We start from the raw sequence: 72,089 nt of genomic DNA, 5'->3' as shown, positions 1-72,089 counted from the left end.
TCCCTCAAAACTTGAGACATTTGTGGCATTGTATTGTGGAACAAAACTGCACATTTTAGAGTGATCATGCTGTTTAATCAGTTTCTTGATATGCCACACCTGTCAGGTGGATGGATTGTCTTGGCAAAGGAGAAATGCTCACTAACAGGGATGTAAACAAATTTGTGCACAAAATTTGAGAGAAATACGTTTTTTGTGCGTATGGAAAATTTCTGGGATCTTTTATTTCAGCTCATGAAACATGGGACCAACACTTTAGATGTTGCGTTTATATTTTTGTTCAGTATATTTAGCAGTTATGGCTTGGGGGTAGAGGATATTCAGGGTCCTGTTTGTTCAAGACTTGGTGCATCGGTATCGGTTGCCATGCGTTCTCATAGAGAACAGTCTATGACTTGGGTGGCTGGAGTCTTTGACAATTTTTAGGGCCTTCCTATGACACCGCCTGGTATAGAGATCCTGGATGGCAGGGAGCTCTGCTCCAGTGATGTACTGGGCCGTACGCATTACCCTCTGTACCGCGTCCCAAGCGGTGATGCAGCCAGTCAAGATGCTCTCAATGGTGCAGCTGTATAACTTTTTGAGGTTCTGAGGTCCCTTGCCAAATCTTTTCAGCCTCCTGAGGTTCCATGTTCACGACTGTGTTGGTGTGTGTGGACCATGATAGATCCTTAGTCATGTGGACTAAGCCCCTTTGTCTTGCTGTCCTGGCACCACACTGCAAGTTGTCTGACCTCCTCCCTATAGGCTGTCTCATCATCGTCTGTGATCAGGCCTACCACAGCAAACTTAATTATGGTTTTGGAGTTGTGCGTGGGCACACAGTCGTGGGTGAACAGGGAGTACAGGAGGGGACTAAGCACGCACCCCAGAGGAACCCCAGTGTTGAGGGTCAGATTGGCGGATGTGTTGTTGCCTACCCTCACTATCTGGGGGCGGCCTGTCACGAAGTCCAGGATAAGTTGCAGAGGGAGATGTTCAGTCCCAGGGTTCTTAGCTTAGTGATGAGCTTGGAGGGGACTATGATGTTGAACGCTGAGCTGTAGTCGATGAAGAGCATTCTTACATAGTTATTTTTTTTGTCCAGGTGGGATAGGTCAGCGTGCAGTGCAATGGCGATTGCATCGTCCGTGGATCTGTTGGGGCGATATGCGAATTGTAGTGGGTCTAGGGTGTTGTGTAAGGTGGAGATGATATGGTCATTAACTAGCCTCTCAAAGCACTTCATGATGACAGAAGTGAGTGTTATGGGGCTATAGTCATTTATTTCAGTTACCTTCGCTTTCTTTGGGTGATAGTAATTTAGTTTAGTTACCTTCACTTTCAAGGCCAGCAGCCTTGCGAGGGTTAACACGCTTAAATGTCTTACTCAGGTCGGCCAAGGAGAACCAGAGCACACAGTCATCATAAGCGTCGGGGGCCCTCATCAGCGGCTCAATGTTGTTTTTAAATGTTGTTTTTCTCAAAGCGGGCGAAGAAGGTGTTTAGCTAGTCCGGGAGCGAGGTGTCGTGTCCGCGAAGTGGCTGGCTTTCCCTTTATAATCCGTGATGGTCTGTAGACCCTGCCACATACGTCTCGTGTCTGAGCCGTTGAATTGACTCCACTTTGTCCCTGTACTGACGTTTTGCCTGTTTGATTGCCTTACGGAGGTCATAGCTGGTCTGTTTGTACACGTCCATGTTCCACCTTTCCATGGTTAAATGCGGTGGTTCGCGCAATGCTGCCATCTATCCACGGTTTTGGTTTGGATAAGTTCTAATCGTCACTGTGGGAACAACATCCTCTATTCACTTCCTGATACCTGACTGACCCCCGTTACCTACCCCTCTCTCTTTTCTCCCTCCCTACTTTTCTTTCCTGTCCCTCTCTCGCTCTACATCCCCCTTCTCTTTACCCCCTCCACCATTTCTTTCTTTCTTTCTTTCTTTCTTTCTTTCTTTCTTTCTTTCTCTCCTCACCCTTTCATCCCCTCTCACTACCCCCTCTGTCTTCCTCTTTCCCAGACTCCCTACCTCCATCCCTCTCTCTCCCACCTCTCTCTCCCTCCTCTCTCTCCAGAGTGTGTAGTCCATATGTTGTTTGACAGCAGGCCTCAGTAAATTATGACTGTATCTAAATGTTGATGACTGGGACTCTGGGAGATGCAGGCAGATAGACAGGGAGGGGTGTGTGTGTATGTGTGTGTGCGCGTGTGTAGATTAAGTGTTGTTTATGAAGGTAGGAGGCTGGGGAGATGGGGTGATATGATATGATGGGGTAGGGGGGTGGGGGTAGAGGGGGTGCTGGGGTTGCTGGCAGATGTCAAACAGTTGAAGCTTCTCATGGACACGCTGACAATTCACTCAGCAGCTATGGGGGGGCTGCATGTGTGTGTGTCACGTGTGTGTGAGAGGGGGTAACAGACGTGACCTGCCCCCCAACCCCCACCCCATCTGTGGTCTGACACCTGACAGGACTCCCCCAATACACATCAACACCTATAACTCCTGGGTAAGGGAGGTAAGGGGGAGAGCAGCCAGGTCGCTTAAGATCCACATCGAAATCCAACGTCTGTCCAGGTACCCAGGATGTTGGGAGATGCCTTCAAAACCTGCCACTAGGGGCAATGGTGAGCGATATTACCATCAAGTAGGCTTGGGTTTTGCTAGGGCGTTGTGGATGGGCATAAGCCGCGAGCTCCGATGGTCGCTTGTTCAATCCCAGGGATAGGCACTCTTTTATAGATTTTTAACCCTATCCCAAACCTTAACCCTTAACTTAACCATTCAGAATTAATGCCTAAACTTAACCACCTGCGAGAGTGCAGCTGCAGCAGGAGGGGTAACCCAGGGTGTCCAAAACACCTCCAAATTCAACGTTTGGAGCAACTTCGAAATTTGTCGTTTGGAAAAACGTGGACAAACGTCGGAATCTGAAGTCAAATTGGTCAAACCGTGAGCTCTTGTTGGGGAGAGAGGGGAGGCAGGGCCAGGGTATGCTGTTTAAAGGTAATAGTATGGAAATGATTCCCCATGTTGTCTGAGAGAGGAGAGGAGGCCCTTTAGAAAGCTCGCAAACACACATGCACGCACGTACACACACGCACACAAACATCCTGCCACACACACCCACACACATGCACACACAGACACAGACACACACACACACACACCCTGTCCTGAGGGTTCCTGGGGTCTCTGCCCCTGTTTGATTTCCCAGAGTCAGGTGGTACACAATCCTGACAGGGTCACACACCTTTCTTCTCATGATTAACCCACAATAAAACAGCAGCCAAATGTATGTGTGTGTTCTGATGGACCCCTGCCTCCATAGGACATTACCTATCAAATTAACCACATGACAGCCTCTCTTGTCCACCCTCTCAGGTAGTTGCCTGTCAATCATCATGATTACACACAACCTAAAATGTCTGTGATGACATCACCCAGGTGGAGGCTACATATTGGTAATGGATGAGGTAAGTTACCCTCTATACAATGTAAAGAGCTTTGATACCTGGTGCTATGTCAATAGAAAATGAAATTCATTCCTTTTAAATAGACTTGAGATAGGCTGATGGCTCAATACGGTGGGTGGCTCAATTGGGCGTTTTGACTATTTCAGCTCTCTACATCACGTATCCAAAAATTACTGGCTTGACCCCCCATGACTAAAACTGTAGTTGAAGCCCAGGATCATTTGAAATAACCAACCCATAGAGATAGATCTACAAACCAACCCATAGAGATAGATCTATGAACCAACCCATGGAGATAGATCTGTGAACCAACCCATAGAGATAGATCTACAAACCAACCCATAGAGGTAGATCTACGAACCAACCCATGGAGATAGATCTGTGAACCAACCCATGGAGATAGATCTGTGAACCAACCCATAGAGATAGATATGTGAACCAACCCATAGAGATAGATATGTGAACCAACCCATAGAGATAGATCTACGAACCAACCCATAGAGATAGATATATGAACCAACCCATAGAGATAGATCTATGAACCAACCCATAGAGATAGATCTACAAACCAACCCATAGAGATAGATCTATGAACCAACCCATGTCACACTTCTATACAGTAGATCTGTATACTCAGAACAGCGATATGCTAATAATAGCAAAAAAACATTAACTTAATAAAGTTCTTTACTCAATTTGAAAGGGTTATGGTGCAATGAATTAGAATTGCTATTGTTCTCAGTTTTCACTCCTTTCATTTACAACGTATTATTTTCACACATAAAAAAAAAATAATAAACCATTTGAATTCCATAAGAGTTCGAGGTAACAGGATTACTGTGTGAGTGCTGCTGTTTTGAGAAGGTTAGTGTGTGTGTGTGTGTGTGCATGCGTCGGTGCGTGGGAGTGTGTGATTGCAGAGGATGAGATTGTGTGGATAATAACTTGTGTTGTGGTCAGAGGCTGGGCTACAACAGGATTAGAACCAGCACCTGAGCATGGTGTATGTACATGTAGCGTTAGAGTTAGAAACATGTATTTAAGTCTCACTCCACAATGATACAATAATACAAAATACAGATCTTTATTTAAACCACATTGTGTAATACTCTAATTGAGTTTTGAGGCACTAAAAACAATCATAGCCAAACATGGTCAAGGCGTCATCTATAATGCATGACATCATCTATACACATGCATGCATAAACAAAGACAAAGTAGTCGGGATAAAATGACAAATAGACAAAACATTAAGGACACCTTCCTAATATTTTGTTGCCCCATACACACTCAGGTTGTACAACTGATCTACAACACATTTGGCACAATGATTATGATATAAATGATATTATGGAGAGTTTGTCAGCACAAAACTGTTTACACAACCATTGTGCGGAGTCTCCACAACGCTTGTGCATACCTGCCAACGTGAGATTTTGTCCTGGGTCCGCCTGGGTCCTGCAGTCGGTGAAAAGCAATTGCACTGCCTGCGTCTCAGAACTGCGGCCGCCTTGATCTCATGAGGTTATCGTTGCCCACGTGTGCATGACGTCAGAGAAAGTCGGGATCAAGTCGGACACAAATCTAACCAGCATGCATTGGGCGGTGATCGCCGGTGATCGATTCTGCGCAGACCTGGCTCATCTCAAATGAGCCTCTTGTCTATGATCTGTCGGCATGGTTATACTGGCCTGTGGCCTTCTTGGAGGCCTTGATGATATCGGAGGGGGGCTCCCATTTGAAGCAGGGCTCTAGATTGGCCATCTTTATGGTAATGATTGAGGACAGGGTGCCATCCAATGCTAGGCTGTTTCTTCTCTTGGTTTTGTTCAGTCCCACAACTGAAAACACCCTCTCAGCATCTGCGTTTGCATGGGGCAATCAATCAATCAATCAATTTTATTTTATATAGCCCTTCGTACATCAGCTAATATCTCGAAGTGCTGTACAGAAACCCAGCCTAAAACCCCAAACAGCTAGTAATGCAGGTGTAGAAGCACGGTGGCTAGGAAAAACTCCCTAGAAAGGCCAAAACCTAGGAAGAAACCTAGAGAGGAACCAGGCTATGAGGGGTGGCCAGTCCTCTTCTGGCTGTGCCGGGTGGAGATTATAACAGAACCATGCCAAGATGTTCAAAAATGTTCATAAGTGACAAGCATGGTCAAATAATAATCAGGAATAAATCTCAGTTGGCTTTTCATAGCCGATCATTAAGAGTTGAAAACAGCAGGTCTGGGACAGGTAGGGGTTCCATAACCGCAGGCAGAACAGTTGAAACTGGAATAGCAGCAAGGCCAGGCGGACTGGGGACAGCAAGGAGTCACCACGGCCGGTAGTCCCGGCGTATGGTCCTAGGGGCTCAGGTCTCTCAGTTGGCTTTTCATAGCCGATCATTAAGAGTTGAAAACAGCAGGTCTGGGACAGGTAGGGGTTTCGTAACCGCAGGCAGAACAGTTGAAACTGGAATAGCAGCAAGGCCAGGCGGACTGGGGACAGCAAGGTGTCAGCATGCCCGGTAGTCCTGACGTATGGTCCTAGGGCTCAGGTTCTCAGAGAGAAAGAGAGAACGAGAGAATTAGAGAGAGCATACTTAAATTCACACAGGACACTGGATAAGACAGGAGAAGTACTCCAGGTATAACCAACTAACCCCAGCCCCCCGACACATAAACTACTGCAGCATAAATACTGGAGGCTGAGACAGGAGCGGTCCGGAGACACCGGGACAAGCTTGGCGACGGCAGCAAGCCTCTCGAATTCTTTGGCTCCTGTCACCTATGGAAAATGCACCAAAACACAATGGAAAAACATACCTTGATTTTTGATTGATTAATACTGTAAGTATACTGTAGGTTGATCCATTAACAAAGTTCAGATAAAAACATGCATAATTTGCAACATGCATGACACATATATGCATGCAACAATTTTAAGCAACAGATGTAGCCAAGCCACACCTGCCAAAAGGAAAGACAAAAAATGAAAAAATGTTTACCTTATGCTTCCGGGTTGCCATTTCAGCCCAGAAGCTTTCCATTTCAGTTTCGTCCTGCAGGGATATCATTGGCATGGTCTGATAATTTAGAAACTCCTCACCCAGAAGGTCATGCTCCTCTGGCCCATGGTATGGGAGGTGATGGGGAAACCTATTTATGAAAGTAGAGTTACAAGTTGTTACGTTTTAGGTATATAGTCATCAACCAGCAGCAGTTCATACACATCTTTGAGGAGAAGCCACATAAGAATATCTAATGTGCAGTTTAGGAGTGAACACACCTCATCATAAAACACAGGGTATTTTAGCTAAGATGTCACTTTCAGCCCTCTGCCGTACATCTACAAATTGTGCGTGCTTGATCAGTGGCTCTTCCAGTGGCAGCTTCTTAAGTGCATAGTCCACAGCACTTGTCAGGAAACACAACACAGCTTCATGGAATGAATCCACCTGCTGTGGTGTGATGTCACCCTCGTCGAGTAATCTGTTAAGTTTAGCCCTGGTTGTGAACCCAATGTTCAACTTTCTTCCTGTCACAGATACAGCATATCGGTATAAGGTACAAGGCTAAATATCACATATCACAGTGTTTGATCATAATAATAGTCAAATACTAACCTGGTAAATGGTTTGCCTTTTCTTTAAAGGCAATTTCACAAGGCTCCTCATGGCACTGCAGAGCTGCTGGAACCATAAACTTGGAACATAGCTTGCATACGAATTTCACCATCTATAACAGACATTTACAAAAATAGTAGGTGAAACCTGTTTTAGAGGATCCCTGCAGATATCAGCAAGAAACACAGAATGGAAAAAAACAGCAAAATCCAATCCCACCTCATCATGCAACAAAAATATTGATGACTGCAAGTTGAAAGAAGTGAAAGTTGGTACGGTGGCTTGGAAGAACAGCAGGTACACTTCTGTCATGGGGTCAGTGAATGTCTGCACAAGTCTCTTGAACCTGGCCTGATTTTCATCTTGAATCAATCAATAAATAACACAAAACAAGAGGTTGTCATTAATACAAGTATGTGACTAACAATCCATGTAGTTGCTGCATAATGAAATTGAAAATGGATGACCATACTAGCAGATTTGTAGTAGCTGGCCAGAGGTTCATACAGCCTCAGGATCCTGGTCACACAACGTTCAAGGCTTAGCCAACAGACCGAGATATGCAGGAGGACCTCCATGTACTCCGCTTCATGGAGCTCATAAAACTCTGTTTTAGACGTTAAATCCATATCATATATTTTCTACAGCTCAGCATTTCAGTATTACACTTAATAGTATCAAACATGCATACCTGTCAGGTATCCTTTCCGATTTGTGCTACCCTTGAACCAGTAACCGAAAAAATAAATAATAATAATAATAATAAACATTGTAAAGTAGTTATCCCACTGGCTATAAGGTGAATTCACCAATTTGTAAGTCGCTCTGGATAAGAGCGTCTGCTAAATGACGTAAATGTAAAATGTAAATATCCTCCAAATCAAAACCGGACACCTGCAATGCATAAATCAATCATAACACATTCAGTCAATGCACGTAATTAGGATACAAATAAAAAGTTACATGTAAAGATAAATCAGGCCTTAACTCACTTTAAAAAATATCACTCCTGCAGCTTTGGCGGTGTTATGTGCCACATGACAAGGACAACCATGAATATAGGTGTTGGGATGCTTCTGGAGCACCCTAGAGGCAATGGAATTACGTGGTCCAATGTTCACAGCTGCATTGACAACTGAGAGACCAATGCAGTTCTCCCAAGGGATGCCATGCTCCTCTATGGTGGAGTTCATTTTGGTGAAGATCTCACTTGCTGGCCCACATCTCGTCCCACTTGTTGTGCACATATTTAAAAACTGGTGGACAACTTTGCTGCCCATGAAGACCCGGACAGTAAGCGGGTTCATCTTTCCCACTCCTATAATGACAAGTTAGAATCATTCAGATGTTCATGTTATTAGATGTTTAAAAATACACAAAGCACATGTTTTGCAGAGGAGAAACATCTCAAATAGTTTGTGAAATACCAGTGTCATTCGACCCATCCGTAACAAGGGTATACGGGGCTTTTTTCATCTCCTTCACAAGCTCCTGTGTGAAATATGGTGCGAGTGCTTCATTGGTAATGCAGGGTGACTTAGTCCTGGCACACCTGTACTCCTGCGCTGTCTTCGAATCTCCGAAACATTCTTTTAGGAGAGGCTCCAGGTGGTCCGCAAAGGCTAGGGGGACGTTGTGAACTACCAACCTAGCTGTCATTTTGACCTCAGCCCTTCTTGTCTGTAAGAAATTAAAAATTATTAATCCTCCCAAAAGACCATAGTTTATTTAAAATAGACGCCTGCGATAATAGGGCACAGGTAAAAAACACATTCAGCAACTAAGATCTCAAATTAAGAAAACTGGACTGTACTACACAGAAATACAAACCACAAATTAGTCCAAACTATCAACCATGACTTTACCGTGATCAACTAGAACACAAAACTCTTGACAGAACCTTGACAGAATCATTACACATATCATACCTTAACCTCTTGTGCAGACATACCCCCAACAGATGGAACGGCCATTGCATATTGGGATATTGTGGCTGTGGACAGGAGAGCTCGTTGCTTATCTTGGTGGCCTTTTGCTTTTTATATGGCGCACTACATCTGTCACACCCTGGTGGCAACATGAGTTTTCAATACGGCAGACTGCACACCAGTAGTGCGTGTTGAGGCTCCCTCTGGTAATAAATGGCCATGAAGAGGTCCACTCATTTTTGAAAATGGATCTTGCTGCTCCAGCCAGAGCACGACTCTTCTGGCCCTGCTGTTGGATTGGGGGGGCTCTTCTGTCTGTCCCTCTGTGTCTCCTTCCATCTGCCCTGTTGGTTGTTCTATTTGTCCTGTCTGTTGCTCCTCTGCTTGTTTGTCAGTCTGTCCTGTCTCCTGCTCTCTCTGTCCTTTGTGTTGCTCCTCTGTCTGTTGCCCTGTCGTTTCTATCAATCGTTCTGGCTGTTCTGTCAGTGTGTTTGTCTGTCTTTTCTCACTTGGATGGTTCTTTAAATAAAATAAAAGGTTTCGCTTTTGTCCTGGCAAAGGTCTCTTACGGGACATCTTTGAAACCTTAAACAACAATGGTCATGTTGGTTTAATAACTCTACTCTCAGTTACAAAAACATACCTACTTCTATTGCACACATTTCCTGTATTTATGTTAAATTCTTTGGAATACATCTTACCTGTTCGAAATCAGCTGAGTTTACATTCACCACACTAAATCATGTTCACACGCACAAACAAATAATTTATTTCAAGATTTAAAGTTTAAGAGAGTGAGTACTCAATTGGACGACATTTCATTGTTACATACCTAGTCTCAGCTCAGCTTCTTATCAGACTTATTGAGGTAGTGACCATTTCTTCTCCTGTTGTCTTTTTCTGTCGCTAACTTCGGGGTGTAGCGCATATGGTTCAGTGGCGCTCATCAGCGCCATCTACCGTCGGGGAGTTTGAAAAAAGGAACGAACGAGTCTCGGCCGATTTTTTTTTGCGTGAGAAATTGGATGTGTGGCGTGAGTGCGTGTGAAAACAGGCAAAAACGTGTGTCACACGGCGAAAGCGTGAGAGTTGGCAGCTCTGCTTGTGTAATAACTTTTTTGCAGAAAAACTCAGTTGTATCACAACCATTGAGCCAAATGCGTTGTATATCGGTTGTACAACTTGAGTGTGAACGGGGCCTTTGTGAGTAGAAAGAGTTAGAATGAAACCACTTGCTGTCTCTTAATGATGACAGTAATTTACCAAAAACACCACAGTGCTATCCCCTATAGAGTGAGACGAGACAGGCACACGTGCTACGACGGCCCATGCACCAATCACACAGCAGATAGCACAGCGCCACGACAACCCACATGACGACCAATGACGCGGCGCGACAGAGCAGAAGGCAGTAGTCACGGCGACCAGTGAGTGATTGACGGGAGGGCCGATGCCCCCCGTGTGTGAACCATGCCTGTCCGCAGGTGAGCTGCCCCGCCATATGGACATGGTTTATATGCATGTGCATTCTGAGAATAGTACCTTAGCCACCTAGCTACATCCTTGCTGCCCAGGTGGCCAGTATAGAGACCAGTACATTAACAGAATGAGCCAAAAACCTATCACTGTACCTCTCTCTACTTCCCTCTATCTCCCATTCTCTCTATATTTCTCTCTATATCTATTCTATCCATCTCTCTTCCTACCACTGACAGTCTCCCCCCACTCTCTCTCTCTCTCCGTCTCTCTATACCTCTCAGACCATCTGTTCCTCCGTTGGAGCCCCCACTAACCCCTGCCTTGCCTACCCAGCGGTGTCTGTCTGATAGGGGCCACTGATGAGCCCTGTGTGTGTGTGTGACTCTACATGTATGTGTGTGTATGCATGTGTGTGTTTGTGCAAGTTTGGGTCTGCATGTGTGTGTGTGTGTGTATGGCGGCAGCCCCCAGGCCTTCCATCACTCCCTGCCACCAGGTCTACACCAGCTGTCTGCGCTCATTTGCATTCCTCTCCTCCCAAATAATGAAATTAGCCACAAGTTTCCTGAGGTGCTGCAAGACACAGACTTAGGCTGCGTGTGTCAGTGTGTGACGGGGTGTGTGTGTGTGTGTGTGTGTGTGTGTCTGTGTGTGATAGAGGGGAAGGTCAGAGGGAAGAGAGCGTTGAAAAATGCTGCTCGCACAAAAAAATCAAATGCTGATAAAACCTGAAAGCAAAAAAGAAAGGGATTTTGACTTTTTAGGTACATGTGTCCTTTGTTCACCCCTCTTCCCCCAGACTCCACAGAGGTATTTTATACCATTTCAATTCCATGTCCTGCGCCGACGCATAATGTGTGTGTGTGTGTGTGTTGTATGCGTGTGTGTGTCTGGGAGGCAGGGTGCTGGCTGAGAGCTACTGTCTGTCTCTGTTTAACTCAACTCCACTGGCCCTGGACAATATGAGACTACAAAAACAAGTGCAGCGAGTCAGGGAGTTTTTTCATTTAGCTCCTGGATCACTGCTATTGCACCACATGATCAGAGGGGAGAAATATGAGACTGTTGCCAAGATCAGAAGTGAGTCTGTGTGTCTCACCACTGCAAACTAATGTGAGGGAGGACACTATCTCATTGTGCTTCAGGACCTTGAGAGTTGTGCAGAGGTTGTGTAGAGGTTGTAGTTTGTTCTAAAGGACCGTCAGCATATCCTGTCCATCAATAGGGTGCTGCCAGTCAACCCCAGCACAATCGGTAGGCCGGGACAGCTGTCAATACAGCAGGTACAGAGACAGACACCTGCCTCCGTACTCATCACCTCTCACAACAATCACCTGCCAATACCCCTACACGCACTGATCAGCTCCCATCATCGCTGATTCAGCTTGAAGAGGTGTGTGTGTGTGTATGGTTGAGACGCCACACGTTCTGGACTTCTGATCAGAGGACAATGACTGTGAGAACACACACACACACACAAAGGGGCATTATCATAATCGCTGCATTGAAGCCTTTGCTGTGGCCTCCTCATAGACACAATGGAGCAGGTGAGAAATGGCGCCTCCAACTGGAAGCCTTTAACATGACATGAGACCTAAATACTTTCCAAACATTATTTTCCTTGAACTAATCTCTGATCTCTGATGACATGACTGGACCTACGAAAGCTATGTAGTAGAATCCTGGAATTCTTCGGTCATGTTAGATCAGTGATTACTAAAACGAAGAAAAGGGAACAGAGGAAAGGGGGATGGAGAAAGGGAGGAGGGAAGATGGGAGGGGAGATGACACAGGAAACAGAGAGAAAGCAGGACAGAGGGAAGGATGAGGGGGATGCGACGGAGGAGGATGAGAGAGAGAGAGAGAGAGAGAGAGCATTGCCACGCCTGGCTGTATCTGCATGAGAAATGTAATTACAAACGAGAGCGTGAGTGATCCTCAGCTCGCCCACATCTGGTCTGGCATCTGGCAGGCAGCTCGTCTGTGCCCGCTGCCTGGTACTACCCACCCTAATGTTTCTGTCTACACGGCCATTAAGAGACCATTACAAAACGCTCCATCTCTCCCCTCACAGTCTACCACAGACCCAAGAGACTGGGAGGGACTTGGGGGAGAGAAGGGAAGGAGAGAGTGAGAGTGAGAGTGAGAGTGAGAGAGAGAGAGAGAGAGAGAGAGAGAGAGAGAGAGAGAGAGAGAGAGAGAGAGAGAGAGAGAGAGAAGAGAGAGAGAGAGAGAGAGAGATAGACTTTTAAAAACAGTCCAAAGTCATTCACATTGCTCTACCCAAACATGCTAAGTGTTTTCTATGGCGACTAAGAGGCTGGGGCCTGAATGCTGTCTGATCAACACCCATCCATTAGCTACATAGAGTATTCCATATACAGATCTCAAATACACTCACTGAAAAACATGTCCACCTGGGTTAAGATAAATGTACAGGTCATTTGTGCTTTGATATCAAGATGAGATTTCACTGAGTGAGTATCAGTGTGTCAGGGAATGTGAATGTGTGTGTTGGTGTGTGTGTGAGCGTTCTGCGCCTCCTGTCTGCCAGGTCTGGCAGCTGTTACTGACAGCTCGATGGAGACCAGAGGAGGGCATGGAAATTACCCAGCCTGACAATGATCTCACCCCCTCCTCACCCTCCCCTTTACCCTCCTCACCCAGCCTGATCACTGAAAATAGACTTCGATTTCAGAAGTTTTAAAAGGTCCTGAGAATGTGATTACCCAGCACTGGGCGTGAACTTGTGATGCTCGGAGCCAAAGCATGCTGCTCAGACCACTGCGGCACCGCAGTTGACAATGCTCTAGCAATCCGTGAGAATAATTGATGATACTTGAGTGAGTCATTTTTTATTATTTAGTTTTAAGCGTTCCTCAACCATAGCCCTAACCTTAACCACTCTGAATGAATGCCTAAACCTTTGAGTTGTTTCTGTTTTAAACCTATAACCACGCATAATTAACCCTGTAACCACACAGAATTAATGAGTCAAAAATAGACGTTCATCCATAATACGGCACATTTTGAAGGGAAACTACGAGATATTGTTGCCTCAACACCTTTCAGCCTGACAATGATCTCTCCACTACTCACCCTCTTTACCCCTCTCCTCTCCTCTCCTCTCCCCTTCTTAACCCATCTTTCTCACTCCACAATCAATAGATTTATTAACAGATTATTAACAGACTACAAACCACTTACAAATCCTTAAAGATTATCTTAAACACAACAAATTCATAACATATTGTATGAACTGGATTCATAACATATCATACGAATTGCAAAAAATGGATGACGTAGTACACAATAGGATGAGGTAGTACCCAATAGGATGAGGTAGTACACAAAAAACGGGGTCCCATTTTGGCTTGTGAGCTCCACCTTCAAAACTGCTGGCTGAAAATATATAAATGTTCTGGAGCATCACTTTAACAAACGCTTTAGAAACTGAATGTGTCGGACAGGTGAGGTTGAGACAGACAGGTAGGGTGGTGGGCAGGAAGGGTGTGTGCATGTGTGTGGACTAGAGGTCAGGTGTGTCAGGAATGTGTATGTGTGTGTCTCTGACGTTCTCCTACTGTGAGGCTGCAGTGTGCTGAGACAGCCCGTCATTCCCCTGTCACACCTCTGACCCCGTATCCCTACACCCCCCCCCCCCCGACACACAGAAAATAGACCCCCCAACCAGCATGCTTGGACTATACACACACAAACACGCGTGCGCGCGCACATCCACATATAAAGACACACATGCACACACACAGTCAGCACAGGCTGAGTTATTGGGAAGTGATGGACTAGGCCAGAGCACAACAATCACTCTACTGCATCTCCAGATTACACACTGCTGCCCTGGATTCATCACCAAACACACACACACGCCCAGACAGAACAAAGCACTCAGTATAAGGTGTGGAAATGAAATCAGGGTGCAACAGGCAGATGAGTTGCTCCACTCTCTCAAATGAAAGCACATTTATTTTGGGCCGCGAAGTGTGGCCCTGCTATGTGGAAAAACCTCCGCATTAGCCTGATTCCAGGAGGAGACAAATTTGCAGAGGGATGAGGTAGTCGGCTTAATGTGTTCATGTGCTGTGTGTGTTTGTATACACAATGCATGGCATTATGGAACACTATAAATAGTTTAGGTTGAACATGAACATAGGTTGAAGAAAATGCTTACCACAACATTATGGTACATTTCTTGTGATTGTGAATTTAATTAATTTAGTGAATTTCCATCCATATGCAGTAAGACACACAAGGAAATACCAATACAAATACCACACTGAAATTATGATAATGTAGAGGTACATTTTCTTACTGAACAACAGTTTCATACAATCTTCCCAGCGTTGGAGTAGAGACGTCCAAACTTATCAAACACATGACAAGTGGTGAAGACTGTCTTGAATGGCTGGAGAGAGAGAGAGAGAGAGAGAGAGAGAGAGAGAGAGAGAGAGAGAGAGAGAGAGAGAGAGAGAGAGAGAGAGAGAGAGAGAGAGAGAGAGAGAGAGAGAGAGATGGAGAGAGAGAGAGAGAGATGAGAGAGAGAGAGAGATGGAGAGAGAGAGATGGAGAGAGAGAGAGAGAGATGGAGAGAGAGAGAGAGAGAGAGAGAGAGAGATGGAGAGAGAGAGAGAGCGAGAAGAGAAACACATAAAGTTACTTCCAGTTATAGCTGTCGTCATTGAGGAGTAGCTATGAGAGATGACAAAGTGGGAAATATCATAAATCTGTCATTATTCAGAAACATATTCAATGAAGCATTAAGTCCCCATACAGTATGTTATCCTCATAAAGCCTGTGTGTGTGTGTGTGTATGTGTGTGTCTTCGGCAGTGAATGCTCTTTTCATGAGTGATTGTGACAGGCCTGTCATCGCCCCCCAAGCCCCCTCTCACAGAGGGCATGGACGTACTACTACAACCCCCAACAACCCAACATAGAACACAATAACTACACACACACAGACTCAGGAAAAGAACTCCATGCACACACACACAGGGTTGGTGAGTAATGGATTCCATGTAAAAAAAAAAGTAACTGTAATCTGTTACGTTACCAGCACAAATATTGTAATCAGATTACAGCTACTTTTGAAAAACTAGATGACTACTTCTACGATTACTTTTAAATTATTTTAAGCTGCCTATCATTGTTTGTGCGACCTGTGGACAGCCAGTGAAAAATGCGCTCTTGCAACAGCTGCATAGTACAGATCCCAGCCTATGGAATAAAAGTTTGAGGGAGTTCCTCCCTTCTAAACTCTTCAGTGGTATTGTGCTCCTGTCACGCCCTGACTCAGGGGACGCTTAAATGTTGAGTCAGGGTGTGTATATTCTTTGTTGTGTGTTTTCTATGTTTCGATCTATTATGGGTAGATCTATGTTGGCCGGTGTGGTTCCCAATCAGAGGCAGCTGTAGCTCGTTGTCTCTGATTGGGGACCATACTTAGGCAGCCTATTGGCACTGTCTAGTTGTGGGATCTTGTTCCGGTTAAGGTTTGTTGTAGTCTACCTTAGGACTTCACGTTTCGTTTCTTGTTTTGTCGTGTGTTTATTTAGTTGAATAAACATGTACGTATATCACGCTGCGCCTTGGTCTGTCCTGTCATTCAACGAACGTGACAGCTCCATATTGTCAACAACAAGTTTAATTTAAGAAGACCACAAGTGGGGCTTTTGTTGATCGATCTCATTCCTGCTGATAAAAAAAAAAGTCCATAGGTCTAACGGACACATGCTCAAACTCGCACACTTTTGCTAGACTTAAACAGCTTATCGAGACATCAACATGTCACCAACAAAAACGTAAACAATAGGCCTATAGTAAATGCAGCATATGGCATTCATTCTTCACATATAGCACTTTTCGGTACACTCTTAGAAAAAAAGGTGATATCTAGAACCTAAAAGGGTTCTTCAGCTGCCCCCATAGGAGAACCCTTTGAAGAACCCTTTTTGGTTCCAGGTAGAACCCTTTCCACAGAGGGTTCTATATGGAACCCAAAAAGGGTTCTACCTGGAACCAAAAAGGGGACAGCCGAATAACCCTTTTCTAAGAGTGTAGTGCTCAAGCATGCCATTCCATGAGAGCAGCATAAACAACAGAGTAGGCTAATAAGTCCTTCGTTTTTGGGTTATGCTCAGGTAAAACAATTAGGCTAATCTATATTTCCAAATTTCCAAATCCTGTTCTTGAAGATCAAGGGGTATTAAATTAATTGTAATGACTGGAAATCTGACAGACTTTGATGTTTAATGTAAAGAAAGTGTTTGTCCTCAGGCCTGGAGGGAAGCCAAAGTCATTCAAATACAATGCTATTTATCTATAAACAAATTAACAACAGACTTTCAGAGAAGGGCACTCAACATGTACTGCACTGAGACAATTGACTGACGATTTGTTGAAATAAATTGATAATAAGAAGATTGTGGGAGCTGTACTGTTAGATATCAGCCTGTGTGTCCATGTATGCTGATGATTCAACGCTATACGCATCAGCAACCACAGCTAGTGAAACCCTAAACAAAGAGTTGCAGTCAGTTTTAGAATGGGTGGCCAGTACTAAACTGGTCCTGAACATCTCTAAAACTAAGACCATTGTATTTGGTATAAATCATTCTCTAAGTTCTAGACCTCAGCTGAATCTGGTAATGAATTACTTGGTGTTACCTTAGATTCTAAACTGTCATGGTCAAAAGATATTGAATGGTTGTAGATCTGTCCGTGATAAAGAGATACTCTGCTTGTCTGACACCACACTCCACAAAACAAGTCCTGCAGGCTCTAGTTTTATCTTATCTTGATTATTGTCCAGTCATATGGTCAAGTGCTGCAAAGGACTTAGTTAAGCTGCAGCTGGCCCAGAACAGAGTGGCACGTTTTGCTCTTCATTGTAATCAGAGGGCTGATATCAACACTATGCATGCCAGTCTCTCTTGCCTAAGAGTTGAGGAAAGACTGACTGCATCGCTTCTTGTTTTCATATTTCTAATTGTTTACATAGTCAACATACATACAGCACTGACACACACACTTACCCCACCAGACATGCCACCAAGGGTCTTTTCACAGTCCCCAGGTCCAGATCAAATTCAAGGAAACATACAGTATTCTACAGAGCCATGAGTGCATGGAACTCCCTTCCATCTCATGTAGCACAAGTAAACAGCAAACCTGGTTTCAAAAAACAAATAAAGCAACACCTCACGGCACAACGCCTCTCCCCCATGTGATCTACTTGTTGTGTGTATGTACTGACATGTATGTGTAACTGATAGATGCACACACACTACATGTTAATGTTTTTAAATGTATGTACATTGTAAAGTATTTTGTCTGTAATGTCTTTTTTGTTATGTATCGGACCCCAGTAAGACTAGCTGTCGCCATTGGCTTCGGCTAATGGGGATCCTAATAAAACAAAATCAAATATAGCCTAATCGTATTATTATCTGTAGTAGAAATCAATGGGTTAGAAGAAGCCTACATAACCAACCCATAAAGTAAAATGCAACATCCATTTATGGCCAGCTATGTAAACTCTAACATTGATTTCTCTTGCAATAGATGTCATTCAATTTGAAATATTTATTTTTGTCTTCTTCTAATGCCTTTTAAGGGGAAAGTAATCTAAAAGTAATTTGATTACGTTACTGAGTTTGGGTAATCCAAAAGTTACGTTACTGATTACAATTTGGACAGGTAACTAGTAACTGTAACGGATTACATTTAGAAAGTAACCTACCCAACCCTGCACACACAGACACTCACGCATACACATACACACACACACACCAATACACTCTGTCTCTGTCTCTCGCTCTCTCCTCTCTCCATCTCTCTGACCATGCGACCGCGTGTTCCTGTAGGAGCAGAACTGTTACATGGCCGTAACCTCTGGCGGTCGGTGGCGCTGCGGTCGGTGAGGAACGGTAGCAGAGTGGAGCGGCTGCTGAAACTAACCGGGCCCTTAATCACGGCTGTAACGGGCGAATTACCGGCAGCGGCAGCCCGCTAATGATGAATGCCGAGTCTCCGCTCAAACCCTGACCTCCTTTTCTGCTGCGCTGCCGAAAAAGCTGCCGGGGTATTTATAGCTGGGGCTGAGCCCACTTTATAACTGGCCTACATGCCAGGGGAACGCCACGCCACCAGGTAGGAGTGTGTATGTGTAGTTGTATGTGTCTGTAGGTGACTGTGAGAGCGTGTGTGTAGGTACATTTTATATGTATGTGTATGTGAGTTCCTGTGTAGTGACTGTGTGTGTGCGGTGTGCGTGTGTGTGGTCTGATGTGCATGCCTTCCCCGTCCCCACACACATACACACAGAACAAAGAGTGACCTGGTGTGAACCCTGCCCCCTCGTCCAGACCCTGTGATTACCCAGCAACCTTTGCAGCGCGGCAGCGGCCACAACCCAGAACAAAGTGGCGCCTCGGAATTAGAGCTGGCCGCTGAGGGAGGGAGGGATGGAGGGAGGGAGGGAGGGAGAGAGAGAGAGAGGGAGAGGGTTTATTTATTTATTTATATATGTAGTTAGTAGAAGTTGAGGAAGGACAAACTAATGTCAGAGACTGGGGCGCTGTGTACTTCCTGCTCTCGGGGTAAACATGTGATCGCCGTGTCACTCACACTCCATCGCCATGACAATCATCGCCATGCTGACCGACGCCTGGGGGCGGGGACAAGCCTGTCCTTGTAAACAGGAGCCCCCCTCCGCACACTGACACTAACGACGGAAGAGCAGTGCGCACACACACACACACATGCACATACACGCGCGCATGCTGTCACCACCAAATACACATATCCTTTGCAAACTGATAATCAGTTCTGGTACAGTTAAAACATCTAAGACATCTCTCAGTCAAAATCACTTAGAGATCAGAAACCGATCAAAGTCTTGGCTAGTAGCATGTTGTGATCTTTGACTAACTTAGAGCTCTGAAAGGTCAATCATTAGATTACTAAGTGGATTTTGTTTCATTATTTGTGATGTGTGAAGCTGACCAAAGTGGCCATTTGGTGTCACTATGGTGTGTTAATGTGTATATGTGGAGTATGTGTAATGTGTGTGTGGATGGAGTACAGTATACGACATGTCAGTGTGTGTGGAGATATGTGCATGTCGATGCGTGTGTATCGGTGGAGTATGTGTCAGTGCGTGTGTGTGTGCCCCCCTCTCTCTGTGGTGTGGTAGCCAGTGGTAAGTGGGCAGGGACTTGTCAGGCTGAGGCAGAAGGCAGAGAGGACCATGACAGGAGCTGCGTGTGACAGCTTCCTTTGCACCCGGGCACCCCGATCCCTCCCATACACACACACACACACACACAGCCACCAGAGCTGTGAAAGCAGGAAGAGAGACACAGCAACGCTCCTGGAACGCAACACAAACATAGGGGGGGAGCAAAGTGTCATATCAATTTGTGGCAGTGGTGGCATTTCTTGAAGAGGCTAACCACTGTCACTTCAGTTTAGTTTAGCTTGACACTGACTGTCTGTCTGTCCAGCAGAGGATCTGACCGCACACTGGAACACAGCACAGCTATATCAGCTCACATCCTTGTACATTTCTGATAAATCACTACTAAAAAAGGCTTTAGTATACAGCTTTAACTTGCATTGTCCTATTCTGGGTTGGGGTCAATTCCATCCTCAATTCAAGGATAAAAAATAAAAAAGCCTCATTGAAAATGAATGACAGTTATCCTGAATTGGATTTCGATTCAACTCTTCAAGTGACTGAATTTCAGTCATCTTGTCATTCACTGCCTGTATGTTTGTGTTGTTTTGGTTTGCATAGGATAGGTGATGCAGCCTAATGAGGGCTAATTGCTAATACCATGGTAATAGGCATTATAGGTTCTATAATGTACAGCATATTTTGCAATTATTAATAATAATTATGGATTGTCTTTCATAGGACTTTGTGTTAGTGTGAGCCTGAGGTAAAGCCCTGACGTACTGGATTGGAAACCCCGTAGGTATAGGTCACCTCATCAGTCCAGGGCACTTTAACCAAACCCCTCCATTAACACCATAGATATTATTACCTCATGGGACCAGTGCTTTAACCAAGCATTTATCCTCTCTTTCACTCTATCGCTCCCTAGCTCACTCCCCCTCCTCTCTCCCTCTAACTCAATGAAAAAAGACAGGGGAAAAAATATGAGATTGATTTATTTGCTTCAGTGTTCTTTGGGATGAAGTTTTTTTCTCTCCCCCTTTCCACAAACTGAAACCAATTAGTGGGTCTAGCACTTGTAGTGTGGAATGTAGGTCGACCTGAGGAGTAATAAAAAACTATTGACTTTCGGTGACTGTAAGCGGCGTGAAAGGGGTGCCGCGGCCTTGTCCAACATGAAAAGAGCTCCATTAATTTCACTTATTTCACGAAGGGCCCTGTCAAGTCCTAATGCGTCCCACACACTTCTAGCATTCAGACACCCTGACACCAGCCCCGGCCCAGCCAAAATGAGTTTCATTACTTCAACCACTCAGAGGGAGAGAGAGAGAGAGGGAAAGAGAAAGAGAGAGGGAAAGAGAGAGGGAAAGAGAGAGTTGACAGAGTAATTTCTAATTTCCTGGTTGAGGCTGGAACTGAGGCCTTTCATACATGGCTAATTCTGCCTCAACCTCTCTCTCTTCATCTCTCTCTTCTCTCTCTCTCTCTACATCTCTCTCTCTCTCTCTCTCTCTCTCTACATCTCTCTCTTTCTCTTTCTCTTTCTCTCTGTTTGATTGTCAAGCATGTCCAGGGCACTGTGACACTGATGTGACACAATACAGGAACAGTGATATAACAAACCATTCTTATCGACCACAGAATGGCGAGAGGCCCTTTAAACAAAATGAATGTTTGCACTGAAAAACAGTTCAGTGCATGACAATGGTGCCTATGTGGCCATCAAATGTGTACAGTGTATATGACTAAAATAAAGGTCATTCTACAAAATCACACCAGCTCCAGATTAAGGTTGCTCTTGCAGTAAATGACTGATTTAATTTGGTTGTCATGGACATGTGTTAATCTAGCCTTGGATATAGCTAAGGCTCATTTCACAAAGTTCTCAGAGTGTGTAGTTCAGAGGTATGTAATCCAAGGTTAATCTATGTTCACGATATCTCATCTCCTAGTCCCTGATTAACTAAACCTGAATTAGGCCTTTCCCTGGATCTACATGTATCTAATCTGGGGCTGGGAGAGTGGGACGTCATTTCAGGGAAATTAGTCTATTTCACTGGCTTTAGCAAGTTTGTGTGTGTGTGTGTGTGTGTGTGTAGAGGAGGGTAGAGGCTATCTGCAGACAGAAACTAATCAGTGTGTATGAGATAAGAAAGCAGCCTTTATGGTGTATGGTAATCAGGCCTAACCCTGCCACGGCTATGCATAATCACTCACACTTATTCACATGATTGATGAAATATGCGTTTGTGAAATCCGAGCTGCCTTTGTTATCACCCTGTATTTTTCTCTCTGTTTTCTCTCCCTCTCTCTCGTTCACACCAGAGGGCCGAGCGAGACGAGCGAGACGAGCGAGACGAGGAGCGACACGACGGAGCGCCACACAAACAAGAAATTACACGCACAGCGAGGGGCCTCCGTAAAAAAACACACACTTTTTCTTCTTCTTTTTTCCCCCTGTAAGATATGAGATGCATGAGAAAACAAAGTCCTCTGAAGAAGTGAAGGAAGAAGAAGAGAGAAGAAGAAAGATGAGAAGGCGAAGAAGGATAAAAAAAAGAACATTAATTGTAATTTCCCCCCAACAGAAGTGTAAGAGGGATAAGAAGGAGAAAGAGAGAGGGAGAAAGAGAGAGGGAGAAAGAGAAAGAGAGAGGGAGAAAGAGAGGGAGAAAGAGAGAGGGAGAAAGAGAGAGGGAGAAAGAGAGAGGGAGAAAGAGAGGGAGAAAGAGAGGGAGAAAGAGAGAGGGAGAAAGAGAGAGGGAGAAAGAGAGAGGGATAGGATTGATAGATAGCACAAAGAGTTGTGTTCACTGACACACGATCACATTAATGAGTAGACTGAAACAGAATACTAAACTTAGTTACCATCACAGACCAAGACGCACGTTTACAAACACACTGCAAATAACAATCTTAGTCACATTAGGCCTGTTTCCTCATTGTAAAGCCTGTTCACCCTTATCTCCACATTAAATACTGTATTGATACATTGTTTTAATAAAGATATCACTGGTTCGTTCACTGACTAGCCTAATTCCTCCACAAAATCAGACCACCCTTTATGTTAGCTATGTGGGCTAGATTAACACTGTGTTTTCCAATGTGAGCATCCCAGCTGATCTCAACATCGACAAACGTGGTTTACTGGTTTACTAAAGCTGAAGCTACACTCTTAGAAAAAACACTGCTATCTAGAACCTAACAGGGCTCTTTGGCTGTCCCCATAGGAGAACTCTTTGAAGAACCCTTTTTGGTTCCAGGTAGAACCATTTTGGTTCCAGGTAGAACCCTTTTGAGTTCCATGTAGACCCCTTCAGACAGAGGATTCTACCTGGAACCAAAAAGGGTTCTCCTATGGGGACAGCCGAATAACCCTTTTGGAGCCCGTTTTTCTAAGAGTGTACCCTCCATGGTGTGTGGCTGGTTGCTGAGGCGTTATTATGGACAGAGCCACAGACAGACAGTTAGGGCTGTAACGAGAAACAGAGAGCGGCTTGATCTGGGCGCCACACGCCTGTCTACCCGCCCGTCTGCAACACACAGATTAAATATGCACAATTCCCATGCAAAGCAGGCGGCAGCGTAGGAGATGTGATCAGCCGTCTCCATCTAATCCCAATGCTGGGCTCTCTCAGCCAGGGTTAGCCGCCTCATTCGTCAACACACCTTTTAGCATGACACCATGGCCATTTGCAGCTGTAAGTGTTTGCGATTGCTTCCCCCCCCCCCCAGTGCCGTGTGTAAGTGTGTGTGTGTGTGTGATCAGATCTCATTCCACTCTACCTTACGGAAGACACAGGTCCTACAGGATTCAGGTCACACACTACAACAACAGCAGTGTTTACCAGGCTGGGAATTACCAGGGACCTCACGATACGATATTATCATGATACTTCCTGTATTACGATTCTCACAGTTCTATATGTACAGTATTATGATTCGATACTGTGATTTTATTGCGATTCGATGTTCCAAACATGTCGCTCACCATATGTCTGCTGCAGAGGGACAAGAGAGAGTCATGAGAAAAAAGGTTTTGATCAGTTATGAAAATAAAAGTGGTGAAAACAAACTGGCTCCCTATTTAAAAAGAAGATGGAGAACAAGCTATGAAGGAAAAATACTGGAGTTTTGGTGCAGGTGCAGCCAACTAGCACAAAAATAATATTGCGATATTGTCAAAACAATACGATACTATATATTGTCAAAAATAATATCCCAATATGTAACTGTATCGATTTTTCCCCCATCACTAATAATAGTACATTATTGCAATATCTAAAAGTGAGAAATATAGGATGCCACAATGACAGCAACACTATAATCGTGTCCTTATGACATAGGAAATAATTGACACAATTAACGAGTGCTTTAAAATAGATAAAATACACAGGCAAAGCAATAAATACATGAAACATGGTTTGTTTTTTGTTTAATGTGACATGGATGTACTGTCTTTTCTATTTGACTATTCAGAAGTGTGTACGTGTGTGTGTGTACCTGCGTACACTTGCTTAATATGTGTGTGTATGTGTGTGTGCATGCTTGTTTATTTAATGTGTGTGTGTGTGTGTGTGCAGCTGTGTGTGTGTGCGTGTGTGTATGGATATGTGTATCCTGTCCACAACATCCTGCATGTCTATAACTAAAACAGCATCTACATTTCTCTCTCTCTCTCTCTCTCTCTCTCTCTCTCTCTCTATCTCTGTGTGTGCTGCTGAACTACGACCATAAACACAGTCCATATGAAGGCTGTCATGTTCCTGTTCTAGTGATGTGCCTGCTGCTGTAGAACGTGTGTCAGGGCCGACCAGGGAGAGGGGAGACAGGCAGGCTAGTATTGTATGGTTCACTGGAGCACAGCCACTCTCACAGGCCTGCTGGCTCAATTAAAACACACCTAGTCTTATCCTTATGGCTCTGCTTTGCATGTACACTGGGCGAAATATCTCCCATATCTAAATATACCTCCAACATCAAGTATCTGACTTCCCCTCGAATAACCTGCTTTTATTCAGGAATAGTTTTGCATATTTCATACTATAGTATACGTAGCCAGTTGGATTTCCATAGAATATGGGATAAATTGCTTTTATGTACACTGAAAAAAATATAAACGCAACATGTAAAGTGTTGGTCCCATGTTTCATGAGCTGAAATAAAAGATCCCAGAAATGTTCCATATGCACAAAAAAGCACATTTGTTTACATCCCTGTTAGTGAGCATTTCTCCTTTGCCAAGATAATGCATCCACCTGACAGGTGTGGCATATCAAGAAGCTGATTAAACAGCATTATAATTACAAAGGTGCACCTTGTGCCGGGGACAATAAAAGGCCACTCTAAACTGTGCAGTTTTGCCACACAATTGGCATGCTGACTGCAGGAATGTTCACCAGAGCTGTTGCCAGAGAATTGAATGTTCATTTCTCTACCTTAAGCCGCCTCCAACGTTGTTTTAGAGAATTTGGCAGTATGTCCAACCAGCCTCACAACCGCAGACCACATGTATGGCGTCGTGTGGGCGAGCAGTTTGCTGGTGTCAACGTTGTGAACAGAGTTCCTCATGGTGACGGTGGGGTTATGGTATGGGCAGGTATAAGCTACGGACAACGAATACAATTGCATTTTATCGATGGCAATTTGAATGCACAGAAATACCTTGAAGAGCTCCTGAGGCCCATTGTGAGGCCCATTTTTCCTGTGACCAACAGATGCATATCTGTATTCCCAGTCATGTGAAATCCATAGATTAGGGCCTAATTTATTTATTTAATTTGACTGATTTCCTCATATGAACTGAAACTCAGTAAAATATTTGAAATTGTTGCATGTTGCATTTATATTTTTGTTCAGTATATAAAATGCTTCACCTTGAAAATAAATGTTGAGGGTCAATCTTCTCCACGTCTATAAATATATTACTGTGACGTGCTGAGTAAGGGCTATAAACTATTTAAACATATTAAGTGCAGCAAAAATACCAGGCCTAAATATATGTTAATATGATGATGATCCTGGCTATTCAAATGTAAAACAAAATTGAAACAAGTGCATTCTTAAAAATACATTTGGTAATGGTAGTTACCAAAGCATGAAAAATAGTAATTTTTGATCAAATATCATAATGAAGATGACATTCTCAGCACAGATTGACAATGTTAGCTCTGTTTTTACATGGACCCATTTTAATATGACAGTGAAAGCTGTCAAATCCATTCTATGTGCTGCTGATGGCGGATCACTGCGTGTATAAAAACAGCATCCCGTGTCAGAGAGGGACCCCTTTTAAAGCACCAGGCAGCTTTAACGCCTCTGGCCTCTCCTCCTCTCCTCTCCCCGTCTCCTGTCTCTCCCCGGTTACTCAGTATGCAAGTCTGGAGGGGGAAATGCTGACATAATGGAGAAACGTGTGGGGTTAATTGATAAATATACGGGGAAGGAAAGGAAGGAGCATGTCAGGGGAATGGTTTATTACACTGCAAATGAAGGAGTCGGGGAGTTTTACACCGCAGTAAAACCGTTATGGTGAATTAGCCCTCTTACGTCTGCCCGGACGCTAATGTACATGGAGAGAGGCTGGAGAGAGGACTGGGGACGGGGTCGGATGGGGATGGACGGGACAGGTCTACTAGACCTAGGGCTGGACGATATGGGCAAAATATCATATCACGGTATTTAAAAGAAATTGGACAGTATGACAGTATTTGAATAATAAAGGTCTAAATTTGCTTTATGAGTAGTGCGTGAGCCTAGGGTGGCAACACATACATTCTAAGTGATTTCAATGGGTCTTTCTCCAATCTGATTGTTTTACACTGTTCAATTCAACGAAAAATAATGTTAAGCATTTTCATTCATTTCTACATTTCCTGCACTCATTTGAGATCATTTCCACACTGCTACGTAGGGCTGCACAATATGGGCAAACAATCTAGGCCTTCATTTTAACCAAATGTTGCGATTTGACAAACACTTGGGTGAACTGTTGGAATCATGGAAATAGAATGATTATTCTAATTCTATAGTTAGAATATAATAGTGGGCACTTTGAATACTGTGTTGTTTGACATGACAACGAATGAAAATGCCAGGGAGGACTTATTGTGACAGGGTAGGAACCAAAGTGTTGATACGTGTTTCCTATGGGACCCTATAATCTTTGGCTACATCAAATGTTTTCTCTTAGCTACTTCATGTAGCTAACATATTCATGCTTTGTTTATTCCTTTTTGATTTAGAAAATACTGTTGCACAAACAACATGCTGATTTAGGTCTACACCATCATTGGTATTATCAGGCTGTATAGCTAATTACATTTGCTCTGACTCAGTACATATATTAGCTAGGTAGCTAGCCAGCTAACTAGCGATTAACATTAGCGGCTAACAAGATTTAGGCCCAACTTGCTAAGAAAAGACAAACTAGCTGTTTGCAGATGTAAGAAACACAAACTAATAGTGTAATTATAGAACACTAGTGGATTTATATTAAGAAGCAAAGTGAAAACAGCATTGTTGTCATCAACATTGTTTCATATGCTGCATTGACCATGCAGAGACTGAACGCAAGTGTCTCGTGGTAGAGGAACAACAAATGCACTCCTTGAGTGACAGGGGGTGGGGCTAGGTCTGTGTGGAAAGCGGCATGGAGAGAGAGAGCGGAGAGAGATGACTCAAATAACAAACCAAACATTCAAATGCCGTTATAGAAGGTCAAGTAAAAACCCAAACTGGTCCGTGCATCAATACCGGTATATAGTAAAATACGGTGTACCGCCCAGCCCTATCTCACACACACAAATAAATGCATGCATGAATGTGCGTGCATATGCAAGCACGCACGGACACTCAGGCTGGCACGCACGCTGCCCCCTCCCGCCTCCCCATTCTTACCAGTGGCCTACTTTATTTTACTTATTAATTGCTCATAATGAATATCATTCGTATTTAAACACAGCTCGTATATCACACACATCATGTTGATGCATTACGCCCAGGATAATTAACAAGAGGAGGCCGCAGCAAAGCGTCATCTTCAGATGAAACATTTTTCCCCCTGTCCTGTCCTGTCCTGCCACAAGCCTGGAGCCTTGCTCCACAATAATGATCATAATAAAAAGACACTGTCGCGGATGTGTGGCTGGGAGGCGAAACTTGGGGGGGTGGAGGAGGGGGACTAGAGAGGATAGAGGGGTAAAACAAGCAATTACTGAGGCAACGTTAAATATGCGTGCGTGAAAATGTGTGCGTGTGCATATGAGAGCATGTATATGTGTCTGCTTATGTTTGTGTGTGTGTGAATGTGTGTGCATGTATTTTTGTCTTTATAGGAGCGTACGTGCGTTTGTGTGCGCATGCATGTGTGCGTGTGTGCAAATGTTTGTGTGCTTATGTGTGTGTGTGTGTCTAGCACTAGGCAGTGGGCCTAGGCAGCGGCGTAGAGGCATCAGTTGAGCGGGCTGATGGATGAAAGCCTAATGCAAGGGGAAGGAGAGGAGAGGCGGCCAGACGTGCCCACTACGTGCACTTCATTAGACACTGTAATTAGCCACCGTCCACCATTAGAAAGCACTGGTGGTAAGAACGCTAGCTACTGTTAGCTTAATGTCACAACATCAAAGGCCAGGGAGAGGGCTGGGGATGGGCTGGGGATGCATTGGGTTAGAGGTAGGATATGAGCCTGGGCTGGAGGTTGGAAACAGGGGCTGGGGGCTGTGGCAAGGACAGGGAGACCCGGACAGGGGATGGGGCTGGGGATGGGGCTGGGTTTGCTGCATTGTCACTGGCGGCTAAGGTAAGGACCATGATTGGTATGAGGCTGGGTATGCATTGGTATGAGGCTGGGTATGCATTGGTATGAGGCTGGGTATGCATTGGTATGAGGCTGGGTATGCATTGGTATGAGGCTGGGTAGGCATTGGTATGAGGCTGGGGATATACAGGACTGTAACTGCAATATATATATATATATATATATATATATATATATATATATATATATATATATATATATATATATATATATTTAGGAAAATACATACATTTTAATGATGTGATAGAGATGTAAGAAAGGGAAAATACTACTGATGCTTAGAGGGCAACATATCAGGAATACCTAATGAATAAGGAAAGATGACATCTTAGTTACAGTGATGAGTAAGGGGGAAGGGTGGCTTGGTGAGGGCTGAAAGGGTGAGGGGAGCGGGGGGAGGGAGGAGGGGGTTTGGGGGAGGCACCAGGGCTGAGGTTGTCCACTCTAGCAGCCCTCTGAGCCTGATACAGTGGTTATGCTCTCTGTTTGCTGCCGGTGACACAGGTGGTAAGCTAACACACTAATTACCAGAGCGCGAGAGAGAGACAGAGAGAGAGAGACAGAGAGAGAGAGAGAGAGAGAGAAAGAAAAGAGAGAGAGAGAGAGAGAGAGAGAGAGAGAGAGAGAGAGAGAGAGAGAGAGAGAGAGAGAGAGAGAGAGAGAGAGAGAGAGAGAGAGAGGGAGAGAGAGAGACAGAGAGTGAGAGAGAGAGACAGAGAGAGACAGAGAGAGAGTGAGAGAGAGAGAGAGACAGAGTTAGACAGAGAGAGAGTGAGAGATGGAGATAGAGAGAGAGCGAGAGAGAGAGAGAGAGAGAGCGAGAGAGAGAGAGAGAGAGAGAGAGAGAGAGAGAGAGAGAGAGAGAGAGAGAGAGAGAGAGAGGGGACTTTCTCTCCGTATCTCATCTCGTTGACAGCAGCCTGACGTGGTGGAGCTGGGGACCTTCACTGACGATGACAGGAAATAATCATCATCCTCCTCATCATCATCATCATCCTCATCATCATGGCTAGCATCACCAGGGGGATGAGAGGTCATTAGGTGAGCTGAGTGCTGTCACTACAGAGCACCAATCAACAGTGAGACAGCCACATGAGAGGGGGTAGAGATGGCACTGACACACACACACACACACACACACACACTGCAACGCAACCTTCACTGCAGGCAACAGAGACATGGAGTGTCTTGCCCTTTTAATTATGGAGTGTGGTGGTGCCGTCTGTAGATTATGGAGTATGTTGCCGTTTTAATTACGGCGTGAGGTAATTGTTGCCATATACAGATGCAGGATCTTAATTTGAGCCAATTTGCTACAGCAGGAACATAATCCTGCAGCAACAGGAAATGTGAATTATTATGTGGATAATAATTAATGGACATTTTTGTAGGGGTTGATACATTCTTTTTAAGGGAAAATCAAGTCTGAAATACTTCAGAAGCCTTTTTAAACCTCAAAAACACTACAAGTTTTACATTTCCTGTGTTGCAGTCATAAGAGTGTCTGCTAAATTACTAAGAAGATTGCAGGAAAGTTATCCTGCAACAGGGTGATCAAATTAAGATCCTACATCTGTACTGGAGAAGATACGGGAGAAATGACACACACACAAGCTATCTGACCCGGACTAGGAGGGGTTGGAAAAAAGAAGATTTCATGGACTGTAAGGAAAATGGATCAATAAAGTACTCTTCTTTTTCTTCTGATACCAGAAACAAATGAATATGGCAGAACATGGAAGGCTATGTGGATAGCTCCCCTAAAATAAACATAGCTTTTATACAAGACTGTTGAATGAGTTTAAATGTATTTGTTGTCATGGCTTATCCATGACATATTATCATGACAAACGACTTCCAAGGAAAATCGGCTTCAATCAGCCTAAGCAAACTACACCTCTTTTCAAAAAGAAAGCCCAACAAAAGAGCTTCAATCCAATAGGGTCATTTCCTCAGCCCTGGGTTAACGCATGCTAATCTGGGGAAATAACACTGATCGAGGTTTGTGTGTGTGTGTGTGTCACACACATGCACAAATACACACAAACACACAAAGTGAGACGTGCGCACGCATGCACACACGCACACGCAAGCACACACACATCACACAGAGGAGGGAAGAGGTAGTATGAATAAAGAGAGCGAGAGAGAATAGAAAAATTGCTATAATTTAATCAGAAATGCACTTGAAAATCACCATATCTACCATTATCTTCTCCTTAGTCAATGGGAGAGGAGCGCAGGCCAATAGAGATTCATTAGACAGCCAGGTAGGTGTGTGTGTGTGTGTGCGTGCGAGTGTGTGTTTGACTATGTGTATGAAAGTATCACAGTGTGTGTGTGTCAGTATGTGTGTGTGTGTGCGCAGGCTCTCTCTGACGCCACCTCATTGGTAAGCAGGAGAGGTAGGCAAAAAAACAGGACATTCATCACACGCCAGACGAATGACAGAGGATTACTAGTTAGACAGTGTAATAAGCACCATCTAATTTCCTCTTTAGAATCAATTTATGTTTCCCAGCTTGGGATCATCATCATGGGAAAAAGCTTCCCTGCTGAGAAATTAAGGAGTCAAAAAAGCCCTTTTCTATAAGAGGTAGAAGTAGAGACAGACTGGAGTGAGGTAATGGCTTGGTGGTTTCTGATGGCTTGGTATCTTTACTTCCTCTGTCTCTGGGTGAAATAGGACTGTTGAGTTTTCCTCACAAAGTATCAGAGACAATCTGACCTGAGTAGGCCTCAAATAGCCAGACCAAGCGGTCAAGTACAAACCATGTGTTTATGGTAGCTTCATACTGTATGTTCAGTTGAGTTATACACTGTACGTACATTCACATTGCTACAGAGTACTTACCATGATTATACCTGTGTTTTGGGGAAACAGGATTTCATTGCAACACAACTGAAGTGAGAGAAAGGATGAGTAGAATATTATAAGCTGGACCTCTAAGTAGCCAGCTATGTGGTAACATTCACAACAAATGCAGTCTGTTGGAACAGTGGTCTGTGGTTGTGCTCACTTAAACCTCTAAAAAAGTCTGAATACAGAAAATGTGTGTGTGCGTGCGTGTTAGTGTGTGCGTGCATGTGTGAGTGCTCCCTAATCCAGTCAAAGCGCTGCGTCTCCTCTATGCTGTGTGTTAGTGTGTGTTAATCAGCGGTGGGGTGCTAGCTCTCCAGCAGGCTAACTGATCAGGCCTGCCTGTGGGCTCACAACAACAACAACAACAACAAACAGAAACAACAAACACACACTCCCCCAGTCACCTCTAAAACAGACAGAGTGAGAGAGAGAGAGATAGAGAGAGTGAGAGGTAGAGGAATAAACCATTCCCCTGAGCCATAGAAAACACCCACCTCAACACATATTCACAAAATGCCTTTTAACCTACACCAGGTGTTTGTTACCAAACTTTTTGGCCCACGACCCCATTTTGATATATTAATATTCTGGCGACCCCAACCATGTGAAAATAATTATGTAATTAACAGCCAATGTTTACTTTTCTATTTGGGGCTATTGCAGTCAATTGAAAAACATTTGAACAGTATTTCTGATTGTCTTCCCAACTCACCATCACATACTTTTAATGTGGGGCTATGACAGTCAATTGCAAATTAGTCTGACATAATGTATCTTATCTCATCACCACTAATGAGATGGGTGTGCTTGATGCAGGTCGTGTCGGAGATTCTCAAAGTCAGGGGGCGTGGTCGACAGCGCGCACCTCATCACTGCTGTCACATCCAACCTAGATCGATATTTGGTTTTAATGCAGACGAGAGCACTGAATTCAGCTTCACACGGATATGAGTTGGCAAAGGGTACCATGAGTTTTATGGTGCTTTCAAGACAACTGGGAACTCTGAAAAATCCAAGGTCAAATCATGACGTCTGTGATCTTCAGGTCATAAGTCGGAGCTGTAGAAAGAGGCCCGAGTTCCCGAGTTGGAATTCAGAGTTGGATGACTGCTCAAAAAAAAAATCCCAGTCAGAGCTTGTTTTGTTCCGAGTTCCCAGTTGTCTTGAACGCACTGAAGTCAGAAGTCGGACATTTCAGAGTTCCCAGTTCCTAGTTGTTTTGAAAGCGGCATTAAGGCTCAGAGGGAGACAGCAGGGTATTTATTCCCTTTGAGTCAGGAACCAAAACTCCTCCGTAGTGACCCGTGAATGCGTTGTCTGCACCATTTGGTCACGACAGCTCGATCAGCTGTTCGATTTCACTTACTAGCGTGTCAACTGAGCCAGGATCACAGTCAAGCGGATTGGGAAGTAGGCCCCAAAGTGCTCTTCCAAGCGCTGGAGGTGAGCAGTCATCACTCGTGTGGGACACTTACTGATGCTGTTTTCTGTTAGAAACATGCACAGCTGAGGGAAGGGGGCATGGTTCGCTTTTGAAAGACTCTCTCTCCAATAAGAATTATTTCCTCTGAATCCAATGATTCGGTCACTCATCTGTAGAATGTTTTTATATTTACCCTGCATGCTTGCGTTCAGTTCATTCAGTTCCCCAAATATGTCTGTTACATAGGCAAGCAGACATTTTCTTTTCATTACACAGAAAGTCACATCCATTGTGAATGACAACAGGTCCTCTCTTAATGCGGAAAATCTTTCCAACACTTCCCCACGATAACCACCAAGCCTCGGTGTGAAATAGAACATTGTCATGCTCTGATCCCATATCTCCACATAGTTTTGCGAACAGGCATGCACGCAGTGGATGTGGTTTGATGTAGTTTGCAATTGAAGTTACCTGCTGCAGTATATTGCTGAGTTCTGTGATCAGCTCTTTTGCCGCCAGTTGCTCTCACACATTCATAACTAGAGTGCAGAGGCCTGCCCGCCATTCCGCCATAGATGAAGCCCCATCTGTGTAAAAGCCCACCATTCGATCTCATGGATCCTGTTTTTTGTCAATATAGCCATGCAGCACACTGAACATCCCCTACGCCATTTCATGCTCGGGAATCGTGAGACAGAACAATATGTCCTTATGAATAGCATCCCCCAACATGTATAGCGAACAAAGGTCAATGCATGGACATCTTGGCCCTCAAAGCTAATGTCCATTTGGAGAGCATAAGCTGCAGCGTTTCTGAGTCGTTCAGTCAGAGGTTCCTCTTGATTGCTAACAATAACATACATTCTTTGTTTAACAGTGTTATCTGAAAAATCTAATCAAATCAAATTTTACATACATGTGTTTAGCAGATGTTATTGTGGGTGTAGCGAAATGCTTGTGTTTCTAGCTCCGACAGTGCAGTATATCTAACAAGTAATATCTAACAATTTCACAACATATACCCAATAAACACAAATCTAAGTACAGCAATGGAATGAAGAATATATAAATAAATATATGAACGAGCAATGTCAGAGATAGACTAAGATACAGTAGAATAGTATAGAATACAATATATACATATCAGATGAGTAATACAAGATTTGTAAACATGATTAAAGTGACTAGTGTTCCATTTATTAAAGTGGCCAGTGATTTCTAGTCTATGTCTATAGGCAGCAGCCTCTAATGTGCTAGTGATGGCTATTTAACAGTCTGATGGCCTTGAGATAGAAGCTGTTTTTCAGTCTCTCGGGGTCCCAGCTTTGATGCACCTGTACTGACCTCGCCTTCTGGATGATAGCGGGATGAACAGGCAGTGGCTCAGGTGGTTGTTGTCCTTGATGATATTTTTGGCCTTCCTGTGACATCGGGTGCTGTAGGTGTCCTGGAGGGCTGGTAGTTTGCCCCCGGTGATGCATCACCCTCTGGAGAGCCCTGCGGTTGCGGGCGGTGCAGTTGCCATACCAAGCGGTGATACACCCCGACAGGATGCGCTCAATTGTGCATCTGTAAAAGTTTGTGAGGGTTTTAGGTGCCAAGACAAATTTTTTCAGCCTCCTGAGGTTGAAGAGGCGCTGTTGCACCTTCTTCACCACACTGTCTGTGTGGGTGGACCATTTCAGTTTGTCAGTGATGTGTATGCCGATGACCTTGAAGCCTTCTCCACTGCGGCCCCATCGATGTGGATAGGGGGGTGCTCTCTCTGCTGTTTCCTGAAGTCCACTATCATCTCCTTTGTTTTGTTGACATAGAGTGAGAGGTTATTTTCCTGGCACCACACTCCCAGAGCCCTCACCTCCTCCCTGTAGGCGGTCTTGTCATTGTTGGTAATCAAGCCTACTACTGTTGTGTCGTCTGCAAACTTGATGATTGAGTTGGAGGCATGCTTGGCCATGAAGTCATGGGTGAACAGGGAGTACAGGAGGGGGCTGAGCACGCACCCTTGTGGGGCCCCAGTGTTGAGGATCAGCGAAGTGGAGATGTTGTTTCCTACCTTCACCACCTGAGGGCGGCCCGTCATGAAGTCCAGGACCCAGTTGCACAGGGCGGGGTTCAGACCCAGGGCCTCGAGCTTAATGATGAGCTTGGAGGGTTCTATGGTGTTGAATGCTGAGCTACAGTCAATGAACAGCATTCTTACATACAGTGGGGGAAAAAAGTATTTAGTCAGCCACCAATTGTGCAAGTTCTCCCACTTAAAAAGATGAGAGAGGCCTGTAATTTTCATCATAGGTACACGTCAACTATGACAGACAAATTGAGGAGAAAAAATCCAGAAAATCACATTGTAGGATTTTTTATGAATTTATTTGCAAATTATGGTGGAAAATAAGTATTTGGTCACCTACAAACAAGCAAGATTTCTGGCTCTCACAGACCTGTAACTTCTTCTTTAAGAGGCTCCTCTGTCCTCCACTCGTTACCTGTATTAATGGCACCTGTTTGAACTTGTTATCAGTATAAAAGACACCTCTCCACAACCTCAAACAGTCACACTCCAAACTCCACTATGGCCAAGACCAAAGAGCTGTCAAAGGACACCAGAAACAAAATTGTAGACCTGCACCAGGCTGGGAAGACTGAATCTGCAATAGGTAAGCAGCTTGGTTTGAAGAAATCAACTGTGGGAGCAATTATTAGGAAATGGAAGACCACTGATAATCTCCCTCGATCTGGGGCTCCATGCAAGATCTCTCCCCGTGGGGTCAAAATGATCACAAGAACGGTGAGCAAAAATCCCAGAACCACACGGGGGGACCTAGTGAATGACCTGCAGAGAGCTGGGACCAAAGTAACAAAGCCTACCATCAGTAACACACTACGCCGCCAGGACCTCAAATCCTGCAGTGCCAGACGTGTCCCCCTGCTTAAGCCAGTACATGTCCAGGCCCGTCTGAAGTTTGCTAGAGTGCATTTGGATGATCCAGAAGAGGATTGGGAGAATGTCATATGGTCAGATGAAACCAAAATATAACTTTTTGGTAAAAACTCAACTCGTCGTGTTTGGAGGACAAAGAATGCTGAGTTGCATCCAAAGATCACCATACCTACTGTGAAGTATGGGGGTGGAAACATCATGCTTTGGGGCTGTTTTTCTGCAAAGGGACCAGGACGACTGATCCGTGTAAAGGAAAGAATGAATGGGGCCATGTATCGTGAGATTTTGAGTGAAAACCTCCTTCCATCAGCAAGGGCATTGAAGATGAAACGTGGCTGGGTCTTTCAGCATGACAATGATCCCAAACACACCTCCCGGGCAACGAAGGAGTGGCTTCGTAAGAAGCATTTCAAGGTCCTGGAGTGGCCTAGCCAGTCTCCAGATCTCAACCCCATAGAAAATCTTTGGAGGGAGTTGAAAGTCCGTGTTGCCCAGCGACAGCCCCAAAACATCACTGCTCTAGAGGAGATCTGCATGGAGGAATGGGCCAAAATACCAGCAACAGTGTGTGAAAACCTTGTGAAGACTTACAGAAAACGTTTGACATGTGTCATTGCCAACAAAGTGTATATAACAAAGTATTGAGAAACTTTTGTTATTGACCAAATACTTATTTTCTACCATAATTTGCAAATAAATTCATTAAAAATCCTACAATGTGATTTTCTGGAGAAAAATAATCTAATTTTGTCTGTCATAGTTGACGTGTACCTATGATGAAAATTACAGGCCTCTCTCATCTTTTTAAGTGGGGGAACTTGCACAATTGGTGGCTGACTAAATACTTGTTTTTCCCCACTGTAGGTATTCCTCTTCCAGATGGGATAGGGCAGTGTGCAGTGTGATGGTGATTGCATCGTCTGTGGATCTATTGGGTGGTAAGCAAATTGAAGTGGGTCTAGGGTGGCAGGTAAGGTAGAGGTTATATGATCCTTGACTAGTCTCTCAAAGCACTTAATTATGACAGAAGTGAGTGCTATGGGGCGATAGTCATTTATTTCAGTTACCTTTGCTTTCTTGGGTACAGGGACAATGGTGGTCATCTTGAAGCATGTGGGGACAGCACACTGGGATAGGGAAAGATTGAATATGTCCGTAAACACACCAGCCAGCTGGTCTGCGCATGCTCTGAGGACGCGGCTAGGGATGCTGTCTGGGCTGGCAGCCTTGCGAGGGTTAACATGCTTAAATGTCTTACTCACATTGGCCACAGAGAAGGAGAGCCCACAGTCCTTGGTAGCGGGCCACGTCTGTGGCACTGTATTACCCTCAAAGCGGGCGAAGAAGGTGTTTAGCTTGTCCGGAAGCAAGACGTCGGTGTCCGCGACGGGGCTGGTTTTCCCTTTGTAGTCTGTGATTGTCTGTAGACCCTGCCACATACGTCTCGTGTCTGAGCCGTTGAATTGCGACTCCACTTTGTCCCTACACTGATGTTTTGCCTGTTTGATTGCCTTGCAGAGTTATTGATGTGAGTTTCTGCCTCCGCACACATTGTTTTCACCATATCAATTGCGGCCGGTAATATCAAAGTCTCTGCGATAGTGTGTGGGTTCATAGCGTAGTGGGCCTAGCCATTCACAGTGGGAATGATTCAAGTGCAACGGTCAAGTGTGGCCTTTTCCCATGATCTAAGGCCGCTCTCTTTAATAATTTTCCTTTAGATTTTTACAGTTAACCACATTACAACGATTTTGAGATACAAAGACGATGTTATAATATATACAATTTTTGTTACTCTGGATCCTGATCTATTTTTGATGAACATATCAAAAATATTTCAAGAGCAGCCTTTTGCCACCTTCGTAACATTGCAAAAATCAGAAACAGTTTGTCAAAAGCTAATCCATGCTTTTGTCACTTCAAGATTACACTACTGCAATGCCCTACTCTCCGGCTACCTGGATAAGGCACTAAATAAAGTTCAGCTAGGGCTAAATACGGCTGCTAGAATCTTGACTAGAACACTATTTTTCAAAGTTTTACTGCTAACCTACAAAGCATTACATGGACTTGCTCCTACCTATCTCGCCGATTTGGTCCTGCCGTACATACCTACAGTACGTGTACGCGACAGTCACAAGATGCAGGCCTTCTTATTGTTCCTAGACTTTCTAAGAAAACAGCTGGAGGCAGGGCTTTCTCCTATAGAGCTACATTTTATGGAATGGTCTACTGATCTATGTGAGAGATGCAGACTCAGTCTCAACCTTTAAGTCTTTACTGAAGACTGATCTCTTGAGTAGTTCCTATGATTGAGGGGTGTGAAAGTGAACGGCAAGGCACTGGAGTGACGAACCACCCTTGCTGTCTCTGCCTGGCCGGCTCCCCTCTGGGATTCTTTGCCTCTGACCCTATTACGGGGGCTGAGTCACTGGCTTGCTCGTGCTCTACCATGCCGTCCCTAGGAGGGGTGCATCACGACGTGCCCACCATAATTTGCAAATAAATTCATAAAAAATCCTACAATGTGATTTTCTGGATTTTTTTTTCTCCTTTTGTCTGTCATAGTTGGCGTGTACCTATGATGAAAATGACAGGCCTCTCTCATCTTTTTAAGTGGGAGAACTTGCACAATTGGTGGCTGACTAAATACTTTTTTCTCCCACTGTATATATATTTGTGGGCTATACTCTGCCTCTTCGTGGGCTATACTCTGTTGATATCCCTTTGGTGATGTGGGGGCTGTGCATTGGCAAAGTGGGTGGGGTTATATCCTGCCTGGTTGGCCCTGTCCGGGATAACTTTGGACGGGGCCACAGTGTCCCCTGACCCCCCTGTCTCAGTATCCAGTATCTATGCTGCAATAGTCTATGTGCAAGGGGGTTAGGGTCAGTCTGTCATATCTGGTGTAATTCTCCTGTCTTATCTGGTATTCTGTGTGATCTTAGGTATGCTCCCTCTAATTCTCCCATCTCTCTCTCTCTCCCCCCTCCCGAAGGACCTGAGCCCTAGGACCATGCCTCAGGACTACCTGGCCTGACGACTCCTGAATGTCCCCGTCCCCAGTCCATCTGGTCGTGCTGCTGATCCAGTTTCTGCTGTTCTGCCTGCGGCTATGGAACCCTGACCTGTTCATCGGTCGTGCTACCTTGTCCCGGACCTGCTGTTTAGACCCTCTCCCTCTTTCTTTCTTTCTTTTTTTCTTTCTTTCTTTCTTTCTTTCTTTCTTTCTTTCTTTCTTTCTTTCTTTCTTTCTTTCTTTCTTTCTTTCTTTCTTTCTTTCTTTCTTTCTTTCTTTCTTTCTTTCTTTCTTTCATTCTCTCTCTCTCTCTCAACCTCTGAATGCTTGGTTATGAAAAGCCAACTGAGCCAATTTACTCCTGAGGTGCTGACTTGCTGTACCGTCTATAACCACTGTGATTATTATTTCACCCTGCTGGTCATCTATGAACGTTTGAACATCTTGAAGAACGATCTGGCCTTAATGGCCATGTACTCTTATAATCTCCACCCAGCACAGCCAGAAGAGGACTGGCCACCCCTCAGAGCCTGGTTCCTCTCTAGGTTTCTTTCTATGTTCCAGCTCTCTGGGGTTTTAAGCCTATTTCTCAACTGGTAGCCTAATTGAAGCGCGCTTCCCATTCGCCATTCAAATGCAGGACGGCAGGCTTCATCAGCGCGTCACACACCACTTTGCAATGAGCTGGAGGCAGTATGCATTTTGAAAACATATATTCATTGTTTGAAACCTGAACATTTTACTACATATTATGAGGCATGTTTTACGTTGCTTAAAAGTAGCCTAGGCAAAGTCCGACCATATCCGTGGAGGCAATTATTTTACAACGACTTCCATATGCCATTGAAACCAGTAGCCTATTTCTCTCATGTTCTATTGTTTTTCAACTTTCTTTCATTGTCCAGTAGCCAAAGGCACAATCCTAGTCATATTAGAAACCCATAGTTGTTGCAGCTTTAGATTTCCCCTCTTTCTAAATGTCTCATTCTGACAATGGTGTTTTCCTGCTAATTGTAATATGAAACGAACATTCGGGCATAGCCTACGGTATGGTGCGCATTGCTGCACTTACAATGTGAAGAAATAATAGTTTAGCAACATTTTAAGCTAAATGTTCTGATCTGTTGCATCAGAATAATTGCTTTTTAACTTTTTTATATACAGTAGCCTAGGCCTACTGGTTGTATGAATTTGGGATCTATTGTCCCACAACTGTCCGAGAGTCTGTTTGGTATAGGCTATTTCTTTCTCGACAAGCTGATCAATAGAATAGGTAAACTTTTCTACTATGGGGGATAGTAGACTGACATAGGCTAGTGATTTTGCTGTTCGTTACTCATCTTATTGGCTGAGGAAAATTAAATGTGGAAAGTTAATCTAACATCTTGAAAGTGCGCATCGGAATTCGGTAAGAAGGACGCACTTCGTTGCATCCTTGACTTGCATGTTCTGTTAATACGAATGACCATAATCTAAGTGTGATTTCTGTCATTCTGAGCACCGTGGGTGGATACCCTAATCAGGTTACGCACCCAATGCATATGGGTCCGATACATTTCTCAAATGTTTGGTAAATTAAAATGCTGACGGTCAAATGTCCGGCGCCACATTTTCATAACGGAAACCCTGCTTGACACATCTCAACACATATGTACAGCTCAACACACACATCCCCCTAGCATTGTGTCCAGTGTCGCAGAGACACACGACATACCCTGCCCCTGCCGTCAGTGGCGGGAGACCCCGTGGCGTGCCGCCTTGTTTATCTCATTCTGGGGAAAGTGTTCTCTCATTTCCCTCGTTTTCAGGCAATTGGTGTGTGTGTGTGTGTGTGTGTGTGTGTGTGTGTGTGTGTGTGTGTGTGTGTGTGTGTGTGCGCTGCGGGGCCGTGGCTGCTGGGAACAGAGCTAATAAAAAACCCTGATCCATGAAAGGCCTTGAGCAAAGACACACTCAATTACCTAATGCCTGGGATAGGGGGGCCGGGGGGCCCAACCACACTGCTGCTGCCACAGCCCACTCATTTACGTATGCATCCCCGCAGGTGTGTGTGTGTGTGGAAGGGGGGGTTGATTTGAGAGTGGCCAGGGTGTATGTGTGGGGGGTGATTGTGTATGTGTGGGTGTGGGTGTGTGTGTGTGTGCATTTGCGCGTGAGAGAGTGCATGGATTTATTAAATTGCTGTCAAGTTTGACAAATGTGTATAGCTGAAGTTGGGAGGCTTTGTTAGACTGTGCTACATGGTAAAAGTGAGTGTTGTTTCTTAAACTGAGGCTGTGTGTGTCTTCAAATATTGCATGGACTCATATCTCAAATAACAATATAGTCAAAAAGACAGCGGGTTGCCAAAAAAAAAAGGTTGATTTCAATAATGCACAATGAATAGAGAATGATGTGAGAAGAACAGGAATTCCTAGGGGGTAAACACACACACAAAGAAAACAACATTGATACCTGTTTCCCCTGCAGGTTCTCCTGGTGTTCCTCTCTGAAGTATTTGGTCCCGTAGGGGACAGGCTGGAAGGAAGAGGAGGTGTGGAGCATCCCCTCATAACTCCTGTTCTGATGGGCCTTAGAGAACGGCTGGAACCTGGAGAGAAGGAGAGGAGATGACTGATGAAGTCTCAAGTCAACAACATCGACAATGAAGTCATGAGCTATCTATTTGATTAGCTACTATCTATAATCCAGTGCATCTTCAAAACAATATACAGTCCAATCTCTGTAAAGTCCTATCTTTAAGATAATTCCTAGATACAACATTCAGTATGGGCCTCCTCTTCGATCCCTCTATCCTTTCATCCCTCTTCCCTCCATCCCTCCCTCCATGGTGGCAGGGTCCTCTCTTCATCTCAATCCCAGTCTGATATTACATGAATGCTTGTTGGTCCTGTCTAAAGCAGGAAGTACCAGTGACTCGCTCAATACGGAAGTGGTCAGAAGACGCGGATGCTACGCTACAGGACTGTTTTGCTAGCACAGACTGGAATATGTTCCGGGATTCATCCGATGGCATTGAAGAGTATATCACCTCAGTCATCGGCTTCATAAATAAGTGCATTGATGACGTCGTCCCCACAGTGACTGTACGTACATATCCCAACCAGAAGCCATGGATTACAGGCAACATCCGCACTGAGCTGAAGGCTAGAGCTGCCGCTTTCAAGGAGCGGGACACTAATCCAGACACTTGTAAGAAATCCCGCTACGCCCTCAGACAAACCATCAAACAGGCAAAGCGTTAATACAGGATTAAGATTGAATCCTACTTCACCGGCTCTGACGCTCGTCGGATGTGGCAGGGCTCGAAAACTATTACGGACTACAAAGGGAAACCCGGCCGCGAGCTGCCCAGTGACGCAAGCCTACCAGAGGAGCAAAATGCATTTTATGCTCACTTTGAGGAAAGCAACACTGAAGCCTGCATGAGAGCACCAGCTGTTCCGGATGACTGTGTGATAATGCTCTCGGTAGCCGATGTGAGTAAGACCTTTAAACAGGTCAACATTCACAAAGCCGCGGGCCAGACGGATTACCAGGACGTGTACTCAAAGCATGCACGGACCAACTGGCAAGTGTCTTCACTGACATTTTCTCCCTGACCGAGTCTGTAATATCTACATGTTTCAAGCAGACCACCATAGTCCCTGTGCCCAAGGAAGCGAAGATAACCTGCCTAAATGATTACCGCCCCGTAACACTCACGTCGGTAGCCACTCCAATATCGCCCCAACAGATCCACAGATGACGCAATCTCAATCGCACTCCACACTGCCCTTTCCCACCTGGACAAAAGGAACACCTATGTGAGAATGCTGTTCATTGACTACAGCTCAGCGTTCAACACCATAGTGCACACAAAGCTCATCACTAAGCTAAGGACCCTGGGACTAAACACCTCCCTCTGCAACTGGATCCTGGACTTCCTTACAGGCCACCCCCAGGTGGTAAGAGTAGGCAACAACACATCTGCCACACTGATCCTCAACACTGGGGCCCCTCAGGGGTGCATGCTTAGTCCCCTCCTGTACTCCCTGTTCACCCACGACTGTGTGGCCAAACACGACTCCAACACCATCATTAAGTTTGCTGACGACACAACAGTGGTAGGCCTGATCACCGACAACGATGAGACAGCCTATAGGGAGGAGGTCAGTGTGGTGCCAGGACAACAACCTCTCCCTCAATGCAAGACAAAGGAGCTGATCATGGATTACAGGAAACGGCATGCCGAACAGGCCCCCATTAACATCGACAGGGCTGTAGTGGAGCGGGTCGAGAGTTTCAAGTTCCTTGGTGTCCACCTCACCAACAAACTATCATGGTCCAAACACACCAAGACAGTCGTGAAGAGGGCACGACAACACATTTTCCCCCTCAGGAGACTGAAAAGATTTGGCATGGGTCCCCAGATCCTCAAAAAGTTATGCAGCTGCACCATCGAGAGCATCATGACCGGTTGCATCACTGCTGGTATGGCAACTGCTCGGCATCTGACCGTAAGGCGCTACAGAGGGTAGTGTGTATCACACCATCACTACTCCCTTTCAACACACACACGTCTGATTTCCATCTACACTCCCCCACACACTCAAAGAGCCTCTCTAGCGTGTGTTGTTGCAGCCAAATGGGACTTTTTGTCTGCAGAGTTGATGACATATAACAGTTAGGAGGTGTGTGTGTGGTTGTTTTTGGGGTAGGTGTGTGTGTGGTTTGTTGTTGTTGTTTGCTGGTGTTCAGGGTAAATCGCTATTGCTGAGGAGGAATGCCAGCTGTTAATTACCGTAAGGTTGATTTAGTAAATTACACCCCAGACACGTTGCTTGGGGGAAGATTTATCCTGTGCACTGTGTGTGTATGTGTGTGTGTGGTGGTGGTGGTGGGGGGGGTCAACTTGAGTACATCACTAAACAAATAAACAAACAAACAAAAAAAGCTACCTAGGCACTACCCAGCTAGCACATAACGTTCTGAGAATCATTTGTTTTTTAGGTGGGAATTTCAGGACTTCAGCATATCGTTTCCTACAGGTTTCCTCATGGTTCTATTTAAAGTAATGTTCTCAGAACGTTCACAGAACTTTAAGAAACAATGTTCTTCTGTGGGAATTTCAGTACTTCAACATAACGTTTTCTGCAGGTTTCCTCATGGTTCTATTTAAAGTCATGTTCTCAGAACATTAAGAAAACTTTCCATAAAAACCACAAGAAAATATTAGTAACGTTCAAAGAACGTTCAAATAATATTATTTAGAAAAATACACATTCTGTTCTCAGCGCCAACTAAACTCTCTATAGCCTCTATCTTGTTAAGTTTGTTCAGGTGTGTTGGCCTGAGTGCTTGTTTCCTTTGCAATGGGGTCTGTTTGAATCGACTAAAATGAACAGCTTTGTATGAGTAAAAGAAAAGAAAATGGCATGCTAGCTCCATCCTTTACAAACTCTCGGTCTCACGTCAGAATTAGATGTTCATCCCTGTGTCTCAAACGTCAAATGTCGAAGTTGTTCCAAACATCAAAGTGTTTAAGGTTAAGTTTAGGCATTAACTCCGATTTTTTTTAAGGTTAGGCATTAACTCCGAATGGTTAAGGTAAGGGTTAAGGTTTGGGATACGCTTAAAAATATATATATTTTAAAACGTTCTATAGCTGGATTTGAACATGCGACCTTTGGAATCAGAGGCAGATGCTTACGCCCATCCTCCATCCCCGTCCAAAACGCCCTAGCAAAACCGAAACCTACTTGAAGGTAACAGCACTCACTGTTGCCCCTAGTGGCCGGTTTCCACGTCATCAGACATGGATGGATGCCAAATACTGACTTGTATTACGGGTGACCTGCCTGCCATTCTGGTGGCGCAGTGTACATGTTCAAATAAACCTATAATTTCAGTTCTCAGAACGTTAATAAAACCTCCCACAAAAATGTTCAGGGAATCGTAGTAGAATGTTCTCAGAAGCTCCTTGCAACCTAAAAATGTACGTCCCCAGAACAGGCAAAATGATCACTTCCGTTCTCAGAACGTTTAAAAACGTTCCGTTTTACCGGTTAGGAAACGTATGGTTTCGTTCCCAGAACCAATGGGAAACCAAATTCTTACGTTCCCACAACTGTCAAGGAACCAAATGTGCTAGCTGGGTTTGTATTAATACACTGATCAATAGATACGCTTTCCAGATTTAGTTTTTTTGAGTTGGCGTATGTATAGTACTTCCACTTATATTAACATCTCAGTCTGTGTGGATATTGTGTGGTGTTGTGTTTGCCAATACTATAATGCATATAGCAAATAAATAATCAGCATCTATCATTAGTGTGACATATTCAAGAGCTAGTAAACGTATTTCCTACTATACATATTTATAGAGAAACAAGGAAGAGAGAGGGACGACTACACCACACAAGGTGGCATGACAAGCCTGGAATTGGTCCGTTTAAGCGATGGTCCTGCATGGCTCCCACGCGCGAGCACACACACCCGCAACCCCCCCGTCTACACACAAACACAAACACAGCCGAGGCGGCACAGACACTGTGGCCACCAGAGACCCTACAAGACAGATTACCCAGCAGTCCTAGCTAATGTGCACATGGGAGGGACATCAGCGGCATGATATTAATGTGGCCCCAATGTCCCAGGTTGCACTGGGCCTGGGCACGCCTCGCCTTGCCGGCTGGTTCCACTCACGGCTCTCATTGCCTCTCGATTGCCTTTTAATAGGCTAGTTTTTATTCATTCAGGGCTATTAAGGAAAGTTTGACTCCTCACCGGGGATCTTTGGGCTGAGGCCGAGCGGCCGGGCCCGGTGACAACACACACATACACATTTACACACACACAGGCACGCATTCACACACACATGGGCATACGTGCACACACACACACACACAGACGCTGCCACCAAAAACCGTCAGGAGAGGAGATGGGGAGGATATGAGAGAGAGAGAGAGAGAGAGAGAGAGAGAGAGAGAGAGAGAGAGAGAGAGAGAGAGAGAGAGAGAGAGAGAGAGAGAGAGAGAGAGAGAGAGAGAGAGAGATAGTGAGAGAGAGATAGTGAGAGAGAGAGAGTGAGAGAGAGAGAGAGAGAGAGAGAGTGAGAGAGAGAGAGAGAGAGAGAGAGAGAGAGAGAGAGAGAGAGAGAGAGAGAGAGAGAGAGAGAGAGAGAGAGAGAGAGAGAGAGAGAGAGAGAGAGAGAGAGAGAGAGAGAGAGAGAGAGAGAGAGAGAGAGAGAGAGAGAGAGAGAGAGAGAGAGAGGGGAACAGGGGGAGGTTGTTAAGTTGATCAGTCTCCTGTGTCCGTGTGTGACTACATAAGCTGTGCTGTTTCAGTCAACTGAGACAGACGTGTGTGTGTGCGTGTGTGTCTGTGTGTGTGTGTGTGTGTATGTGTGTGTGTTTGTGAGTGCGTGCAAACTGTGTTGTTTCAGTCAACTGAGACTGATAATCTGCCTGTTAAACCTGTACTCTCAGATACATTAGGCTGTGTGTGTGGCCAGGGTATGGAAGGACTGCACTGCTTTCTTTCCAACATCCCCAGTCTCTTTGTCTTCTCTGGGCCTAGGCAGAGCTCACTTGTCCTGTACTATAGCTTGTATACAGTAATCTTCATTTGGTAACATCCTGTTCAATAAGTGGCCATATGTATATACTCCCATCATAGCATGTTGTGAGGACAATGACCCACTAGCATTAGTGAAACTTAGGTTAGCGTTTTTCATCATGAATCTTGTTCTGGAGGCAGCTCTGCAGAGTGGTCACTAACTGGCACAGCCACAAAGTCTGATTTTAAACCTAACCCTAACCTTAACCACACTGCTAACAATAATGCCCAACCCTAACGTTAAATTAAGACTAAAAAGCACATTTTTGTTTTCATGAATTTTTACAATATAGCCAATTTTGACTTTGCAGCCGGCCTATTTAAGGGGAAATTGCTAAATTCTGCCTCCAGGACATGACTCATGAAAATAAACATCAACCTGCAAGTGAAACAACCAGCCACTGTGTTACAGTACCTCTATTCAACCTATACAGACCTACAGTACTGTAACAGTGTTCTCTTCAGATGTGAAGTTGTCACCTCAGCCATAAGAAGCCCCTCTCCACTTTAACTGTTTAATCCCCCCAAAAACCATCATCATCACGCTACACTGGAGTGTCTGATAACTCATTAGGGACACATTCAACTGGAGAGGGAGAGAGAGTCGGGGAGACAAGGAGGGGAAGGAGGGGACGGAGGCAAGTTCAGTGTGGTCCCTTGAAACGTCTAGTTGAAATGAGTGTGTGTGTGTGTGTTGGCGGCTGGTGGATCAAACAGGGAGTTAATGGTGTCGCTCTGTGCCCACGAACAGACGCACACACACAGACAGATACACACGCACGCTCGCACACACATACCGAGAATAATCGGATTCCCAGCTTAACTATCTGTGGTGTTTCTGTGTGTGTAGGTTCATGCATGCGTGTGTGCTGTGGTAATGGGGTTGGTGTGTAGTGTTTAAACTGCGAGAGCAGGCCAGTCTGAATATAATACAGTGAGCTGGTAATTAAACTACACACAAGGCTTTTTAAACAGAGATGGTGGAGTTAAATAACCACTGTAGTCTAAAGTGGGGTGAAGATAATCCCATGTTATACTGTGATAATGTTCTGTTGTGGAAGGAATGTGTTCTGATGCTTTAGAGGCTATAGTGCTGCTGTTGTACTGTCAGTTGGCCCAAATGGTTCAGGTGTGAGCTACACACACCCGCACACACACACCCGCACACACACAGGTGGTGGATCAATTATTCACACACACTGTAAAGCCCTTTTTTAAGTGATGAAAAGCAGCATATAACTGCTATCCATAAGGACAAAGGTTGCATCTGTGTTTGTGCATGTGTGTGTATGTACTTACATGGTCTCCATGGTGCGGTTCCTCCATTCCTCAGAGCGTAGCTGGTCCTGGGCCTGCTCCAGGTCAGTGATGGAGGTCTGGACTCTCAGAGAAGGCTCGAGACCACGCTGTCTCTGAGCCCACACCTCCGCTGGCTCACGGAACGGACCCTAACACACAGGAGAAAGATGGGGAAACCATTATACACAAACTAGCGTGCATGACCCACACATTCCCAACATTGAAAACATTTTCCATTGTTCAAATATGCTGTAATGTAAGTCAGAAGCCCTACAGTGATCTTTCGGTGTTCATCTGTCAGATATCATGTCTTAATCAGAGACACTTTCTCTCTAGTCTCTCTCTCAGCTCTCTCTCATTTTCTCTCCATCTTTCTCCATCTCTATGTCTCTCTCTTTTCCTCTTTCTCTCTCTCCAACTCTTTTTATCATTTTCTCTCTCTCTTCTCTCTATCTCTCCTCCCCACAGGTAGTCATGGCTTAGCAGTAAATCCACAGCCAATTTAGTATAATTCCTTCATCTAATTTAGTAACTTTCCTTAGTCTTGGTCTATTTCAGTAACTTTCTTTAGTTACTAAAGTTTAGTAACTTTCCTTTGTTTAGTAACTTTCCTTAGTCTACAGTACCTTTCCTTATTTTAGTAACTTTCCTTAGTCTACAGTACCTTTCCTTAGTTTAGTAACTTTCCTTAGTCTACAGTAACTTTCCTTAGTTTAGTAACTTTCCTTAGTCTACAGTAACTTTCCTTAGTTTAGTAACTTTCCTTAGTCTACAGTAACTTTCCTTAGTTTAGTAACTTTCCTTAGTTTAGTAACTTTCCTTAGTCTACAGTAACTTTCCTTAGTTTAGTAACTTTCCTTAGTCTACAGTACCTTTCCTTATTTTAGTAACTTTCCTTAGTCTACAGTAACTTTCCTTAGTCTACAGAAACTTTCCTTAGTTTAGTAACTTTCCTTAGTCTACAGTAACTTTCCTTAGTTTAGTAACTTTCCTTAGTCTACAGTAACTTTCCTTAATTTAGTTTAGTAACTTTCCTTAGTCTAGTTAAGTAACTTTCCTTCGTGTAGTTTAGTAACTCCTTTGTGTAGTTAAGTAGCTTTCTTTAGTCTAGTTAAGTAACTTTCCTTCATGTAGTTAAGTTTCTTTAGTTTGGTTAAGTAACTTTCCTTAGTCTACTTTAGTAACTTTCCTTAGTCTAGTTTAGTAACTTCCTCTTGTCTCCACTAACTTCCCGTAGTCCTTTAACTTTCCTTAGTCCTGTAACTTCTCTCAATGTGGTTGTGTTGTTGAGTAGCTGTTGTTTAGTGGAGTGACCTTCAGCTGTTGTTGCTGTTGGTTGGTTGGGGAGAGTAGCTAGCAGGGAGCCCCTGTCCTTGGTCCTATCACCACAGGATCAGCACCCTGGCCTGACCAGACCCAAACACTTCCCAAACAACCACCTCCACCTATCCATCACCACTGATGTTATCACACGGGGGACAGGCCAGGACTCACACTACTAGAGAATACGCAGACCAACAACACTGGGAAACACAGGGAGGGAGGGAAAGAGGGAGATGGAGGGAGAGAAGTAAAGAGGAAAGGGTGGCAATAAGATAAAGGGAGAGACTGGGAACGATAAAGGGAAGGAGAGAAAAAGGGAGCGAGACAGAGAGGTTGGTAGAGGGAGAGGTAGGAGGTAATAGAAAGAGCGTGAGGGGGAGGAGAGAGAAAGAGGGAGAGATAGAGAGGGATGAGGCGGAGGGAGGAGAGGAAATGGGGGTGAACCCTGTCCTTAGCGAGGGTAAAACACAGATAAATAATGTAGGCTCATCTCATCCATGGAGCAGTGTTAGACATCCCAGCCTTCTATAATGAATTCCCGTTAGCAAGAGCCAGATGGAGCCGGAGCTGGGTGTGCATAAGTGTTTGCGTGTGTCTCTATGTGTGTGTGTGTGTGTGTGTGTGTGTGTGTGTGTTTGTGTGTGTGTGTGTGTGTGTGTGTATGTGTGTGTGTGTGTGTGTGTGTGTGTGTGTGTGTGTGTGCACCATCTCAGTGCCCGGGGTGAGGGACTCTGGGCTAATAAAAAGAGATGATCCACGCCTCATTTCTGCTCACTTATGTTTTACATTAATAGAAACCAATAATAGGAACCAGTTACCATAAAAGCCTTGGACCGTAAATAACACAAATGGCAAACGCTTCTCATCAAATCCTTCTCACAGCTGGACGAGATGACACGCCGGAATCCAGAGGTACTTAAAGAATTCTTCATCAAGGCTGTTTTAAATGGCGGAGTATTCCCTGGCGGAGGCCTGGTTTGATGGGCTCACTTTAATAGCGGCAGCTTGGGCTGACAGGACCTGCTGATCTGCCTGGATCGGAGGGTCTAAACGTCTTCCAGTGGCCCCGCGAGAGACACGCCGCCATGTTTTAATGATATCATTCTTTTTTAAGGGGAGTTTAAAGAATCATCTCACGGCACCACGCGGACCCTTTCATCATCCTCACCAGGGGGAGAGCTCCTCTGATAATTGCTATGACACTTTGTTATCCCCATCTCTGGAGCCTGATTGTTTCCTCTAAGAGGCCTGAGACTTTACTGATATACTGCTATACTGGTAGTAATAATGTTACTAAGTTACTAGTAAGACTTCTATACTAATAATGTTACTACTTCTATACTAATACTGTTACTACTTCTATACTAATAATGTTACTACTTCTATACTAATAATGTTACTACTTCTATACTAATACTGTTCCTACTTCTGTACTAATTTTGTCGGCTATCAATTTTTTTTTGGGAGAAGCTTGCATATAACAGATTAATCAAATATCTTAACAAGGAAAGTCTGTTATACAAACAACAGTATGGCTTCAGAAAATCTCACTCTCCCTACTGTGACTTACTTAATTGATTAAATACATAAGGCAAATGATCGCAAAGATCATACAATAGGTCGTTTTTGGGATCTCCCAAAAGCATTTGATACAGTTTATTTATTTATTTTTATTTAACCTTTATTTAACTAGGCAAGTCAGTTTAGAACAAATTCTTATTTACAATGACGGCCTACCGTCATTGATCATAATATTTGAAACTTGAAACTATGGGTGTGACTTCTTTGGTTCTCCAGCTATCTAAAGGATAGAAAGCAATATGTGACTTTCAAAGGAATAGATTCCCTCCTCTGGAGATTAAGTGTGGTGTGCCGCAGGGATCAATTCTTGGACCACTATTATTTCTGATTTATATAAATGATTTGCCCAATGCATCCAAAGCGCTCTCCCAGATATTATTTGCTGATGATACAAGTGTGTTTTACTCTCACAAAGATTTCAATTATCTTATTAATGTTGTTATTGATGAACTATGTAATATCTCAAAGTGGATTAAAATTAACAAATTGTCACTGAATCAAAAAAAATAAACGAATGTTGTATTATTTGGTCCAAAGAAAATAAAATACAAAACAGATTATATAGGGGTCCATATTGATAATATACCTGTTGATCATGCCTGTACAACCCACTTTTTTGATGTTCTGATTGATGATGAATTGTCATGGAAACCACACATAAAGACAATAACCTCTAAGATCGCCAAAAATACGGGGATACTTGGCAAGATTAGTCTCTATTACACAATGATCTTCCCATTCATCAGTTACTATATGGGCCAGCACACACCATACCAAACTACTATCAATCTATCGCCTGCAGAAATGTTCTGTAAGAATAATATCATCTGCCGGTATTAGAGCACATTCAGCACCATTTATCAAAAAATGTGGACTCCTGAATATTTATCAAATTCATTATTTTCAAGTTGCTCAATTTGTTTACGCCACTTTAAATCACTTATTAATCTCTTCAAAAACGATTTTATAGCCACATATGAATTCCATAACTACTCAACAAGAAACAGACAACAGCTACGTCACCCATATTCAGGAACAAGCTATTCTCAATTTGGAATTACCTATAGAGACCCTATGATCTGAAACTCATTCCCGCCTGATTTTGCCAAGTTATCCCTGTCGTTGCTTAAACATTTATTAAGAGGAACCTACTGTCCATCACAGTTCTACACCCCCAGTAACTTGACTTTCTGTTTAGATTTTCTATTCCTTTATCTCTTTTGTGTCTAGTTTTTATTTTATTGTTTGTTTGTTTGTCCACAATGCGGAATCTGTGTGACTTAAGCCCTTTTTGGCTTTTTTCCCCTCTTGCACATACTGTTGTTGTTTTTTTACTGTTACAAACTGTCTTTCTGTTTATGCAAACAAACTAAACAAAAAACTAAACTAGTAAGACTGCTATACTGGTACTAAGTTACTAATAAGACTGCTATACTGGTACTAAGTTACTAATAAGACTGCTATACTGGTACTAATACTGTTACTAATATGACTGCTATAACGGTACTATTACTGTTACTAGTAAGACTGCTATACTGATACTAAGTTACTAATAAGACTGCTCTACTGATACTAAGTTACTAATAAGACTGCTCTACTGATACTAAGTTACTAATAAGACTGCAATCCTGATACTAAATTACAAATAATATTGCTATAATGGTACTAATACAGTTAATAATAAGACTGCTATACTGGTACTAATACTGTTACTAATAAGACTGCTATAACGGTACTAATAATGTTACTAGTAAGACTGCTATACTGATAACAAGTTACTAATAAGATTGCTATACTGGTACTAATACTGTTACTAATAAGACTGCTATTATGGTATTAATACTGTTACTAATAAGACTGTTATAATGGTACTAATACTATAACTAGTAAGACTGCTATATTGGTACTAAGTTAATAATACGATTGCTATACTGGTACTAAGTTACTAATAAGACTGCTATACTGGTACTAAGTTACTAATAAGATTGCTATACTGGTACTAATACTGTTACTAATAAGACTGATATACTTGTACTAATAAGACTGCTATAATGGTACTAATACTGTAACTAGTAAGACTGCTATACTGGTACTAATACTGTTACTAATAAGACTGCTCTACTAATACTAAGTTACTAATAAGACTGCTATACTGGTACTAAGTTACTAATAAGACTGCTATAATGGTACTAATACTGTTACTAATAAGACTGCTATAATGGTACTAATAATGTAACTAGTAAGACTGCTATACTGGTACAAAGTTACTAATAAGACTGCTCTACTGGTACTAAGTTACTAATAAGATTGCTATCCTGATACTAAATTACAAATAATACTGCTATAATGGTACTAATACTGTTACTAGTAAGACTGCTATATTGGTACTAATGCTGTTACTAAGTTACTAATAAGACTGCAAACCAGGGTTGGGTTCAATTCCATTTCAATTCTAGTCAATTCAGAAAGTAAACCCAATTTTAATTCCAATTCGGAATGTTCCTCATTGAAAGGCATTAATGAAAATTGGAACTGGAATTGAAATATAATTGACCAGAACCCTGCAGCATACTAGTCTGGTACTAAGTTACAAATAAGACTGCTATACTGGTACTAATACTGTTACTAATACAACTACTATATTGGTCCTAGCCTAATACCACAGTTTTGCTGGTTACTGCTATACTGTTACTATAATGCTGCTAATAAGACCACTATACTGGTACTTGACTGCTATACTGTTACTAATAACACTGCTAGACTGGGAATATAATGCAATGATATTTCTCTTTCCTTTCATTGCTGAGTATGTCTCACCTGTGGTTTCTTGCTGGGAATGGGAGGCAGGGGCTTAGCTCCAAAGGCTCTAGGGACTCCTGAAAGGGAGGGGGCTGAGGGGCTGGTATTACCCAGGAGAGAGGCTCTGTCCCTGGGAAAGGTTCTGGGTGGCAGGGGCTTGGTCCTCCGGAGCCTCAGCTCCATCTCATCTGGCTCAGGTCTGAATGGAGAGTTGAATACTCCAGGGCACTGCAGAGGAAGAACACAGGATAGAGTGAAGGGAAAGACAGGGAACATACAGTATCTTATAACCAACAAATTATCTACAACTATGTGAGAATAAACAGGAACTTAAAAAACAACAACATTTTTAACACTTTGCCATGCACCAACACTGGACATGTGAGGAAAAGAGAGAATGATCAAGTGATTAGATGTTTCGTAACAAATGACTGTTTGCTAGTGTGTTAGTGCTGAGCAGGAACAAAAGCCTGCACACACAGTGTCCCTCCAGGATTAGAGTTGGCCACTCCTGCTATAACTCCAACACAGGGCCAATGTAAGTTCACACAGACTAAGAACGTATTGTCCAAGCCCTAGCCTCAGACTCACATCCCTTCAAATAGAGAGATTGGTCACAGACAGACAGACAGGCAGAGAAATAATAATTATTCACATCAGACTGATCCACTGCTCTGCTTTAATTAGGAGACCAAAGCTTTGAGGAGCTCTGCTAGCTAGCTACTATATATGCTAATAACTCCCTTTTTTAGGCCAGACCTTTTTTAGTGGGACTGACTTGGTGGTACTACTGTTGCCTGGCCACTGAAGAGGGACAGGGCGGGGTGGAGTGTGTGTGTGTGTGTGTGTGCCTGCGTGCATGTTGCTGCTAGTTCCTGGCCACTGTGGGTAGAGGGACTTGTAGGGTGGTGTAGCATCGTAGCGGGGGGTAACACACTGTGAACCCACCCCGACTGGCCACTGCGCTGCGCTGGGGAAGAGCAATGATGTTGACCCCCTGAACAGGGGAAGTAAATCTATGTCAGAGCGGCCACTTGTGTCCAGCGGAGTAGCTGGCGTTAAGGATGAACTGTGGGAGACCCATCCATTTCCTGGTGACAAGGTCAGACGGTGGAGAGGGAAGGAGTCCCGCGCCATATGCACAGCCCACTGCCACCCAGAGACACTTAACTAACTCTCTTTTTTCACTCTCTTTTTCTTATAGCTATTTCCTTCTACTCTCTCTCCCACCATATCCACAGCGCAGTGCCGCAGAGAGACATTTGGCTAACTCTCTTCATTTTTATACCCTTCCACTGTTTTTTTTTACCTCTCTTCCACTCTCTTTCCTTCTCCTCCTCTTTCCCGACATAAGCACAGCCCAGCGCCATGGAGTTCACTCTCTCTTTCACGCTCTCTCACAATCACCCTCTTTTCTGCCCCCTCTTTAACAGCTTCGGTCAAATTTCACAAGTTCCGGTCCTTTTCAAACCCAATGATTCCCGGGCAACGTTTGTCATGACGCTCATGTGAACATTCCTTTACCGGAGTGGGGGTGTTTATGGAAGCAGGACAGAAAGGTGTACAGGCGGACGGACACAGACATCAGAATCTGCAGGAAAGATGATGATGACGAACAGACTATACAGGCACCAAGGAAACGACTGCTTGGTGGAGACACACCCACCCACTCACACACACTGACCAGCAACACACTACTTCATCTTTATTATGAGCACACAGGGGTGCCAGGAGAGAGAGCAGCCGTGTAAACCTCCCACTCAGCAGATACCTACAGCCACCTACAGCCCTGTGTTTTACACACACATACACACACACGGGCGCTACCGGACATACCCCCTAAATCACACATCCCCTTTTCAATTACTGCCAACGCCACCCCAGCTAAAAGGAACATGAAGGCTTGTCAGTGGCAGTGGCTGTACGCATGGCTCTCTGAATCCAGTCTGTGTGTGTGTGTGTGTACCTGCTTTGTGCTGAGTAGGAAGTGCATCCTCTGGGCCTGGACAGTCTTCTCCTGCTCCTCTCTCTCCATGGCCAGACACTCTCTCTCTCTCTTCTGGAACTCTGAAAACTCCTCTAGATCCCTCCTACACAACACAACACACACAGAGGGAAAACATTGTTTGCAGTTTGTTTAGTGACCATTTACCCGCTTGAGTGTGTTTTGTGTGTGTGCGTGGTGTGTGTGAGGGAGAAAGACTGAGTACACAGTGATCAGGGATCAGGTAGTTTCTTGCTACAAGTGAATCCCTGAGCTCTCCTCTAGCAGGAAACAGAGGCTTAATGACTCCAATCAGGGCTGAGAGAGAGGGAGAGGGAGAGAGAGAGAGCGAGATGGAGAGAGAGAGATGGAGATGAGAGAGAGAGAGAGAGAGAGAGAGAGAGAGAGAGAGAGAGAGAGAGAGAGAGAGAGAGAGAGAGAGAGAGAGAGGGAGTGTGAAGCCGTCAGTGTGCCAGGCCGTGGGATGATGAATATATTCCATCAGTATAGCCAAGGCTCTCCATGACATCTGCTATCCGAGCTGTCTAAATGGGACACATTAAAAGCCCATACGCAATCTCATTTTACAATCACACATTGTTACTGTGTGGGGTAATAACTTAAGGGGAATCGGAAACAATTACTAAAACATACACACACAGGCGCACACACTCAAATGAACGCGCACGCAAACACAAGGGCACAGTCAAACAGGCACACACACAAAACAGACACGAAAATGCGCGCCCACACACACACACACAAACGCACACACACAAAGACATTAGACTAAAAGAAAAGCCAATCCAATTCATCAGAAAGCAAAAGCAATAAAAAGGTAACCATTGCTCATCAGGCTTTCGTTCCCAAGCTGCTCTCAGTTTTCAATTATGTGCTCACAAAGGAGAATATTCCTACCCGTCCTAATGTAAGGTTACACACACCGCCGTATTGACATTTAAAAATCACCACCCTTTCCCTTTGCATCGCAGCATTTTCATTCCTCCCTCCACACAAGATTAAATTACAAAATAAATGAAATATGCAGAGTAGCGTGGCCCCCATTTGGCCACCTGGTGAAGGGGAAATTGCTTATTAATGTGAAAAGATGAAGTTTTGGGACAGTCTGTTTCAGTTTCTCTCTCCTCTCTTTTTCCGCCGTTTCCGGCCACCGGTGTGTGTGTGTGTATGCACATGTGTGCATCGCTGTATGCTGGTGGCTGTGTTGGCGACCTTTGCCTCCCTATATCCCAGGTTTATTATTAATTGCGGTGTAGTGGACAAAAGCCAAACAGATTTGTAACGGCTGAAGGGACCTCGATCTGTGTCACGGCTGAGCAGGAGAACATACAACCCTCATTACTTCTGATGGGCATGGGGGGTGAGGGGGTTGGGAGGAGCATGGGAGCGCCCCAACACGCGTGACCTTTCCGTGTCCTCAACACTCAACTCACACAGGAGAGAAGTTCAGTCAAAGCTGGACCGAAGTTAGGCAGAACACTTTTCTAGGGGTTAAGCTCTCTTTTAGGAAGGTTGTCTAGTGCTCAAATTAAACTGTAGAAGCACAGTAATTATAGTTAGCAATTAGGGAAAGAAAATCAGTTATGAGAGAAATATTATAGTGGTCAGAGTGTTCAATACTGTATTTGTACTAGATGTTCTTGATATTTGTGATATATTCTTGCAGAAATGTACACTTACAAATCTGTCTTTTATGAGAATTTGTATTTGTCTGTTAGACATTGTTAATCTTTGTTTTAGAATGTCTGTTTGTTAACTGTTAATGAAACAGGGAGTATTTACATTGTAAAATCATATAGGCCTATTCATACTTACATGTATATAAATTACAAAACATATAAACAAAAAACAGGTTATTAAATATAAAATATGAATATACATACAACTTATTTACAAAATACTGTAAACAACATTTAACCTGTTTAAAGGATCCAATAGGATCTCAAGGAAATACTATTTCAATTAAAACATTTCTAAATCAACAGTGTTGAGAGCCGTATCGGAACACAAATCTCCTTTTCATGTTGTACATGTGAACTATCAGATCCCAGCAGCTGTTCTGTAGTCCCTGTTGAAACCATAGCGATGATGACAAGGTATTACAGCATAAAGACATGCATACAGCTGCTTTATCTATATTTAATATCTTGGGGCATAGAGCTGGGTACAGGTAGAGTGGGGTGATGGGGAAATCACAGCCTGGTGCATTGTGGGGTAGCGGGGTGGGGTAGCAGGCCGGCCCACCAGTCCTCCAGGCCAACACCGGAGCAGCTAATTGGCTCTCCTAAATATTTAATGACCGTACAAGCCGATTGGCTGTTTTAATGTTCCAATTCAATAATTCAATAGCTGGCAGGGAGGGAATATTCAGCAGTCCATTAAGTTCCAGTGTCTGACTCAGACTCAATATATTGACCTCTGACCTATGACCTCTGATAGAGCAGGCCTCAACCCTGACCAACCTGTAACCCTGCCACGGCAGAGGACACACAATATCATCACCATCAACAGGACAAGTTTACTACAACTATATAGAACCACAAAACCAGAAAAAATTTGCAAAACAGAACTTAACCAGGTTTGTTTATTCAACTGCACTCCCTCCTGTAACAAGGCACCTCACAAAAAGAAACAGAGGATTTCCAGGGTGAGGTGTCAACTTCAACAAAAATACCAAACCCCCCCAAAAACTGAAAAAACACAAAAGTGATGACAACCAAAAGCAATATTTTTTCATCACTTTCCTTCCCGTAACGAGGTACTTCCTAAAGAGTCAGTGACTGAACTGGAGAACAACAGACTTTTCACACGGAGACAAAACCCTCCAATCAAAGCCAGCGTGTACGTGAACTCCTCTACACCCCTGGTGTAGCGTCAGGAAGCGTGTATGAGCTAGCTGGAGGACAGGTCCTCCCAGATCTCCTTTCATGGATGTCCTTGAGCCGAGAGCCGGGACGCCACACAGAGAGTAAAAACCCCTCAGCCTCACCACTCTGAGTCCATAAATGTCCCTCAGCCCGCAATGAGTTAAAAGATTTTGCCACGTTAGAACATTACAGAGAGAATTTATCTGATTATGGCAGTAATAATTACCCAGCTGTTTATTGCAGATAGAATAATAATTCATGCAGGCAACAGGCCGTGGTGGCAATGACACTCCGCATTTAGTAAATATGCAAACGGCTCCCTCCTAATTGCCCAGGCTCGCAGGATGCCCTTATTAAGCAGCGCAACTTTAAGTGTCTTCCTGACAAGTGATAAATTGTTGTGTTGCACAAACTCTAGTCGCTTGAATTACAGTGGTGCCGAGAGGTCCTGACTTCATTAGGCTATGCAGGAGGGGACAGCTCCATGAAGATGGACACGCTAACATGGTGAACCCCGGCCAGGGGGAGAGAGGGAAGGAGGGAGAGAGAGAGAGAGAGAGAGAGAGCGTCGGGCGGTGCGGTTAATGAAATGACACAGATGGTTTTGTATGGGGAGATCCGTCAGTGCGGAGCAGAAAGAGAGAGTAAGAAAGAGAGATGGTCCTCCCGTCGGGCCGTCTCCCGTCATTGGCATGCCAGGCCAGTCGGCCTGCACTAAATGGGAGCCATTAGGAAAACTTTGAATAATTTATGCAGCGGACAGACAGAGGGGTGGAGGGATGGTGAGAGGGAGGGATGGTGGGAGGGAGCGGCGGATTAAAAAGTGGACCTTTGCGGGGTGAGTGATCGGGCAGTGTGCGATCCGAGGGGCCCTGGTGAACACAGAAAGGATATTTTAAATAAACGCGGCGCTGCGTTAATTGATCGCGACCCCAGAAGCACTAAATAAACAAGTGATTAACTGGCGAGAGGACGACCTCTCCATGGAGCGGAGCAGCGCTCCATGGAGGCTCAATGGCTGTGTGCGTGTGTCTCTGGGAATGATAGACAGGAAAACATTGAGATGACAACATCCTCCTGACTCTCACCAATATCTCCCACATCACCCACAACCCTCTCATCCACTCTCACCCACAGCCAGTTTATCACAACACACAGTCTGCCTCCCAACAACATATTTGGTCTATGAATCAGATATTATTTGGCCTATGAGTCCAGATAAATACTGGTAAATACAGAGGCTGAATATAGAGGAACAGGCCGAATTGAAATCACTGCATATTTGGCCATTTTGTGTGCCCTATTCCTTAAACTGGGAAGCAGGCTTCCAGGTTAAATGTCACAACTGTCATCTACCTAGTGTTTGTGTTACCCTCTCAACACCACAGAACCACATCCTTTGATTTGATTTGAGGTGTTGTGTGGGTTCTCGTGACAGAATCATACAGAGACGTTATGAAAATGCAAATGTAACCAGGTTCTATGATACCCATCATGTCCCTGGCTGTCCCGCTGCACACATCCAGTATAGCCTAGTACTGTATGTCTGCTGTAGCTGTGCAGGTGTCTGTGGAGACACAACTCAGAGGTGACAAACCTCATTACTTCTCACCAGGCCTGCCTACCTCTGGAGGGAGGGGGGGAGGGGGGAGTCAGTGATCCGACGAGCACTTAACAAATTTACATTTAATTTTAGCTGAAGCCTTAAGATATTTTTACCCCCCACGAAAATATATTAGCGACATAAAAAATGTGACTTAAACTTAAACTTTTTCATTTTTTTTATTGTCAGAAATAAACGATGGCATCATTTTCGGCCCCAGGAGCCTAGCATGTTTTATTAATGCCAGAGCGCTCCCTGAAATCACAGGCACATTATTTTTTTTGTTACATCGTTCGCTGGCCACCCAAGGCACTTATGAATACTTTTTTTTCCTTCAGGTTACCGGTACACATGTATAGCGATCATACTCTCTGCCTCTAGATTAATCAGATCAATTCATCTCTGCCCAGAGTGAATTCCTGTTAAGCATAAAGTCTGCCCCATGTTAACTAATAGGAGTCTCTTGGTGCCACGATTTACATTAGCATAACACCCAGACCTTCTCTGACTTTCTTTCTACACAGCAAAACTGGCCAAGAGGAAGAGTGATGTAGTACTCTGTAAAGAAAAGCACACTTCCATCCAATACCCTACAACTTATCCTCCAAATAAAAATACAAATTGGAATAATGAATACATAATTGGGTATGTACTGAATTGATTAAAAAAGGGATAGAGAATTCACCAGTGAAATGTGTACAGTACATAGCTAGATATTGACTATTTATCCCAGTTAATATATTTGGTATGTTACCTAGTATATATAGATGGCTTCTATCAGTCCTCTTGATGTACCTGATCTGTTTGTTTTTGCGGGCAAGTGCCTCCATGTATCTCTTGCGTGCGTAGTAGTTATGGCTGTATTTCCTCACATAGTAACCTCTCCATCTCTGCTGTATCTGTAGGAGAAAAACACACCAACACAGATCTATAGTTAACATAATAATCCACCAGTTAGATGAGATGGGACCAAAAGGAACATTTTAGTGTAAACATCACTACGACGGTTGTTCTTCAGAAAAGCTATTTTTTGGTATAATAACTTTATGCAAACTGGACTGGCAACACTTGCTTTAGAGGTCCCTTGCATTTATGTCAGTTTGACTTGACACACACACACACACGTATGCATGCACGGACGCAGGCACGCACACACACGCACATACACAAACACACACGAGTGCGCCCCAAGCTGGGCCAGGTCTCTAAACAGAGGGGAGCGGATGTCCTTCACTCTAATTAGAAGATGAAACAATAGCAGGTAAAATAATTATCAGAAGAGGGGCGGCAGAAAAAAAAAGAAAGAGACCAAAATGAGAATTGCGATTGATCTGCAGTCAATAGATAATTTTAAATAAAGTAATTGCTGGCTCGCAACTCAAAGTTCTTGTTGACCTTTTTTGACTAGTGAAATCAATGATGCATATTGGCCGGTTAAATCTAATAAAACTCCCGGGCCTCTTGTAAACACTGTTTTCTATTAACGTGCTAATACATTAGCCTTTGTTAGAGAGACTATGATAAAGACATGGGAGGAAGGGAACCAAAAAAGAACAGAATAAAAATGGATTGAAAAGGAAGTGCCACGAGGGGATTCAGAGATGATTGTTTATTTTTTTATTTTTTGGGGTCAATGAGAGGCGGTGGGTGGAGATGTCCTTCACACACTCATGCATGCACACACACACACACACACACACGCACACACACACACAGTGAGAGACTGAGTTTATCACACACAACATACTCTGCGTTGGTCCAGAGTTTATTACACCTGTGTATGCAGCTTTTTTACTGGGCCTTTTTAAAAATAGCGCCTACAATACAGCACACCTAAACCAGTAGGTTGGACACACTACCCATAAAAATGTCACTATATTTTCAATTTAGATTATTCTAAAACAGCATCTCAATAAACATGATTTTACTACATGTTGATGTAACTGTCCCTTGTTTCTTCTATATACCTCTCAACAGATGGTGGCTGGTGATTCACTGTATTGATTTGACCAGGTTTAAACCCAACTTCACAGTGATATAAGAAGGTAGAGAAATATAAATCTCAACTATGAGAGTCGCTGATATGGCCAGCAGTGTACAGCACATGTACAGTTTAAACACTCTAGATTCACTATCATGGAGTTAATAGAATGGTTTTGTAGAAAGCACTCGGACAGCTCTCATAAATGTTCCCACTTACAAATACAATCATGTAGTTACGTAAAACATTTTTTTGAAAGAAATTAATATAAACAAAACCCAAACATTAGCACAAGGCCATATTTGTTTCATTTGAGGATAACATTTTGTATAATTTGAATGAAATGCTTGGGCCTTTCATGACCCCCCAGCATTTTATAATTACAATTTTTACAATAATATCCCCTTCCTTCCTTTTTTAAATTTAAAATGTTATCAGATTTTGACATCCATTCAGATTCCTGAACATATGACAGTGTTTTACAGGAGTAATAAAGCAGGTCTATCCTGCTGTGAAGCTTCTGTTCTCCTCTAAGCGCTGACATGACCTTTAACCTTTGGCCCCGTGACCTCAGGCACTTGGTCAGACTCAGACGGCTGCACGTAACATGAGCCTAACTAAAACACTGGGCCTGGACTTTTTTATTTGTTTGGATTACTGTCTGTCATAAAACTTTTCCTCAATTTCAGGGGTTTCAGCAAATGTCCAAACAACTCACTGGTAATATGCCCTTCTTCAATAAAGGCTGGAATTTTGTGTGCTTATAAAAAATCTTTAACAATTTAACTTGGGGTGGAAAAGAGTGGCTATATGGAATTGTAAAATATAAGGTTTCGATGCAATATCCTCGCATAAAAGTGCCAAAGCATCACTCAAATGCAAAGGCTTTTGATTTATAGGTAGTGTGGTAGGAGTTGTTAAACTGGTCAAATGGGACTTATGACGATATGGGCCGTGACAGTGAGATCTGCTCTAGCGGAAAAGCCAGCAGAAAAGTTTTTAAATCAGATATTTGTCACAGCTTAGCTTAAAATGCTAATAATAAGGCTAAACATGTAAACTTCTCTCCTGACTGGTTTAGCATAACTGAGTACAATTATTCCATTTAGTTTCAACATAAATGCCTGTGTAAAACGGTATAATATAATTTCAGGGATTTTTCTGCCATTGAAATCCTTGGGCCTAAGTGTTTTTTCGGGTCGCCCAAGTCCGTGTTAACAGTGTTAATACATTTTCGGGACTGAAAAACGCTTTCAATGTTAACTGAAACAACTAAAACCAGATATAAAGTATGTAGAAAAGATCATGGCCCTACAGTGGGGGAAAAAAGTATTTAGTCAGCCACCAATTGTGCAAGTTCTCCCACTTAAAAAGATGAGAGAGGCCTGTAATTTTCATCATAGGTACACGTCAACTATGACAGACAAAATGAGAAAAAAAAATCCTGAAAATCACATTGTAGGATTTTTTATGAATTTATTTGCAAATTATGGTGGAAAATAAGTATTTGGTCAATAACAAAAGTTTCTCAATACTTTGTTATATACCCTTTGTTGGCAATGACACAGGTCAAACGTTTTCTGTAAGTCTTCACAAGGTTTTCACACACTGTTGCTGGTATTTTGGCCCATTCCTCCATGTAGATCTCCTCTAGAGCAGTGATGTTTTGGGGCTGTCGCTGGGCAACACAGACTTTCAACTCCTTCCAAAGTTTTTCTATGGGGTTGAGATCTGGAGACTGGCTAGGCCACTCCAGGACCTTGAAATGCTTCTTACGAAGCCACTCCTTCGTTGCCGGGCGGTGTGTTTGGGATCATTGTCATGCTGAAAGACCCAGCCACGTTTAATCTTCAATGCCCTTGCTGATGGAAGGAGGTTTTCACTCAAAATCTCACGATACATGGCCCCATTCATTCTTTCCTTTACACGGATCAGTCGTCCTGGTCCCTTTGCAGAAAAACAGCCCCAAAGCATGATGTTTCCACCCCCATGCTTCACAGTAGGTATGGTGTTCTTTGGATGCAACTCAGCATTCTTTGTCCTCCAAACTTTTTTTACCAAAAAGTTCTATTTTGGTTTCATCTGACCATATGACATTCTCCCAATCCTCTTCTGGATCATCCAAATGCACTCTAGCAAACTTCAGACGGGCCTGGACATGTACTGGCTTAAGCAGGGGGACACGTCTGGCACTGCAGGATTTGAGTCCCTGGCGGCGTAGTGTGTTACTGATGGTAGGCTTTGTTACTTTGGTCCCAGCTCTCTGCAGGTCATTCACTAGGTCCCCCCGTGTGGTTCTGGGATTTTTGCTCACCGTTCTTGTGATCATTTTGACCCCACTGGGTGAGATCTTGCAGATCGAGGGAGATTATCAGTGGTCTTGTATGTCTTCCATTTCCTAATAATTGCTCCCACAGTTGATTTCTTCAAACCAAGCTGCTTACCTATTGCAGATTAAGTCTTCCCAGCCTGGTGCAGGTCTACAATTCTGTTTCTGGTGTCCTTTGACAGCTCTTTGGTCTTGGCCATAGTGGAGTTTAGAGTGTGACTGTTTGAGGTTGTGGACAGGTGTCTTTTATACTGATAACAAGTTCAAACAGGTGCCATTAATACAGGTAACGAGTGGAGGACAGAGGAGCCACTTAAAGAAGAAGTTACAGGTCTGTGAGAGCCAGAAATCTTGCTTGTTTGTAGGTGACCAAATACTTATTTTCCACCATAATTTGCAAATAAATTCATTAAAAATCCTACAATGTGATTTTCTGGATTTCTTTTTCTCAATTTGTCTGTCATAGTTGACGTGTACCTATGATGAAAATTACAGGCCTCTCTCATCTTTTTAAGTGGGAGAACTTGCACAATTGGTGGCTGACTAAATACTTTTTTTCCCCACTGTATATGTTTTTTAATAATATAATCTTTGATAACAAATAATCACCAAAATAAAAGCTAGACAGTCAGGGACAATTGAAAATTCCAAAAACAAAGAATTTAGCGGTATATATTTTGTTATTATGTTTGAGCAAAATAACAAAGAATTGCTGGAAGTTTGTTTTAAAACCGCAACATTTTCTCTCAGCTGCATGGCAAAATGTGTAGAATTGCAGGAAGTTTGCTTTAAAACTGCAAACATTTATCTCACCTTAAAGGTACTCAGCGAAATGACATTGCCACGAGCAGCACCGCAGATATTGAAATGAGCGCGATGCCATACAAATGACCAAAACTAGACTAAATGTAATAAGAATTTTGACCATTCAATTCAAAATCATACTGATAACATTCCATTAAAATTAATTCCTGTATGGTATATAGGTAGAATTATCCAGGATATGTAGTATTCTACTGTGCCCCCCACATAGGGACAGAGACACTGGTGGTGAAATTAAACAGCACTGCAGTACTATTTGTGGGGATCACATTGGGAGACCAGGGGACTCTCCATTTGCTAAAACAGACAGTGTGATATTTACCCTGACGGACATCTCGTGGTAGAAATTCATCTTCATGATAAAATATGCGGCCTGTGAACAAAAGCAGAGACAGCGTTACATCTCCGTCGCCTTATCCCGGCTCTCTGATCTGTCCTGAGCAGCCCGGAGATAAAGAGGTCTTCATACCTTATACATAATAAGTCCCATAGACACCACGGAGAGAGAGCGAGAGAGAGAGGGAGGGAGAGGGATGGAGGGAGGGAGAGAGTGTGTGTGCGTGCACATGCAAGCTTGTGTGTGTGTGTGTAAGTGTGTGTGTGTGTGTCGAGGTGAAAGAGAGAGAGGTATAAGTCAGACTTTGTATTGAGGGGACGGGGCTCCTCTCTTAATACATAATGCAGACAAGGCCAAGAAAATCTATGGTAGTCAAGCTGAGAACTAATGGAGATGTATGATGGCCCAGCGCTCTCCGCTGGGTTTGATAATCAATGACGCTCCAGCCAGGATAGACTAACAAAGGCCAGAATATTCACACGGCTCGCCTCACACCTCGTCTCGCTGTGCTCAGACCACTGGGGGCACATTTACAGGAGCAAACTTGAGAGAACTATAAAAGGAATTCATATCTCAAACATGTCTCTTTTTAATAATGACATAAGGTCCTGTGTAGCTCAGTTGGTAGAGCATGGTGCTTGCAACGCCAGGGTTGTGGGTTCAATTCCCACAGGGGGCCAGTATGAAAAAATGTATGCACTCACAAACTGTAAGTCGCTCTGGATAAGAGCGTCTGCTAAATGACTAAAATGTAAATAAGAAAGAGGGAACACTCTGGGAAAAAAAGGGTGTTGGATTTTAGTCATATATAATAATGCAAGTTAAACACTGCAAAGTAAATATCTGTTGTCTGAACTCTGAAGTCATAAAATGTTGTTTTGGTAATTTTGAGAGATTCAAATGAGTCCTGTTTTATTTTTCAGAGATACTGTGTGTCTGGTGACATGTCCTTTACATAACATTAAATCAGGTTTTATCCCCAGATTCCAGCTCTTGAAAGCTTACCAAATGTGCCTGGCAGTTATGCTTTACCAAACAGTCAATTTAGGGGGTGATAAATAGCTGTTGTGATTTGTTTACAAAACTCAAACCAGAGAAAATTATTTGTGAGAGCAGTGGGGATTGGATTTTGTATCAACAATCTGTTCAATTAAGAAGCAGTTGGAGGCAATATGCAAAAAAACAGCCTTGTTTTCCTAAACCCTTCCACCCTCCCTCCCTCTTTGCTCCTTTCCTCTCTCGTTTATGCATTCCAGAAGCGATAGAGCTGCAATTCCATACCATAACACTTCGTATTCCTAAGTGCTAATTTCCAAATGTGTAATAGGTCAATGATATGTCTTCAGGTCAGAGTTGCGGCTTCTGAATATAGCAATTGAATTGTAATGTATGCTATCATAACATAATCAATATATCCATAGTATTTCAGCGGCTAACGTACCTTCACCATTTGTCTGAAATGTGCCCTTGCTGTGAAGCCTCGCCATATCTTCTGAATAATGGTGGCCTTCCTGTGTAGGTGACTGGGAGAAATGGTCATGAGACATATGCTTTTACACAGAAAAAACATGAGGATAATCATTTATTGGCATAAGCCAATATGGGATATGCTATGTACAGGATGTGGGCTAGTATTTGGACTTGCCGATAATCTGCAGAAAAAAGGAAAGGGAGAGAAATAAGTAAAAATATGTTTTTTGGTTGAGTTGTGACTAAGAAATAGTCCCCCCCCCCCTGCACACAGGACAATGCACAGCAGCAACCTTTACTTAAGGCTTTTCAATTATGTCCAGCGATCATGGCTCCCGGAGCAAGCAGACATTTGTATTCATCATCAAACATACTCTAAATACAAGTCTACTGCGATTCCAGCCTCAACGAGGCCATCAATTTCCAAAAGGCCATTTATATGCCCAGAAAATCAATGCTTATAGGGGGAATATGGTAACCCGGGAGTTGCACTTAAGAAGCTCAAATTGTGGCTAATTAGCCACTTAACACATTGATCAATTAACTAAAGTAATCTGAATTAACCTGTAGTCTGGAAGTTTGTCTGCTGACCCTGCAAAATGGTGTTAGGGTCACAGTACAAAGCAGAGAGTGGGATAGGCCTTTATTTCCCTCAGACATTTGCACAGCTCTCTAATGCCAAAGAGGGGGTAATTTCATACTGTAAAGTGATGATTTAGGTTTGGGGGGGTAATGCAGCTGTAGGTCTATTTTTATTTGGGGTGAAGAAAAGGTGGTGTTTTGATAAAGGACACTACAAATTAGGTGTACGAATTCTTTGAAATTGCATGCATGAAAATATTTATACTTTAGGGATGAAATTAGGAGTTTATGTGTTAAAATGACTGTTACATTGTAAAAGTTAATGTATGTACTAAGAACACCCTTTTGCAACAAATGACCAATTTAACACACACACATCTCTTACCTGAGGTAGGCCCGCACCTGACATCCCCTGAACCAACTCTGTATTTGGATGGCTGCTTCGTTCTCTCTCTGTCTGTTCTCCTCGGCTATCCTACAGACACACACCAACACAGCAAATGCAGAAATGTACGAGCATGCATGGTTCAAACAAGTCAGATGTTTGTTCATCATACTATAAAAGGCATCTGCTGATGTTGTTGTTAGCAAAACTGCCTTGCTAGCTAGCTACCGGTACAGTAGCTACTACGTTAGTTTCTTTCTCAATTTAAAACAGCTATGCCAGGGGCTGTTAGAAATAGTTCACCGTGTTACAAAGTGTAGGCTACAAGTTCAATGTGCATTCTGCAACAGCTGCATTAACGTTACCTGTTTCTTGTGAAATATTCTTCTTTAATTCGTTCAATCTCATTCTGTAACCTGACAAACCTAGCCATGCTCTCTGGACGAAGACACAATAGTTGACATGTTTCCTTGACAACGAGAGAGAGCCGTTTCCTTTTTCATTTGCGCGTCTCTTATTGGTAGGAAAGTTGTGGGCACCCTCTGTTTTTCTCTTCTCGTCAGAAGCCAACTTGTAAGGTAGTTTGGCCGTTGTTTTGCTGAATAAGAACAGGAAAAAACATTTGTGCATCAGTTAATTACTACAGAACGCTGTTGTGTGTGCATTGAGTTTGCTCAGTCTTGTAGCCTTAGCCTAGCAAATTGTATCAGATGGGGGAAATGCATTTATATGAAAATTATAGTTATCTATTATCTGAATATTGCAAGCATTGTGTTGGTTGGCTATGTTTTTAAAATAATGTGTTTTATCAATTATATTTATCACAATACAAATGTAGGTAAATTGATGGATTATTTATTGTATCTGACTTCAATTACTAACATAATACTATAACGTTATAATATAATACCTATATTTACCTGCTGTGAGAAAGTAACGTGTCTCACGGCAAAGGAAGGTGCTGGACAACATCTTTCAGATGAAGACAGGTGTTTTATTTAGGCCCAGAGCAAGGTGATAGCAGTAGGCAGTTCAATTGACATTTTACAAAATGGGATTCAGAAAAATAAGATGCATAAGAACAGCAAAACACTCTTTAGTGAACTTCAGCTATTTGCTATTGAGCTGCCAGCCTCACAACAAGCATTTAGGCTAACATTGAAAATGGCAGACAGCAAGCAGGTACAAAGTCATACTTATTCTGTGGGCTCTACAGTCTGTCAGTGTTCTGACGGTTTTCAAACATCACCTTGAGCCGCTGAACATCTACCTCTGTGGAGAGCTCCTCTCCTTGGTCACATTCCCCTTCTCCCTCTCTTCCTCTCTCTCTCTCTCTCTCTCTCTCTCTCTCTCTCTCTCTCTCTCTCTCTCTCTCTCTCTCTCTCTCTCTCTCTCTCTCTCCCTCTCCTTCTCCTCTCCCTCCCTGCTCCCCTCTCTTTCCCTCGTTTTAAATGCTGACAGATCCCAGGATGCAGATTGTCGGAGTGACGATTGATCTGTCAGTGCTCGCCAACTCTCAGCCTGCTCCCCTACCGACATTATCGCCCCTCATCACAGAGTTATCAGTTTATTCTTCCCCCCTTTCCATCCCTCCTTCCCCTCCCCTCTTTCCCCCCTATCCACACGTCAAATATTCTGCCTTGGCAATAGAGGCAAGGTGTCCATCCGGCAGCTTCCTCCCTCCCTCACTCCCTCCCTCCCTTCCTGCAATACAGATAACCAGTGAGGACGGGCTCAGCAAGCGGAAAGACGCAGGCCAATTTGCTGTCCCTCCACTGCGGTGCTGGCCAGTAGAGTTATGGGGAGAGGGGTGACCCCATGGCAGCCAGGCCCATCCATCGGGGGCTGCAGTGGGCTGGCCACCCTGGTAATTGCCCTGGAAGTGTTGTTTTGACAAGGCAGACGGGTGTAAGCCATCACTCCTGGCGCACGTTGATGAGGTGTCACCTGGAGAGGCTGTGGAGAGGCAGGCTGTTTACACGGCGCCAGGTGACCCACTTCTGCCCAGATTGAGACCGCCGGACTGTCTGTCTGTCTGCACATTCCGCTTACGCACATACATACACACGCATGCACGCACAGAGAGACACAGACACACACCTCAACACCTCCCCAAACTGTGTGAATACAGCCACGTGCCCAATTACACACAGGCACACATATCTTTATATATTGTATTGTTCTAACATCATACAATTATTTTTCACTTACCTTATCAACTAACTAATATTTTGCCCAATGTGCTGTAGGCCTGCATTAGGCCTGTATGTGTAAGCCAGGGACTTTACTGAGGTAAGGCAGATGAAATAGCCAGCTCCAGGCTAGGGCCACATTGTGCATGTCATTTACCAATCCTCTGGTCACCTCTCACAGCCAGAACACTCATCCTAACACTCATCCTCCTTCCTGTCCATTGTTTCTTAATGAGGGCCATATGGGCTGGGGCCATGGCTGCTCTTATAGCTGGTAAACACATGCAGGCATACACACACACACACACACACACACACACACACACACACACACACACACACACACACACACACATACGTGAACACATTCTCATATGCACCCACGCACAGACAGACATGGCGCACACACACACGTTCACACGCATACACAGACACACACGCGGCCAAACACTCTCACACAACTCATTGCCCCCCCCCCCCCACCCCAGCGCTCATTGTCTGTCTGCAGACTGTGTGTGTGTGTGTGGGGGGGGGGGGGGGTGTTGTGGATGGAGTGCTCTCTCCAGGACCAGACTACCATTATTAAACATCTGCCTTCAGCACATTAATCCATGTGGCTACGCATCCCTCACATCCCAGGGATCACCTAATTGAAATCCATTATGACTTTTTTTAAACCTCTAGTTTTCCATTCTTTCCCAATGGTTTTAGACCAATTTGAACCTCTCTCTCTCTCTCTCTCTCTCTCTCTCTCTCTCGCACGCTCTCTCTCTCTCTCTCTCGCACGTCTCTCTCTCTCTCTCTCTCTCTCTCTCTCTCTCTCTCTCTCTCTCTCTCTCTCTCTCTCTCTCTCTCTCTCTCTCTCTCTCTCTCTCGCTTTCTCTCTTCCCTCTCTTCAACTCATCCTAATATCCTACTAATGGATAAAAAGTGTGATTTTGCCGGCGGAGGAAAATAAAAATCATATCTTAATTGTTTAAAATAGTTTAATGTTGGGGTGTTTTATCATTATTTGTGGCGGAATTCATGCAGACAGGGGTGATCTGTTAAGATTGCCGCCATCATGCACGTCTGATGATGATCCTCAGTGTGTATGTGTGTGTGTGTGTGTGTGTGTTTGTGTGTGTGTGTGTGTCCCACTCAGAAGGACATTCGCTGCTGCCGGCCCCACCGTCACAGTGGGAAATTCATCACCGCACACACACACACACACACACACACACACACACACACACACACACACACACACACACACACACACACACACACACAAACGCACATAATTATTTCTCTGCCTAACTCGTGAACACCCCATCATCATCCAGGTGACTCGAGACATTCTCCCTCCCTCCCTCCCTCCCTCCCTCCCTCCCTCTTTTCTTTCTCTTGGTAGCAATAATAGGAGATCGGGGGATCCTGCATTTGATGTCTGGAAGAAATGCTCAGTCGGCTTCTGATTGAGGTTTCCCTGAGCTGAGGGGTCACACTGTATCACTGTGTCACTCACTGAATCAAACTAAACAGAGGAGAGGAGTGGATGGGAGAGCATAGCCGAGCATAGGAGAGCAGAGGAGAGGAGAAGAGAGGAGAGCAGAGGAGAAGAGAGGGTAGGGTGGGGATGGCAGGAGAGGCGAGGACAGGGGAGGAGAGGAGAAACGCATGGCTGCTGTCTGAGTCTCCCTCCAGACTCCACTGACCCTCCTTCCCCCCCTCCATCCTTCCATCCCTCCCTCTCTTCATCACAAGCAGATTGGCTTTTTGTGGCCAAAATAATACCCTGTGTAGTTAATGGAAAAGAGATATTTGCGCGGCCTGACTCTGCAGCGGCCCGAAGAGAAAATGAATGATCTTATCCTGCTCTGATCATCACCGGGCTTACAGCTGCCATCTGAGCCACCACTGCCTGCCTTCCTTCCCTCTATATAATTTTACGATTCAGAGATCAATTGTTCTTTTGATATTTTCTCTCTGTCTATTCCTTCCACTCCTCTCTCTCATGCTCTCTATCTGCCACCCTCTCTCTCTCTCTCTCTGCTCTCTCTCTCTGCCCTCTCCCTCCCTCTCTATCTCTCTCTCTGTAATGGCAGGGTGTCTGTGTGAACAAAGGCAACAAAACAGACCCAGACAACCAAACACCAATAATAGTAGCCAGCCAGTCTACATGGCTACAGGGTT

General features: G+C 43.9%; 1 protein-coding gene and 1 long non-coding RNA gene across 2 annotated transcripts; both read right to left on the bottom strand.

Annotated features, from left to right (window-relative positions):
* Positions 1-6,946: 6,946 nt before the first annotated feature.
* Positions 6,947-7,620, bottom strand: LOC123482202. The gene is made up of 3 exons (XR_006657594.1): positions 7,544-7,620; positions 7,072-7,433; positions 6,947-6,983 (listed from the first exon to the last, which is right to left on the bottom strand). It is a non-coding gene; the product is annotated as an uncharacterized LOC123482202 (long non-coding RNA).
* Positions 7,621-14,680: 7,060 nt separating this feature from the next.
* spata17 (spermatogenesis associated 17) lies at positions 14,681-68,168 on the bottom strand. The gene is made up of 10 exons (XM_041854343.2): positions 68,088-68,168; positions 67,723-67,812; positions 66,727-66,808; positions 65,271-65,321; positions 60,612-60,715; positions 55,308-55,431; positions 53,360-53,569; positions 47,639-47,787; positions 41,195-41,330; positions 14,681-14,901 (listed from the first exon to the last, which is right to left on the bottom strand). The coding sequence occupies exons 1-10, from the start codon at positions 68,153-68,155 to the stop codon at positions 14,821-14,823; spliced, it is 1,095 nt and encodes a 364-aa protein (XP_041710277.1). The 5' UTR covers positions 68,156-68,168; the 3' UTR covers positions 14,681-14,820.
* Between the last annotated feature and the right edge of the window lie 3,921 nt (positions 68,169-72,089).

This window comes from Coregonus clupeaformis, chromosome 29, assembly GCF_020615455.1.
Source record: "Coregonus clupeaformis isolate EN_2021a chromosome 29, ASM2061545v1, whole genome shotgun sequence".
In the NCBI taxonomy this organism is placed as follows: domain Eukaryota; kingdom Metazoa; phylum Chordata; class Actinopteri; order Salmoniformes; family Salmonidae; genus Coregonus; species Coregonus clupeaformis.
This window is presented reverse-complemented; position numbering and strand designations above follow the sequence as displayed.

What these genes read in the sequence shown, in the direction of transcription:
- spata17 (XM_041854343.2), bottom strand. Translation starts at nt 68,155, where the DNA reads ATGGCTAGGTTTGTCAGGTTACAGAATGAGATTGAACGAATTAAAGAA. An exon ending in GAATATTTCACAAGAAACAG is followed by an intron (nt 67,813 to 68,087) that starts GTAACGTTAATG and finishes GTGTGTCTGTAG; the next exon opens with GATAGCCGAGGAGAACAGAC. An exon ending in TTCCCAGCAAGAAACCACAG is followed by an intron (nt 47,788 to 53,359) that starts GTGAGACATACT and finishes CCTGTGTGTTAG; the next exon opens with GGTCCGTTCCGTGAGCCAGC.